At 43.2% G+C, this 56,384-nt stretch overlaps 2 protein-coding genes across 2 annotated transcripts in view; one reads left to right on the top strand and one right to left on the bottom strand.

Annotated features, from left to right (window-relative positions):
- Positions 1-1,197, bottom strand: part of LOC311104751 (protein shisa-3 homolog) — a gene marked incomplete at both ends in the record, with an annotated part of 3,168 nt that extends 1,971 nt beyond the window's left edge. The window contains one exon of the mRNA XM_084146648.1: positions 927-1,197. Within this exon, the coding sequence (XP_084002774.1) occupies positions 927-1,197 (271 nt within the window). The remainder of the gene's footprint in view (positions 1-926) is intronic.
- Positions 1,198-3,559: 2,362 nt separating this feature from the next.
- Positions 3,560-38,529, top strand: LOC311104714 (BEN domain-containing protein 4-like; the record flags this gene model as incomplete). Its single annotated transcript, XM_084146598.1, has 6 exons — positions 3,560-4,070; positions 14,584-15,153; positions 15,539-15,630; positions 15,820-15,843; positions 31,487-31,727; positions 38,297-38,529. The coding sequence occupies 6 exons, from the start codon at positions 3,560-3,562 to the stop codon at positions 38,527-38,529; spliced, it is 1,671 nt and encodes a 556-aa protein (XP_084002724.1).
- Positions 38,530-56,384: the final 17,855 nt, after the last annotated feature.

Genomic DNA, 56,384 nt, shown 5'->3' with positions numbered 1-56,384 from the left:
GGTTGCATACTACTTTTCACACCCTACTACTTTCCAGCCATGGTCTATGGTGACCAGGGCTGTCTATAAAAATCAAATCCCCGGGGCCTATGATTTCTTCATCCGGCCTTGATGGTGAAACTCCAGGTGTATCGCATGCCCACTTTTCGTTTCCTTTTTTTGGGGGCCGATAACAATCTACCTAACCTGATGTCAAATGAAGCCCAAGCCAAAACAACTGGTGCCCCACATGCATGAAATTGGAGCTGCTTAGTGCTTACACCCCACAAAGTTTCTTTGTAAATCAAGTTCTGCGTAAATCAAGATGGGCTGTCATTTCTGCATCTTGATAGAGCTTTACATTGTTATAACTAAATGAGAAGTTCCTTTTAGTGCTTATGTTAGGTTTCAAAATGACAACATACATTTTAAGGAGATTCTTTGGACAATATACTTATGAAAACAACACATAGGCTGTGATAGATATATAGATAATAGCATGATTATTATTATTTTTGACTATTATATGGATGTCATTTTTGGCATTTAAATGATTTAAAAATAGGCTAAAAAATATTATGGATTTATAGATTATTTAAAAATAGGCTAAGAAATTTATGGATTAATAGGTTATATTTAATCTTAATAATATATACTATAACTAAGACTGATTGAAAACAAAAACGTTTTATAATGAAATATGTAGGCTATTCATGCCTGAAACTGACCTGAAGAGGCTGAATGGTGACACAGACTTGACTCTCATTTGAGTGACATGCATGGCTCATTAGAAGCGTGTCGAGATATTGAATGTTGAACTATTTAACTATATTGAATCTTTGGAAATCTTTGGCTGTAATATAATAACAACACTTCCACTTTTTGAAGTTAATTGTGCATTAACTTGTCCACTCCTGCCAGGCTCTGCTTTGGTAGTCTAAACTTACGCGCTGCAAACTCCGTGTTATTCAGTTCTCTGTCGTTGGTACAGCTTCCCTGGTCCAGCCGTGCGTCCACAGCCGCGCAACAGTACCGTAGGGAGCAAGACCCGCAGCACACGGTCGCGTCCATGGTGTCAAAGTCCTCCGGACACTGAAAGCCTTCGTGGTAATTTCCATTACTGTCCAGCCACCCATGGCAGTACTCCCCTTGTGCGTCTGATATCCGTAGATTCCAGGTCAGGTAGCCCAGCAAGAGGTAGTTTAGCAGTCGCACCATCCCGACAAAACTTTATTATATACCCAGTAGCCTAAGCAGTATTCCTTAACTCTTGCCTTGTCTTTACATTTAAAATATTCGCATGATGAATTCGGTTTGAAACAGTTCCACAATTGAATTACCTACAGTTTCAATGTGTTTTAATTGTCATCATTCGTTTGATTTTAATTCAACCATACGAATATTTGCATTTCTATCAATTTGGCATATACCCTCCTTATCCAAAATCGGACCAGTATCAGGTCACAGGTGTAAAATAAGCTTGAACTGAACTCTCAAGTTTGTCCAGGTGAATGATTGTTTCAGTCTCTTCTCAAAGTGTAATTATTGCACAGGCAAAGGACATCAGATATCACCGAGATTGTATCCGAACTTTACCCAGACATTTCTTCTCTTCACTGCGTTCCTTTTGGAAACAAGTAAAACAAGTTTTACTTTCTTAATCCATAGTTGTTCAGCTCGGTGAAGATGTAATGTGGATGACTACGGTCTTCTGGTGTCCAACCTAATTTGAAATATTTTGTTTTTTATGACCGACCCAGTGTAGGTGCGCACGCATGCCTTTGACCACCAGGCGTGCGCATTCATGATGGAGCGTACGCTTTTGCGTCACCACGCGGACTGTAGTTTATTGCAAAGTGATGCTGAGAGAGTAGTCATGCGTGCCCTTCACCGTCCTTATCAATAGGACAAGGAATATTAATACAGAGCCAACCATTTCGATAGTCTTTTATAGTACTTATAGTAAAAGCCTATTTGAAATATTTGCACAATTAGTCTATAATTTCCAATAGCCTATGCCTACTGCATATTTATTTGTATCCTGTGTGAAAAACATATGTATAATATAGCCTATTCATATTATTAAAAGGAAGATGTATAGGCTCGGATTAAGGTTGTAATTTGTCTCTTGTTTGCAGCGTATCTTCACCTCTCCCACTGGGAACGGATGTCAATTCAACGTCTACTGCACGTTGGTTCAACGTAATGTCATTGACATGCCATAGCAACAATCTTGATTCAACCAGTGTGTGCCCAGTAGGCTGTAACTTTCTCTCAAGTCGCCAAATGTATATTGATGTGTCGCCCTCTGGTGGCTGAAAAAACGTTGACTGTCACCTTATTTTATTGCCATTGCACTTTATATAGGTTGGATTTATTACCTTATTCGATTAATGGTTTGTTTTTCCATTCTAGATGCTAATTGATATTATTCTATAGGCCTACATAGGCATATACTAGCTAAATGTAGGTTAGATAAAGGAAAGCGTAGCCTACTCAGATGGCGTCTGAGTGTATAGCCCACCAGTAGACCTATACTGAATATACAGTTTCAGAAAATTTTTGGAAAGTAGAAAATCTAACAAAACAAAAACAAATGACACCTTTATTTTGTATAATTTCCCCCCTTTATTTATTTTCTATCATTTAATAACTTGGTATGTATGATAAACTGTTGACTAGTGAATTCTTAAACATTTTATGGACTGGCATAATGAGCAAATTAATGGCATGAGTCAGTAGGCTAGATTTGACAATCATGACATGTTTGGTCTCTGGTAGGTTTATTTCAAACATTCCTTAAAAGCCAAACACAACACTATTGTCCTATTCATTTTGAGTGGCACGCTTATTTGAGGCCGTTGTCAAATTGAAGGGGTAGCATATTCTCTATTTACCTGGCTTGTCAGACGCAAAATGGCTGCTATAGTTTCATCGATATAATTTATCTTGAAAGCTTTGTATTATCGATCGATATAATTTAGCTTGAAAGTTTTGTATTCTCGGAAACACTTTTTTCACCACTTCCATTCCGAAGTGACTTTTTTTGGAGCAGGTTAGGAGAACTTACGCAGCATGTTAGGATAATTCACGTAGCAGGTTAGGAGACTGAGGTTAAGGTTAGGAAAAGGGTTAGGGTGAGCGAAAATGCTCTCCTAACCTGCTACGAAAATCACTTTGTATCGAAGTAGTGTGAAAAGAGTGTGTCACTTGTATACTCATGTAGGTTTTTGGAGACACAGGGTGTGCAGCTACCGCCTGCGTTTCCCTCTTGGCACAACCCATTTTTTTTACGCGGCGGCCCCGTCTGGGGATTGGCGCTGTGGCCTGTCAGTAAATTAGCCCACCCTCTGAATATTAGGCGACTGTAGCCTAGTGTTCAGAGGGTTGGATAATTTACTGACAAACCACAGCGCCAATCCCCAGACAGGGCGCCGCGTAAAAAAAAAGTGATTGTGCCAAGAGGGGAAAACTGAGCAAGACAACGAGACAGTGAGGAAAAAGATAAGCAGTCACTAGACTGTCACACAAGGACGCGCCAGGAGCGAGCGCGTATCGCTGCGTGTTGAAACTTGCAGTGATGGAGGGGGAAAAGCAACCTGCCGACGAGGGTCTCTGCGGCCCAAAGATGTGCGGTCAGCAGCGGGGTCCATACAGCAACCTTAAAACCTTCCCAAACAGGCGGTTGGCGGGGAAGGCGCGGTTCGACAGACCCACAATGGTCGATATCCCGCTGCTGGGAGACGGAGGCGGACAGAACTACAATCATCTCAGTCACCATCATCCGTATCAGCAGCCGCATCAGCAACAGCAGCAGCAGCTCCATCAAACAACCCACACCATAAGCAGCAGCAGCCAACATCACCCGACATCCCAGCTGCAGAGGCAACAGCACTTCCCATGCGATAACAGGCCCAGCAGCAGAGTCGCGACATCTACCTCCGCAAATGTCGGGAGTGTGGCGCCAGCATCACTTTGCCTTCAGCAGACGGTCAGCGGCGGCACCACGGAGCACCGGGATCCCACCTATTTGCCTAGACGAGCCGCGCTCAACCATGAATCTGCTGATTGCACTTACGGGATAAGCTCAGGTAAATTTTAAAACAGGTTGAGAATGTGATATGAGCAAAAGTTTAGGCTTTATTTTGGTGTTAGACTAGATGATGATGCGTATTGCCTCTGCACTTAAATGGAATACAAGAAATGTTAGAAATACATTTTTCCGGTTAGTATTTAAAACCTTTTCAATGCTATTTATTAAATATTATTGTGTCCATAAGACACGAGTTTTGAAATATGCCATAAGTATTTAGCCATATCCAGACCTTACTAGGCTATTTGTATGGTTGTCCTATTATGCATTTGTTGACAAACAGCAGTTTTTGATGGACTTTTTTGTATTTTGCACAAAGACAACTATTGATTTGCCACAAGTAGGCCTGTTGTCGGTTTACAGGCTAAAATGATAAAGATACCCTAATAAAATAGACATAGAACAACAAATTAAACCATGATGGCTTATCAGTCGAGCAGAGAGGAGTAGCCCAACTGTATTTACCAAGGTCAATTTAAGAACTGAAAGCAATCCCTGCCTTCTTTATCCCATTCTATCTCTCTCATTTCTCCATTAATCTCTCTCATATCTCCATTAATCTCTTTCATATCTCCATTAATCTCTCTCATATCTCCATTAATCTCTCTCATATCTCCATGAATCTCTCTCATATCTCCATGAATCTCTCTAATATCTCCATCATTTGCTGTGATTGATATTATGCACTACTGAGAATGAGCAGTCATGATTGATTAGGCCTGCTACAGTGGGGAAAAAAAGTATTTAGTCAGCCACCAATTGTGCAAGTTCTCCCACTTAAAAAGATGAGAGAGGCCTGTAATTTTCATCATAGGTACACGTCAACTATGACAGACAAAATGAGAATTTTTTTCTCCAGAAAATCACATTGTAGGATTTTTTATTAATTTATTTGCAAATTATGGTGGAAAATAAGTATTTGGTCAATAACAAAAGTTTCTCAATACTTTGTTAAATACCCTTTGTTGGCAATGACACAGGTCAAATGTTTTCTGTAAGTCTTCACAAGGTTTCCTACAATGTGATTTTCTGGATAATTTTTTTTCTCAATTTGTCTGTCATAGTTGACGTGTACCTATGATGAAAATTACAGGCCTCTCTCATCTTTTTAAGTGGGAGAACTTGCACAATTGGTGGCTGACTAAATACTTTTTTTCCCCACTGTATATGTGTGTGTGCTCAAATGAGTGATAGGGTTGTGCAGTTGTTGAAGTGTGTTTGTGTTTCAGAGTTTGCGTTTATGCTTTGTGTATTTTTTTCTTCAGAAACATCCATTGTAATGATGTGCACTGCTTTTGAGCAGTGGCATGTCCGGAACATTTTGAATGGGGTGGCCAAGTTGGGGCGCAGACCCAGTTTAGGGGGGCCATAACATTATGAACCTTAATCGATGCAAGGTGGATTTTTTCAATATAATTATGACGGTTCAACACATTAAATGCTTCAGTTTAGGTTTGGTACATTTCTGTGTTCAAATAAATCATAAATCAATTCCATAAGTCTCACTGTAGTATTTGCATTCAATGTCAGGATTTTATATAAGGGTATTAGCATACAGCAGTAAATTCACTTGAAAGTGCCATCCAGAGTGCGAATTATACCATGACATTTGGGTGGCTCTATTTTTTTAACGAGACCTCCTATCGCGTGCACACATTTTTTTAATGGGCTTTATAGTAAAGATGTAATTTAACTGTAAAAATGTATTACCTTTTAATGTGTCATGAACACAACCAATCATTATGTTTTCATCTGATTGTCAAACAAATCACTTCAAAAAGTTTGTCAACTCCAAAATAAGTCCAGCATTCGAACAGTGCGCTGTGCACCCACCATTTGAATGTAAAGGGACATATATTACAAACAAAGCGTAATGACATTCAGCCTACAAAGTGGCATGTATTCATGGCTGCCAAGGGAAGCCATGCTTCCTCAAAATGTTAACAATAAGAAAATAAACAAACTTATAAAATTATTTCTCATTCAAACTATTCATGTTTCATCATTTTCTTTCAATTTGCAAAATTAAGGCAGTTGTACAAGTTTAAATATACATTCACAACAGATTAAGTGTGTGCCCTCAGGCCACTACTCTACTACCACATACTGTATCTACAACACAAAACCATGTTACGTGTGTGTATAGTGCGTATGTTATCGTGTGTATGCATGTGTCTGTGCCTATGTTTGTGTTGCTTCACAGTCCCCGCTGTTCCATAAGGTGTATTATTATCTGTTTTTTAAAATCTGATTCTACTGCTTGCATCAATTACTTGATGTGGAATAGAGTTCCATGTAGTCATGGCTCTATGTACACTACCGTTCAAAAGTGGGGTCACTTAGAAATGTCCTTGTTTTTCATGAAAACATACATGAAATGAGTTTGAATAGGAAATATAGCAAAATGAATAGGAAATGTAGTCATTGACAAGGTTAGAAATTATGATTTTTAATAGAAATAATAATTATGTCCTTCAAACTTTGTCAAAGAATCCTCCATTTGCAGCAAATACAGCCTTGCAGACCTTTGGCATTCTAGTTGTCAATTTGTTGAGGTAATCTGAAGAGATTTCACCCCATGTTTCCTGAAGCACCTCCCACAAGTTGGATTGGCTTGATGTTCTTACGTACCATACGGTCAAGCTGCTCCCACAACAGCTCAATAGGGTTGAGATCCGGTGACTGTGCTGGGCACTCCATTATAGACAGAATACCAGCTGACTGCTTCTTCCCTAAATAGTTGTTGCATAGTTTGGAGCTGTGCTTTGGGTCATTGTCCTGTTGTAGGAGGAAATTGGCTCCAATCAAGCGCCGTCCACAGGGTATGGCATGGCGTTGCAAAATGGAGTGAAAGCCTTCCTTCTTCAAGATCCCTTTTACCCTGTACAAATCTCCCACTTTACCACCACCAAAGCTCCCCCAGACCATCACATTGCCTCCACCATGCTTGACAGATGGCATCAAGCACTCCTCCAGCATCTTTTCATTTGGTCTGTGTCTCACAAATGTTCTTCTTTGTGATCCGAACACCTCAAACTTCGATTCGTCTGTCCATAACAGCCTTCATTTCTCAGAACAAGAATAGACTGACGAGTTTCAGAAGAAAGTTATTTGTTTCTGGCCATTTTGATCCTGTAATCGAACCCACAATTGTTGATGCTCCAGATAATCAACTAGTCTCAAGAAGGCCAGGTTTATTGCTTCTTTAATCAGCACAACAGTTTTCAGCTGTTCTAACATAATTGCAAAAGGGTTTTCTAATGATCAATTAGCCTTTTAAAATGATAAACTTGGATTAGCAAACACAACGTGCCATTGGGACACAGGACTGATGGTTGCTGATAATGGGCCTCTGTGCGCCTATGTAGATATTCCATTAACAATCAGCCGTTTCCAGCTACAATAGCCATTTACAACATTAACAATGTCTACACTGTATTTCTGATCAATTTGATGTTATTTTAATGGACAGACAAATTGATTTTCTTTCGAAAACAAGGACATTTCTTAGTGACCCCAAACTTTTGAACGGTAGTGTAGTACTTTTGAGCAAAAGCAGGCAAACTGGTTTCTCAAAGAATGAGTAGGCATAGAAATACAAATTCTATTTCTATAGGAACCAGGGCTGGGGTCATTTCCATTCCAGTCAATTCAGAAAGTAAACCTAATTCCAATTCAAATTTTTCCTCATTGAAAACAGTGAATTTCAGTGTACTTCCTGAACTGAATGCAATTAAAATGGAATTGACCCCAACCCTGATAGGAACCTTGATCTGCGTCCCAAATGGCACCAAATCCCCTATATATGGGGCAGAAGTCCATGAGTTGTTGTTATTCTGGATGGCCAGATAGCTACCAACAATGACAAGAAACTGCCATGTGAGGAATCGTAAGTGACTCGTTTCAGCTAGTTTCATCTTGTTCGTGATACAATGTCTTGTTTTTAGGTGTTTTGGCTGATTTCATGTCAATGCTATTCTGGCAAAGAATTTGCTAGCTAGCTAACCAACAACTGTAACGATGTATTTGAGAGACAACAAGTGCTCATTGTGCAAATGTATTTATGTTTTCAATAAACATTGGAGACAAAATATAGTTTACATGTAGTCAACAGTCTAAGGCAACATCGTCTTTTTTGCCGCATAGTTGTGCACGCATCGGTTGTGTTGCTAAACAACCAACCCGTCTATATAGTGAATTACTTTTGACCAGATGATTATGGGACCTGGTCAAAAGTAGTGCACTATATAGTCAATAGGGTGCCATCTGGAACTCAGACTTGTTTTAAAATGAAAGGAATGAACTTGACACGGCATCAGTCATGTTACTAAATGAAACAGATATCCCATTTCCCCCACAGATATTAATCTCCTTATCACTCCACTAGCAGGTGGAGCTGAGCTTCAGTATTCTACGACTGTTCTACTGGCACAGCACTATCTATCTATCTATCTATCTATCTATCTATCTATCTATCTATCTATCTATCTATCTATCTATCTATCTATCTATCTATCTATCTATCTATCTATCTATCTATCTATCGTTCTATCTATCGTTCTATCTATCGTTCTATCTATCGTTCTATCTATCGTTCTATCGTTCTATCTATCTATCTATCGTTCTATCGTTCTATCTATCGTTCTATCTATCGTTCTATCGTTCTATCTATCTATCGTACTAGCACTATGGTGTAGTAGTCGTTGGCATTAAGCCTAATAGGGTTAATAATTGTCATGTCACCTCATGCCATTGTCCATGGTAGTGACAAAATACATGCCTCATACAGTAGTAGATGCTCTATAGTAAGCCTATAGACCTCCCTGAGCAATCACTATGTTCAAATTAACCTGGTCCTTTGGTACTGGGCTTCCAATGTTATTGCCTTAAAAACCCAATTCAAAGCCCAGTTATGCACAGTTCTTAGGTATAGTATCTGCACTGGATACAGTATATGGCAGGGGTAGGCAACTAGATTCAGCCGCAGGCCGATTTTTGTCGGAGCGGAAGGTCAGGAAGGCCGGAACATATTTATAATCATTTGTACACTGCAAATTGACCACAACTAAGCCGAAAAACAGATTGTATTTGAAAATAATAATTTCATACTTTGATTACATTGAGACACGATCCTGGTCATTTTACATTCTTTTTTGACCGAAAACAAAACATATATTTTTACTACAAACTTTGGGGGACCAAAGAAAAATACTTGCGGGACGGTTTTGGCCCACCTGTTGCCGACCCCTGGTTTAGGGCTTTTCAAACCTCTGAGCCGAACCGAGTTGAGCTAAACCAAGCTGTACTGAGCTGGCCTGTTTATGCATCCACCATAGTTGCTGTAACCGTGGTGAAAACAACAGCATGAAAAGAAAATAGAGCGAGCACAGTTTGGGTCAGTTCGGCATAATAGTACAGTGCATTCGGAAAGTATTCAGACCCCTTGACTTTTTCAACATTTTGTTAAGTTACAGCCTTAAATTGTTTTTTCCCCCTCATCAATCTACACACAATACCCCATAATGACAAAGAAAAAACTGTTTTTTAAATTAAAAATTAAAAACATTTACATAAGTATTCAGACCCTTTACTCAGGACATTGTTGATGCACCTTTGGCAGCGATTACAGCCTCGAGTCTTCTTGGGTATGACGCTACAAGCTTGGCACACCTGTTTCTGTAATATTTTATGTACACGCTGCTATTTCCCTGTTTTGCCTTCTTGCCAGGTCGCCCTCGCAAAATAGGTTTTTAACCTCAATGGGTCTTACCTGGTTAAATAAAGGTTAAATTAAAATAAAATAAAAAAATTGTGAGTTTCTCCCATTCTTCTCTGCAGATCCTCTCAAGCTCTGTCAGGTTGGATGGGGAGCGTCGCTGCACAGCTATTTTCAGGTCTCTCCAGAGATGTTCGATCGGGTTCAAGTCCGGGCTCTGGCTGGGCCACTCAAGGACATTCAGAGACTTGTCCCAAAATCACTCCTGCGTTGTCTTGGCTGTGTGCTTAGGGTCGTTGTCCTGTTGGAAGGTGAACCTTCGCCCCAGTCTGAGGTCCTGAGCACTCTGGAGCAGGTTTTCATCAAGGATCTCTCTGTACTTTGCTCTGTTCATCTTTCCCTCAATCCTGACTAGTTTCCATGCCGCTGAAAAACATCCCCACAGCATGATACTGCCACCACCATGCTTCACCGTAGGGATGGTGCCAGGTTTCCTCCAGACGTGACGCTTGGCATTCAGGCTAAAGAATTCAACTTTGGTTTCATCAGACCAGAGAATCTTGTTTCTCATGGTCAGAGAGTCCTTTAGGTGCATTTTGGCAAACTCCAAGCGGGCTGTCATGTTCCTTTTACTGCTTCGTCATTATGGGGTATTGTGTGTAGATTGATGAGGATTTTTATTTATTTAATCCATTTTAGAATAAGGCTGTAATGTAACAAAATGTTGTTGTACTTTTACCCCCAATTGGTAGTTACAGTCTTGTCCCATCACTGCAACTCCCCTACGGACTCGGGAGAGGCGAAGGTCAAGAGCCATGCGTCCTCCGAAACGCGACTCTGCCAAACCGCATTGCTTCTTGACACACTGCTCGCTTAACCCGGAAGCCAGCCACACCATTGTGTCGGAGGAAACACCGTTCTGCTGGCGACCGAAGTCAGCTTGCAGGCGCCCGGCCCGCCACAAGAGTGCGATGGGACAAGGAAATCCCGGCCGGCCAAACACTCCCCTAACCCGGACGACGCTGGGCCAATTGTGCGCCACCTCATGGGTCTCCCGGTCACGGCCGGCTGTGACACAGCGTGGGATCGAACCCGGGTCTGTAGTGATGCCTCAAGGACTGCGATGCAGTGCCTTAGCACCGCTGCGCCACTCGGGAGGCGGTATATATATATTTTATTAACCAAATGACAAGAGCTACCCAATACAACTAATTATTCACGTGACTTAATGATTGCAGTGATAAGAGCACATTTCCTTGGAGATGACAGTCAGACAGAAGTTATGCCAGGCCGAAAGACACGTCTTGCTGGCTGCCAGTACACCGGAGGGGGAGGACATCAGGAGGGGGAGGACATCAGATTACATAAAATCAAATGCATTTGTCAAAAGTTCTCAACAGTAACCCAACCCTTAAAAGGTCCAATGAAGCTGTTTTTATCTCAATATCAAATAATTTATGGGTAACAATTAAGTACCTTACTGCGATTGCTTTCAATTAAAATGGTCAAAAAGGAACAAAAATAGCTTCTTAGCAAGAGCAATTTCTCAAGCAAGAATTTTGCTAGGACTGTCTGGGAGTGGGGAGGGGAAAATTGACAACTAGCTATTGTTGGCAGAGAGGTTTGGAACACTCTTTCTTATTTCAATATCAAATCACTTCTGGGTAACAAATATGTACCTTACAGTGACTGGGGTCATACTTGCGAACATAAGCAAGCATTTAAAGTGAAATGGGTTCATACGCATAAAATACGTATCAGCCAAAGAAAAGTGTCTATTTACTTGCATGTGACTGAACTCTAAATTGTAGCTCTTCCCATGCGATAACATGGTACAACTTAGCCCTATTCTAACTTCAACAGGTGGCACTGATTATATCCTGGCACAAGTGTGTCAGCCAATTAAAGTCATTGAAGTAGTTGGACGTGTTCCAACACTTGTTCATCGAGTCCAACAGCATGTTCTGATCATCAAAGAAACCATCATGTGTATTTGACTGACTGGTCAAAATGATCTCTGTTTAAAGTGATTAGTACACGTAATGGTCGCATATTGTGGAAGGGTTTGAATCTCACACGAGTCCCCCCCTTTGAAATGATTTACATGTATTCTGTTAGTGTCTTGTGTTGAAAATGGATGCCAACAAATGAAGATTATGAATGAATTTAATAAGGAGATACCTCTTTCTTCAACCTTGCACACAAACATACTGCTATTGCCTAATAATCATATTGCATAGGCTATATTACATAGAAGTGTACAACACAGGAGGTGGGTAGGACGGGCTCGTGGTAATGGCTGGAGCGGAATGAGTGGTATCAAACACATGGTTTCTACACTGAACAAAAATATAAACGCAACATGTAAAGGGTTGGTCCCATGTTTCATGAGCTGAAATAAAACAAATCCCAGACATGTTATTTCTCACAAAAAGCTTATTTCTCTCAAATGTTTGTTTACATCCCTGTTACTGAGCATTTTTCCTTTGCCAAGATAATCCATCCACCTGACAGGTGTAGCATATCAAGAAGCTGATTAAACAGCATGATCATTAGGTACACCTTGTGCTGGGGACAATAAAAGGCCATTTAAAAAAGTGCAGTTTTGTCACACAACACAATGCCACGGATGTCTCAAATTTTGAGGGAGCGTGCATTTGGCATGCTGACTCAGGAATATCCACCAGAGCTGTTGCCAGAGAATTAAATATGAATTTCTCTACCATAAGCTGCCTCCAACGTTGTTTTAGAGAATTTGGCAGTACGTCCAACTGGCCTCTCAAGCACAGACCACGTGTAACCACGCCAGCCCAGGACCTCCACATCCGGCTTCTTCACCTGCAGGATTGTCTGAGGGAGGGTTGCTGAGGAGTATTTCTGTCTGTAATAAAGCCATTTTGTGGGGGAAAACTCATTCTGATTGGCTGGGCCTGGCTCCCCAGTGGGTGGGGCTGGCTGCCAAGTGGGTGGGCCTATGACCTCCAAGGCCCACCCATTGCTGCACCCCTGTATAGTCCTGTGAAATCCATAGATTAGGGCCTAATTTATTTATTTCAATTGACTGATTTCCTTATATAAACTGTAACTCATAAAAATCTTTGAAATTGTTGCGTTTATATTTTTGTTCAGTGTATGTGTTTGATGCCATTCCATTAGCGCCGTTCCAGACATTATTATGAGCTGTCCTCCCCTCAGCAGCCTCCACTGGTGTACACCTAAATGTAGAGCTACAACATTTTATAGGCTATGCATTATTATAATCATCCACTTCGTCATATGTGTTTTAAATCGAGCATCAAGAACCGGCAGTGAACAGTTTTTTCCTCCACAAAAAAGCTTGCTGCGAGGGGGACTCGAACCCACGGTGAAAGTGCATTATCGATTGCGAGTCATCCGCTTTAGCAGTGTGTGCCACCGAGAAGCAAGGATGCCAATGATCGCCTACATGACTGCTATTTGACAAATCCATAAGGTTCTTTTTTTTTTTTTTTTTTTTTTTTTACAATATACAATAAACGTACATGTTTTATATATTTTTCCCCATAAAAGCATATGGATGTGTGTGAAACAGATAAACAAAAAACATGGGATTGACCTCTTTTAAGAAATGCCATTGGTTGGCAGATATAAAGTCTAAGATCTTTTATAGGCTGATGAAGAAGTTGTGTCAGGATATAATCAGTACTATCTGTTGAGGTTAGCATAGGGCTAATATGTGCCATGTTATCTGATGAGACCAGCTACAATTTAGCGTTCTGTCACATGCAAGTTTAATCGACGCTTTTCATTGCCTGATACGCATTTTGTGTATGAGAGCCCATTGAATTTTAAATGCTTGCTAATGTTCGCAAGTATGGCCCCAGTATTTTCATATAAAAAAGAAACAAAAAATTGCTTCTTAGCAAGAGCAATTTCTCAAGCAAGAATTTTGCTAGGACTGTCTGGGAGTGGTCTGAGTGGGGAGGAGAAAACTCAAAACTAACTGTTATTGGCATAGAGGTTTGGAACTCTTTCTTATTGGTCTATCAACTAATTTCCCGACTGATGATGTCACCAGGCAGGCCAAAACTCCATCCCAACAAAACAGCCTGAAATTTCAGGTGGTCTTTTCAAACAGCACATTAAAGGGCGTTATCATAAATGTCACAATTTCACAGTATTGTTCCAACCGCATAGTGTGGAAATATATCTAAAACACAGAAAAAATTATGTTTTTGACTGCACTAGGCCTTTAAGCCACAAATAGGAACCAGAAGCAACAATGGCAAGGAATAGACAAGTACAGGCCTAGACATTGAGGTCTGACTCAGCCATCTTCCTTGTACAAGAGTGCAATTGAATAGAGGGACCCTGTACTATTGTAAAAGGTGGTAGAAAAATGGAAAGAGGAAAAGCCAGATAGAGAGGGGGAGAGGAAGCCAGAGCAGCAATGCAGAAACCAGTGTAGGACAGCTCAAATGGTTGACATAACCATTTAGTAACGATGCCCCCGACGGCTGGAGACAGACAGACTTCAACAGGATGTTGCACTGTGACGCCTTTATACAGAATCTGAGAGTCAAGTAGAGGTGACTGAGAAAGGGATAAGACTCAAGCAATCATATGACGAACAACCGATCTAGTCGATGCTGATCTTAGTTTTTTGATCCATCAATTCAATGCCAAGTAATTCAGGACAGTGGAAATTTAGAAATGTGCTCAAAAGGTTGATGCCAAAATATACTGATTGACTTGAATGTCATATTGAATGCCTTGGCTATCATTGTGCCTTGACTCTCGATTCCTCTGCTTCTAGAAAACCATCTAATCTTGGATGCCTTCGCGCAGCAGTGTAGCCGTGTACTCACTCTCCTCAACAGTGGCCGGTTTGTGGAGCCCCATGATCCTCCGCCCTTCTCCCTCACCTCCCACATCAAGCAGGAGGAAAGCTGCCTCTCTGGGTGTGGGGGGGGTCAAGTGGGTCACTGCCCCACCCTGGGCAAGCCACGGCCCAAGGAGAGCTCCACCGTCGATCCTGATGAGGAAGCCCAGCGCAGCCACTGGAGCCAAAAACAAACATACGCCTTCCTGCACATCTTCACAAAGTCCCTCCAGAACTACCTGCTCACCGGGCCCCAGCAGCCCTACCCGGACCTGAGCCTCAAGGGAGAGCGAGGCCCACCGGCCGAGTCTGGGGTGTCGCCCGGCCATAACCTGGGGGGCTGGAGCTCCCCAGCCCCTTCAGAGTCGTATGGCCAACCCTCGTCCACCCTGCCAGAGGAGGAAGAGGAGAGCTGCTGCCCTCGCTGTGTGGAGCTGGAGCAGGAGGTGCTGTGTCTGCAGCAGGAGAACGAAGAGCTGCGGAACAAGATGGACCACATACCAGGTACAGTGCAGGGCTTTCGGGATAGTAGAGCACAGTAATGGCAATTTCTACAGTTTATGCAGATTCGTGTGAGATGGTGACTCGGTATGTGGATACGAAAGAAGGCCACGTCAATCTTAACTTAAGTGAGACAATGTGCTCACTTTGCTGCCCAAGAAAAAACAGCGTGAACTCAATGGATTTGGGTTTTTACACTGTGACTCAACATACATGTGGCTAATAATTACACAATAATGACACAGCACCAACACAATGTGGTGTAGTACATTACTTTTCATGCCAAGATTTATAAATCACATTGTTGCTGTGAATTTTGTCATACGCACAATTGACAATGAAATAGCTTTGATTGGTTTTATAAATGAAGTCCCTGATCTCCTTCCAGCTCCCTGCCAGAATGTGCTGGACTTCTTCAAGACTGTTCTCCAGCACCATAACCAGTTTATACAGCCAACGCCAGAGGAACAACTAACAAAGGTAAGCAAGCAGTTTGTCTCAAAACACAGTCGTCTTTATAAAAATTAAATACTGTTGGTCTGTTCCAGTTCTGTCAGATACTGTATGTTTCAGTAGTCATAATGTGTATATTATAGATGTTAAATGACAAATGCAAAATAAGACACCAGGTGAACTTCTATATCTAAATAGCGCTCTCTCTCTCTATAGGAAGAAGAACGGAAAACATATGAGGTTTGTGTTTTCAAGATGTGTTTTATGTAACTTAATGACCCCTCACTTTTTTACATTTCTGAGCTATAGTTCGAATCAGAGTTCGGTTATTTGTTACATTGTATTTTTTTCATTTGGGCTGGTTGGTTTCACATTGCCAAATGTCAAACTAACTAAAATGCCTAAACAAAACCACGTGTCCATGCAAGTCCTTTGTTTATTGGAGAAAAATGCTCACATTAAATCCATCTATGATTATTAAGAAGCATAACTTGTCACAAACTTCATATTACTTTTGCTTTGGTCTTCCAACATGCATGAGGAAACAGCGCAATAGCCGCTCTGAGACATGAATAAGCTATTGTCAGTAGCCTATATCCCCGGTATAGCTCCCTAATCTGCATCATATGCACTGCTACTCAATGTTTCAGAGAAAGTTATGGTACAGCGTGCATTTCATAAAATGCTTGCAGTCAAACCACCAATACTGCGCGTCTCTGGTTATTTTCCTGTGTTTGGTCCGGACTGCATTCTCACCTGCAGTGAACCGCACCACGGAATGGAATCAGACCAACACCACCCTTTTTAGCAAACCATGGTGCATTGTTCAGTGCGCTCCCGGGTGCCGATAGTGTTCACACCAGTCCAAACTAAGGGGGGGAAACACAGAGTTCAGAAAAACCGCACAAAACCAATTTGGTGTGAAACCGCCCTTAGTTTTTGTCTTTATAGAATTGGCCTTAATCAGCATGAGAATTATGAAAAATATTTTTCTATGGAGCTGATAGTTTTGCTTCTCGTTGTAAACATAAGAGTACATTAATTTATCATTTGCATGATATATTGTTTTTGACATTACAGAAATCCGGTGACTGGTTTTGATTGGGCTGCTCCCATACTGCCACAGGCTTTAGGGTTAGGGAGAAACAAAACCCTGCTGAAGAAAAGGACTAGGACAGACTAAGCTAGGTTCAGGACTGTTGTTACCACCATGGAGCGTCAGTCAGAATGCAAATGAGGAGATGGCGCAGGAATCCAGGTTTAGGGGTAACGCACACACACAGGGGGGAGGGTTTGGAATGGTGATTTTGTAGGGCTTTTAAGGCCGGTGGCAAGGATACAAAGGATGTCTTAGGAGTTGTGGCTTGTAAGACCTTGGAGATAGGATGTGGATTACAAGGATGTGGTAGTCTGGAAGGGAGATACAAAAATAGAAACATTAGGAACACAACATAGAAAGGTACAGACATGACAAACTAGTGCCAGGTGACTATGGGGAATAGGCTTAACAATATAAACGCAACATGCAAAGTGTTGGTCCCATTTTCCATACGCACAAAATAATTATTTCTCAAATTGTGTGCAACAAATTTGTTTATATTCCTGTTAGTGAGCATTTCTCCTTTGCCAAGATTATCCATCCACCTGACAGGTGTGGCATATCAAGAAGCTGATTAAACAGCATTATCACTACATATGTGCACCTTGTGCTGGGGGACAATAAAAGGCCACTCTAAAATGTGCAGTTGTGTAACACAACACAATGACACAGATGTCTCAAGTGGAGGGAGCGTGCAATTGGCATGCTGACTGCAGAGAATTTGGCAGTACATCCAACCGGCCTCACAACTGCAGACCACGTGTAAACCACGCCAGCCCAGGACCTCCACATCCAGCTTCTTCACCTGCGATCAGCCACCCGTACAGCTGATGAAACTGTGGGTTTGCAAAACCCAAGAATTTCTGCACAAACTGTTAGAAACCATCTCAGGGAAGGTCATCTGTGTGCTCGTCGTCCTCACCAGGGTCTTGACCTGACTGCAGTTCAGCGTCGTAACCGACTTCAGTGGGCATGAATGCTCACCTTCGATGGCCACTGGAGAAGTGTGTTCTTCACGAATTAATCCCAGTTTCAACTGTACTGGGCAGATGGCAGACAGCGTGTATGGCGTCTTGTGGGCAAGCGGTTTGCTGATGTCAACGTTGTGGCGGTGGGGTTATGGTATGGGCAGGCATAAACTACGGACAAAATTGCATTTTATCGATGGCAATTTGAACGCAGAGATAACGTGACAAGATCCTGAGACCCATTGTCGTGCCATTCATCTGCCGCCATCACCTCATGTTTCAGCATGATAATGCATGGCCCCATGTCGCAAGGATCTGTACACAATTCCTGGAAGCTGAAAATGTCCCAGTTTTTCCATGGCCTGCATACTAGCCAGGAAAGAATACCAAAAAAATAAAAGAAGAAGAAGAAGAAGAAGAAGAAGAAGAAGAAGAAGAAGAAGAAGAAGAAGAAGAAGAAGAAATTAAAGAGCAGCAGTAAAATAACAATAACGAGGCTATATACAGGGGGTACCAGGACAGAGTCAATGTGCATGGGCACCGGTTAGACGAGGTAATTGAGGTAATATGTACATGTAGGTAGAGTTATTAAAGTGACTATGCATAGATAATAAACAGAGAGTAACAGCAGTGTAAAAGAGGGGGCAATGCAAATAGTCTGGGTACTGGATTAGATGTTCAGGAGTCTTATGGCTTGGGGGTAGAAGCTGTTTAGAAGCCTCTTGGACCTAGACTTGGCGCTCCAGTACCGCTTGCTGTGCGGTAGCAGAGAGAACAGTCTATGACTAGGGTGGCTGGAGTCTTTGACAATTTTTAGGGACTTCCTCTGACACCACCTGGTAAAGAGGTCCTGGATGGCAGGAAGCTTGGCCCCAGTGATGTACTGGACCTGGACCGTACGCACTACCCTCTGTAGTGCCTTGCGGTCGGTGGCTGAGCAGTTGCCATACCAGGCAGTGATGAAACCAGTCAGAATGTTCTCGATGGTGCAGCTGTAGAACCTTTTGAGGATCTGAGGACCCATGCCAAATTTTTTCAGTCTCCTTAGGGGGAATAGGTTTTGTCGTGCCCTCTTCAGGACTGTCTTGGTATGCTTGGACCATGTTAGTTTGTTGGTGATGTGGACACCAAGGAACTTGAAGCTCTCAGCCTGCTCCACTACAGCCCTGTCGATGAGAATGGGGGCGTGCTCGGTCCTTTTATTTTTCCTGTAGTCCAAAATCATCTCCTTTGTCTTGATCACGTTGAGGGAGAGGTTGTTGTCCTGGCACCACACGGCCAGGTCTCTGACCTCCTCCCTATAGGCTGTCGTTGTCGGTGATCAGGCCTACCACTGTTGTGTCATCGGCAAACATAATGATGTTGTTGGAGTCGTACCTGGCCATGCAGTCATGAGTGAACAGGGAGTACAGGAGGGGACTGAGCACGCACCCCTGAGGGGCCCCTGTGTTGAGGATCAGCGTGGCGGATGTGTTGTTACCTACCCTTACCACCTGGGGGCAGCCTGTCAGGAAGTCCAGGATCCAGTTGCAGAGGGAGGTGTTTAGTCCCAGGGTCCTTAGCTTAGTAATGAGCTTTGAGGGCACTATGGTGTTGAACGCTGAGCTGTAGTCAATTAATAGCATTCTCACATAGGTGTTCCTTTTGTCCAGGTCTGAAAGCGCAGTGTGGAGCGCAATAGAGATTGCATCATCTGTGGATCTGTTGGGGTGGTATGCAAATTGGAGTGGGTCTATGGTTTCTGGGATAATGGTGTTGATGTGAGCCATAACCAGCCTTTCAAAGCACTTCATGGCTACAGACATCAGTGCTACGGGTCGGTAGTCATTTAGGCAGGTTATCTTAGAGTCAGCATGGCTACCACAGCATTCTGCAGCGATACGCCATCCCATCTGGTTTGGGCTTAGTGGGACTATCATTTGTTTTTCAACTGGACAATGACCCAACACACCGCCAGGCTGTGTAAGGGCTATTTTACCAAGAAGGAGAGTGATGGAGTGCTGCATCAGATGACTTGGCCTCCACAATCCCCCAACCTCAACCCAATTGAGATGGTTTGGGATGAGTCGGACAGGAGAGTGAAGGAAAAGCAGCCAACAAGTGCTCAGCATATGTGGGAACTCCTTCAAGACTGTTGGAAAAGCATTCCAGGTGAAGCTGGTTGAGAGAATGCCAAGAGTGTGCAAAGCTGTCATCAAGGCAAAGGGTGGCTATTTGAAGAATCTCAAATATAAAATATATTTTGGTTTGTTTAACACTTTTTTGGTTACGACATGATTCCATATGTGTTATTTCATAGTTTCGATGTCTTCACTATTATTCTACAATGTTAAAAATTGTAAAAAATAAATAAAAACACTTGAATGAGTAGGTGTATCCAAACTTTTGACTGGTACCAATAGTAAATAAAGCACTCAAACCACAGCATTTCATAGTCAACATAAAATACACAGGCTATACATTGTGGGTCTATATAAAAGCCAGTGGAGGCTGGTGACGGGAGGATTGTTCATAATAATGACTCGAATGGAGTGGCTTTTTTATATAAATATATATAAAGCTACAATATACAATTGACTGTGACATGCTGTGGCTTTCGAGTGTCTTATTTACTATTGGTACACATATATAATTATAGTGATTGTGTACCACATACTCTATATACAGTAGCTTGTGAAAGTATTCACCCCCCTTGGCATTTTTCTATTTTGTTGCCTTACAACCTGGAATTAAAATGGATTTTTGGGGGGTTTGTATCATTTGATTTACACAACATGACAACCACTTTAAGATGCTAAATATTTTTTTATTGTGAAGCTACCAAGAAATAAGACAAAAAAAAACAGAAAACTTAGCATAACTATTCATCCCCTCAAAGTCAATACTTTGTAGAGCCACCTTTTGCAGCAATTACAGCTGCAAGTCTCTTGGGGTATGTCTCTATAAACTTGGCACATCTAGCCACTGGGATTTTTACCCATTCTTCAAGGCAAATCTGCTCCAGCTCCTTCAAGTTGGATGGGTTCCGCTGGTGTACAGCAATCTTTAAGTCATACCACAGATTCTCAATTTGATTAGGCCATTCCAAGACATTTAAATGTTTCCCCTTGAACCACTCGAGTGTTACTTTAGCAGTATGCTTAGGGTCATTGTCCTGCTGGAAGGTGAACCTCTATCTCAGTCTCAAATCTCTGGAAGACTGAAACAGGTTTCCCTCAATAATTTCCCTGTATTTAGCGCCATCCATCATTCCTTCAATTCTGACCGGTTTCCCAGTCCCTGCCGGTGTAAAACATCCCCACAGCATGATGCTGCCACCACCATGCTTCACTGTGGGGATGGTGTTCTCGGGTGATGAGAGGTGTTGGGTTTGCGCCAGACATAGCGTTTTCCTTGATGGCTAAAAAGCTCAATTTTTGTCTCATCTGACCAGAGTACCTTCCTCCATATGTTTGGGGAGTCTCCCACATGGCTTTTGGCGAACACCAAACGTGTTTGCTTATATATATTTTTTTATGAATGGCTTTTTTCTGCCCACTCTGCTGTGGAGTGTACGGCTTAAAGTGGTCCTATGGACAGATACTCCAATCTCCGCTGTGGAGCTTTGCAGCTCCTTCAGGGTTATCTTTGGTCTCTTTGTTGCCTCTGATACCCTCCTTGCCTGGTCTGTGAGTTTTGGTGGGCGGCCCTCTCTTGGCAGGTTTGTTGTGGTGCCATTTTCTTTCCATTTTTTTATAATGGATTTAATGGTGCTCCGTGGGATGTTCAAAGTTTCTGATATTTTTTTATAACCCAATCCTGATCTGTACTTCTCCAAAACTTTGTCCCTGACCTGTTTGGAGAGCTCCTTGGTCTTCATGGTGCCGCTTGCTTGGTGGTGTCCCTTGCTTAGTGGTGTTGCAGACTTCTGAAGGTAATTGTTTGCACCAGATCTTATTTAGGGGCTTCATAGCAAAGGGGGTGAATAGATATGCACGCACCACTTTTCCGTTATTTATTCTTTCGAATTTTTTGAAACAAGTTATTTTTTTCATTCCACTTCACCAATTTGGACTATTTTGTGTATGTCCATTACATGAAAACAAAATAAAAATTCATTTAAATTACAGGTTGTAATGCAACAAAATAGAAAAAACACCAAGGGGGATGAATACTTTTGCAAGGCACTGTATGTTTATAGATATGTTGTTTATTTGATGTATTGATGCAGGGCTCATCCGTAAAAGTATTGATGCAGGGCTCACCCCCTGCTAAAATAAAATAATAGTAAACTTGAGTTCTAACTGAATGTTCTTTTTTAAATCTTCAATAATTCCAATGACTCAGATGACCTTAGGGAACCATCACATTCAAGTTGTCCATCCCCCACTCATTCAAATGTAGAAAAGTGGTGCTGCGGTCTCTGGCTCCACACCTAGCCCGCCCGGCCATCTAGAGGTGTGAATGTCCACATTCCAGCTGCTGTAAAGGATTACAACAAAAGCATCGGAGGTGTAGACCTGTCAGACGCGCTGATAGGCTGCTACAATGTTCTCCACAAGACAATTAAATGGTACAAGACATTGCTCTATCAATCAATCAATCAATCAATTTTATTTTATATAGCCCTTCTTACATCAGCTAATATCTCGAAGTGCTGTACAGAAACCCAGCCTAAAACCCCAAACAGCTAGTAATGCAGGTGTAGAAGCACGGTGGCTAGGAAAAACTCCCTAGAAAGGCAAAACCTAGGAAGAAACCTAGAGAGGAACCAGGCTATGAGGGGTGGCCAGTCCTCTTCTGGCTGTGCCGGGTGGAGATTATAACAGAACCATGCCAAGATGTTCAAAAATGTTCATAAGTGACAAGCATGGTCAAATAATAATCAGGAATAAATCTCAGTTGGCTTTTCATAGCCGATCATTAGAGTTTAAAACAGCAGGTCTGGGACAGGTAGGGGTTCCATAACCGCAGGCAGAACAGTTTAAACTGGAATAGCAGCAAGGCCAGGCGGACTGGGGACAGCAAGGAGTCACCACGGCCGGTAGTCCCGACGTATGGTCCTAGGGCTCAGGTCTCTCAGTTGGCTTTTCATAGCCGATCATTTAGAGTTGAAAACAGCAGGTCTGGGACAGGTAGGGGTTTCGTAGCCGCAGGCAGAACAGTTGAAACTGGAATAGCAGCAAGGCCAGGCGGACTGGGGACAGCAAGGTGTCATCATGCCCGGTAGTCCTGACGTATGGTCCTAGGGCTCAGGTTCTCAGAGAGAAAGAGAGAACGAGAGAATTAGAGAGAGCATACTTAAATTCACACAGGACACTGGATAAGACAGGAGAAGTACTCCAGGTATAACCAACTAACCCCAGCCCCCCGACACATAAACTACTGCAGCATAAATACTGGAGGCTGAGACAGGAGCGGTCCGGAGACACTGTGGCCCCATCCGAAGAAACCCCCGGACAGGGCCAAACAGGAAGGATATAACCCCACCCACTCCGCCAAAGCACAGCCCCCGCACCACTAGAGGGATATCCCCAACCACCAACTTACAATCCTGAGACAAGGCCGAGTATAGCCCACAGAGGTCTCCACCACAGCACAAACCAAGGGGGGGGCGCCAACCCAGACAGGAAGATCACGTCAGTAACTCAACCCACTCAAGTGACGCACCCCTCCCAGGGACGGCATGAAAGAGCACCAGCAAGCCAGTGACTCAGCCCCTGCAACAGGGTTAGAGGCAGAGAACCCCAGTGGAGAGGGGAACCGGCCTGGCAGAGACAGCAAGGGCTGTTCGTTGCTCCAGCCTTTCCGTTCACCTTCACACTCCTGGGCCAGACTACACTCAATCATATGACCTACTGAAGAGATAAGTCTTCAGTAAAGACTTAAAGGTTGAGACCGAGTCTGCGTCTCTCACATGGGTAGGCAGACTGTTCCATAAAAATGGAGATCTATAGGAGAAAGCCCTGCCTCCCGCTGTTTGCTTAGAAATTCTAGGGACAATTAGGAGGCCTGCGTCTTGTGACCGTAGCGTACGTATTGGTATGTACGGCAGGACCAACTCGGAAAGATAGGTAGGAGCAAGCCCATGTAACGCTTTATAGGTTAACAGTAAAACCTTGAAATCAGCCCTTGCCTTAACAGGAAGCCAGTGTAGGGAAGCTAGCACTGGAGTAATATGATCAAATTTCTTGGTTCTAGTCAGGATTCTAGCAGCCGTATTTAGCACTAACTGAAGTTTATTTAGTGCTTTATCCGGGTAGCCGGAAAATAGAGCATTGCAGTAGTCTAACCTAGAAGTAACAAATGCATGGATTAATTTTTCTGCATCATTTTTGGACAGAAAATTTCTGATTTTTGCAATGTTACGTAGATGGAAAAAAGCTGTCCTTGAAACAGTCTTGATATGTTCGTCAAAAGAGAGATCAGGGTCAAGAGTAACGCCTAGGTCCTTCACAGTTTTATTTGAGACGACTTTACAACCATCAAGATGAATTGTCAGATTTAACAGAAGATCTCTTTGTTTCTTGGGACCTAGAACAAGCATCTCTGTTTTGTCCGAGTTTAAAAGTAAAACGTTTTCAGCCATCCACTTCCTTATGTCTGAAACACAGGCTTCTAGCGAGGGCAATTTTGGGGCTTCACCATGCTTCATTGAAATGTACAGCTGTGTGTCATCCGCATAGCAGTGAAAGTTAACATTATGTTTTCGAATAACATCCCCAAGAGGTAAAATATATAGTGAAAACAATAGTGGTCCTAAAACGGAACCTTGAGGAACACCGAAATGTACAGTTGATTTGTCGGAGGACAGACCATTCACAGAGACAAACTGATATCTTTCCGACAGGTAGGATCTAAACCAGGCCAGAACTTGTCCGTGTAGACCAATTTGGGTTTCCAGTCTCTCCAAAAGAATGTGGTGATCGATGGTGTCAAAGGCAGCACTAAGGTCTAGTAGCACGAGGACAGATGCAGAGCCTCGGTCTGACGCCATTAAAAGGTCATTTACCACCTTCACAAGTGCAGTCTCAGTGCTATGATGGGGTCTAAAACCAGACTGAAGCATTTCGTATACATTGTTTGTCTTCAGAAAGGCAGTGAGTTGCTGCGCAACAGCTTTTTCTAAAATTTTTGAGAGGAATGGAAGATTCGATATAGGCCGATAGTTTTTTATATTTTCCGGGTCAAGGTTTGGCTTTTTCAAGAGAGGCTTTATCACTGCCACTTTTAGTGAGTTTGGTACACATCCAGTGGATAGAGAGCTGTTTATTATGTTCAACATAGGAGGGCCAAGCACAGGAAGCAGCTCCTTCAGCAGTTTAGTAGGAATAGGATCCAGTATGCAGCTTGAAGGTTTAGAGGCCATGATTATTTTCATCATTGTGTCAAGAGATATAGTACTAAAACACTTAAGTGTCTCTCCCGATCCCAGGCCCTCGCAGAGCTGTGCAGATCCAGGACAGCTAAGCCCTGGAGGAATACGCAGATTCAAAGAGGAGTCCGTAATTTGCTTTCTAATGGTCATGATCTTTTCCTCAAAGAAGTTCATGAATTTATCACTGCTGAAGTGAAAACCATCCTCTCTTGGGGAATGCTGCTTTTTAGTTAGCTTTGCAACAGTATCAAAAAGAAATTTTGGATTGTTCTTATTTTCCTCGATTAATTTGGAAAAGTAGGATGATCGAGCAGCAGTGAGGGCTCTTCGGTACTGCACGGTACTGTCTTTCCAAGCTAGTCGGAAGACTTCCAGTTTGGTGTGGCGCCATTTCCGTTCCAATTTCCTGGAAGCTTGCTTCAAAGCTCGGGTATTTTCTGTATACCAGGGAGCTAGTTTCTTATGACAAATGTTTTTCGTTTTTAGGGGTGCAACTGCATCTAGGGTATTGCGCAAGGTTAAATTGAGTTCCTCAGTTAAGTGGTTAACTGATTTTTGTCCTCTGACGTCCTTGGGTAGGCAGAAGGAGTCTGGAAGGGCATCAATGAATTTTTGTGTTGTCTGAGAATTTATAGCACGACTTTTGATGCTCCTTGGTTGGGGTCTGAGCAGATTATTTGTTGCGATTGCAAACGTAATAAAATGGTGGTCCGATAGTCCAGGATTTTGTGGAAAAACATTAAGATCTACAACATTTATTCCATGGGACAAAACTAGGTCCAGAGTATGACTGTGGCAGTGAGTAGGTCCAGAGACATGTTGGACAAAACCCACTGAGTCGATAATGGCTCCGAAATACTTTTGGAGTGGGTCTGTGGACTTCTCCATGTGAATATTAAAATCACCAAAAATTAGAATATGATCTGCTATGACTACAAGGTCTGATAGGAATTCAGGAAACTCAGAGAGGAACGCTGTATATGGCCCAGGAGGCCTGTAAACAGTAGCTATAAAAAGTGATTGAGTAGGCTGCATAGATTTCATGACTAGAAGCTCAAAAGATGAAAACGCCATTTTTTTTTTTGTAAATTGAAATTTGCTATCGTAAATGTTAGCAACACCTCCGCCTTTGCGGGATGCACGGGGAATATGGTCACTAGTGTAACCAGGAGGTGAGGCCTCATTTAACACAGCAAATTCATCAGGCTTAAGCCATGTTTCAGTCAGGCCAATCACATCAAGATTATGATCAGTGATTAGTTCATTGACTATGACTGCCTTTGAAGTGAGGGATCTAACATTAAGTAACCCTATTTTGAGATGTGAGGTATCACGATCTCTTTCAATAATGGCAGGAATGGAGGAGGTCTTTATCCTAATAAGATTGCTAGGGTGAACACCGCCATGTTTAGTTTTGCCCAACCTAGGTCGAGGCACAGACACAGTCTCAATGGGTATGGCTGAGCTGACTACACTGACTATGCTATTGGCAGACTCCACTAAGCTGGCAGGTTGGCTAACAGCCTGCTGCCTGGCCTGCACCCTATTTCACTGTGGGGCTAGAGGAGTTAGAGCCCTATCTATGTTGGTAGATAAGAGGAGAGCACCCCTCCGGCTAGGATGGAGTCCGTCACTCCTCAGCAGGTCAGGCTTGGTCCTGTTTGTGGGTGAGTCCCAGAAAGAGGGCCAATTATCCACAAATGTTATCTTTTGGGAGGGGCAGAAAACAGTTTTCAACCAGCGATTGAGTGCTGAGACTCTGCTGTAGAGCTCGTCACTTCCCCTAACTGGGAGGGGGCCAGAGACAATTACTCGATGCCGACACATCTTTCTAGCTGATTTACACGCTGAAGCTATGTTGCACTTGGTGACCTCTGACTGTTTCATCCTAACATCGTTGGTGCCGACGTGGATAACAATATCTCTATACTCTCTACACTCGCCAGTTTTAGCTTTAGCCAGCACCATCTTTAGATTAGCCTTAACGTCGGTAGCCCTGCCCCCTGGTAAACAGTGTATGATCGCTGGGTGATTCGTTTTAAGTCTAATACTGCGGGTAATGGAGTCGCCAATGACTAGGGTTTTCAATTTGTCAGAGCTAATGGTGGGAGCCTTCGGAGTCTCAGACCCCGTAACGGGAGGAGTAGAGACTAGAGAAGACTCAGACTCAGACTCCGACTCGCTACATAATGGGGAAAACCGGTTGAAGGTTTCTGTCGGCTGAATGAGCGACACCGGTTGAGCATTCCAACAGTATTTCCCTCCAGAAGCCATGAGAAAGTTGTCCGGCTGCGGGGACTGTGCGGGGGGATTTATACTAACGTTACTGTCTGTACTTACTGGTGGCACAGACGCTGTTTCATTCTTTCCTACACTGATATTACCCTTGCCTAACGATTGCGTCTGAAGCTGGGCTTGTAGCACAGCTATTCTCGCCGTAAGGCGAGAATTCTCCTGTATATTATGAGTACAGCGACTGCAATTAGAAGACATCATGTTAATGTTACTACTTAGCTTCGGCTGTTGAAGATGTTGATGAACCATGTCCAGATAAAGCGTCCGGAGTGAAAAAGTTGAATAAGGGAAAAAAGTTGCGATGGAAAAAAGGAAAATAACGTAAAGTTGGCAGCTAAAACGCACAGGAAAATGACTCTTCTGTCTCGGGATAAACGTCCGGGTGAAAAAGTTTAACGAAAAAAGATGAGTGAGGACAAAACTAAAAAGTTGGTAAATTTGTTGAACACAGAGATTGATTAAACGTTTATTAAAAGTAAAACGTGAATAGTTTGGCAGGTAGCCAAGTAGCAACAAACAGCAGAGCAGCACGGAGACAATTGCTGTGGTGAATGCATTGACATTGCTGTGGTGAATGCATTCATCCTCCAGAAGGAAATGGCTAAGAGCTGTGGGCAGACCCCCATGACACAGCTATCCTTCAGAGAGCTGCTCATCCAGGAGCTTGCTGACTATGGCACAAAGTCCACTGCAGCACCGTCTGTCCCCTCTTGTGTAGAGGACTGTGGGTGTTCTAAATACTGTAATTGTAAATAGTGTGTAAATAGTTAATTTGTTCACTTTGTGTGTGGTTTGTGGTGTGTTCAGTATGACATTAGATCAGTGTTGGCTGCTAACTTGGCCCTTATCTTAAATAGTTCACTTCTGTGTTGGGAGGTATTGGATCAGCATTCTCGTCGCGTCTCCTGTTAGTACCTTTTATGAAGGGAAGCTAATGATCCATCATGTGTGACATTCCTGGGAGTGTGCAAACTTTAGTGTGTTATTACCATAGCATTTTTGTATGTTCTCAATAGTTATGTACTTGAAAATGTATCAATTGACCAATTCGGCCACATGGAGGCCACTTGGGTACATTTGGGCTAATTCGTGAGGGACAGCTGGGAGTCTTGATACAAAATATGATGTTGTGTTGTCATCCTTCATTGTATGTCTGAAACGTTGCACAGACACTGCTGCCCTCTTGTGGAAAACATCTAAATTACCTCCAGCTTCCTATCTGAATGTATGGCCTTTCTTTTTCATTTCAAAGATGATGCAATAAAAATAGAAAACTTTTTTTGTTTGTTTAATCTTTTACCAGATCTATTGTGTTATGTTCTCCTACATTAATTTCACATTTCCACACACTTCAAAGTGTTTCCTTTCAAATAGTATCAAGAATATGCATACAGTGAGGGAAAAAAAGTATTTGATCCCTGCTGATTTTGTACGTTTGCCCACTGACAAAGACATGATCAGCCTATATTTTTAATGGTAGGTTTATTTGAACAGTGAGAGACAGAATAACAACAACAAAATCCAGAAAAACGCATGTCAAAAATGTTATAAATTGATTTGTATTTTAATGAGGGAAATAAGTATTTGACCCCTCTGCAAAACATGACTTAGTACATGGAGGTGGAAACATTATACTTTGGGGGTGTTTTTCTGCTAAGGGGACAGGACGACTTCACTGCATCAAAGGGATGATGGATTGCCTTGTTGGCAATCACAGAGGTCAGACGTTTCTTGTAGTTGGCCACCAGGTTTGCACACATCTCAGGAGGGATTTTGTCCCACTCCTCTTTGCAGATCTTCTCCAAGTCATTAAGGTTTCGAGGCTGACGTTTGGCAACTCGAACCTTCAGCTCCCTCCAAAGAGTTTCTATGGGATTAAGGTCTGGAGACTGGCTAGGCCACTCCAGGACCTTAATGTGCTTATTCTTGTGCCACTCCTTTGATGCCTTGGCCGTGTGTTTTGGGTCATTGTCATGCTAGAATACCCATCCACGATCCATTTTCAATGCCCTGGCTGAGGGAAGGAGGTTCTCTCCCAAAATTTGACGGTACATGGCCCCGTCCATCGTCCCTTTGATGCGGTGAAGTTGTCCTGTCCCCTTAGCAGAAAAACACAGCCAAAGCATAATGTTTCCACATACATGTTTGACAGTGGGGATGGTGTTCTTGGGGTCATAGGTAGCATTCCTCCTTCTCCAAACACGGCGAGTTGAGTTGATGTCAAAGACCTCGATTTTGGTCTCATATGACCACAACACTTTCACCCAGTTCTCCTCTGAATCATTCAGATGTTCATTGGCAATCTTCAGACGGGCCTGTATATGTGCTTTCTTGAGCAGGGGGACCTTGCGGGCGCTGCAGGATTTCACGGCGTAGTGTGTTACCAATTGTTTTCTTGGTGACTATGGTCCCAGCTGCCTTGAGATCGTTGACTAGATCATCCTGTGTAGTTCTGGGCTGATTCCTCACCGTTCTCATGATCATTGCAACTCCACGAGGTGAGATCTTGCATGGAGCCCCAGGCCGAGGGAGATTGACAGTTCTTTTGTGTTTCTTCCATTTGCAAATAATCGCACCAACTGTTGTCACCTTCTCACCAAGCTGCTTGGCGATGGTCTTGTAGCCCATTCCAGCCCAGTGTAGGTCTACAATCTTGTCCCTGACATCCTTGGAGAGCTCTTTGGTCTTGGCCATGGTGGAGAGTTTGGAATCTGATTGATTGATTGCTTCTGTTGACAGGTGTCTTTTATACAGGTAACAAGATGAGATTAGGAGCACTCCCTTTAAGAGTGTGCTCCTAATCTCAGCTCGTTACCTGTATAAAATACACCTGGGAGCCAGAAATCTTTCTGATTGAGAGGGGGTCAAATACTTATTTCCCTCATTAAAATGCAAATCAATTTATAAATATCAATTTCTTCTGGATTTTTGTGTTGTTATTCTGTCTCTCACTGTTCAAATAAACCTACCATTAAAATTATAGACTGATCATTTCTTTGTCAGTGGGCAAACGTACAAAATCAGCAGGGGATCAAATACTTTTTTCCCTCACTGTATCCTTGCTTCAGGTCCTGAGCTACAGGCAGTAACATTTGGGTATGTCATTTTAGGCGGAAATTGAAAAGAAGGGTCTGCTCCTTAAGAGGTTAAAGGGTCTGAATACTTATATATATGTGATATTTCAGTTTTTTTATTTTTATAAATTTGCTAAAATGTCTAAAAACCTGTTTCGGCTTTGTCATTATGGGGTATTGTGTGCAGATTGATGAGGGGGAAAAAAACAATTTAAATCATTTTAGAATAAGGCTGTAATGTACCAAATGTGGAAAAAGTCAAAGGGTCTGAATACTTTCCGAATGCACTGTACTGTATATAGTATCAAACTAAAACTAGTGGCTCAAGGTATGAAAGTGCCATTCAAATCAGCTTCTCTATTAAGGTTGTGAAAATATTATCTTGCAACAGTGTTGCATAACAAGCTAACATATGATATGTTAAACGGATAAAAAGTTAATGGACACTACTGCCGCGTTTTCCTGGGAATAACTTAATGTTCTATAGGGCAATGGTTTTACAAATATAGGAATTGGTTATTGTTAGCTATATATCAGATGTGTAGCACAAATAATGCTTTTTATTTATTTGAGAAACTGAAAAATATTGTAGTTCTCCATAACACACTGAGCATGAAGTTAACGACCTTGTTCTAACACGTGAATGACTGCACTACTTCTGAATACTTTGAAAGCATAAATGCACTTTTTAATACCCTGCGAGGGTATCAGGGTTGGGGTCAATTCCATTTCAATTTAGTCAATATAGGAAGTCAACTGTAATCCAATTCCAATCTTCCTTTTCCTTTCATTGCTTTTCAATGAGGAAAAACATGGTAAATACATTTCAGTTGACTTCAGTTGACTTACTCAATTGGCTGAACTGAAATGGAATTGACCCCAAACCTGGTGGCTCTATGGCAGCGTACACAGAGCTCATAACTAAGTTGTACCATTCTCACCAGTAGTGGCTGGTGGCACTTTAAATGGGATAATAAATGGAATGGTATCCAATTCCGTTCACCCCATTCCAGCCATTATTATGCATCCTCCTCCCCTCACTAGCCTCCTATCATTCTCACCCTCTTCCCTTCTTCGTACCCCTCCTCAGGCCAGTAAACAGCTCCTAGAGAACTACCCCCTCTTCATCACCAACAAGCAGTGGGACGAGGCTGTCAACTCGTCCAAGAAGGACGGCCGGCGGCTGCTGCGCTACCTGATCCGCTTCATCTTCACCACGGATGAGCTCAAGTACTCATGTGGCCTGGGCAAAAGGAAGCGCTCGGTTCACTCAGGAGAGCCTGGGCCGGAGAGACGGCCCCTCAACCCCGTCAAAGTCAACTGCCTCAGAGGTACTGCTGGCATCTCTACTAAAGAGATGTGTACTAGTTTACTCCAATTAGGGAAGGGGTGGTGGGGTTGGAAAGTAATAAAGGGAAATATATTTTAAAAAAGGAAATGTATATGTATGTGTATATATGTATGTATATATATATATGTATGTATGTGTATATATATATATATATATATGCGAGAAAAAAAAACATATGGGGGATTGGAAGTGATGCAGACAATTACACTGATGGAAGTTACAATCTATCTGCAATATTAAAGCTGAGCTACCCCCTAAAAAAAAAAAAGAAGAAAAAAGAAAGAAAAGAGATGTGTACTAAAGCAACAGGTATGCTACAGATAAAGGATCTTAATTTGAGCCAGTTTGCTACAGCAGGAAAATAATCCTGCAGCAACAGGAAATGTGAATTATTATGTGGATTATAATTAATGGAAATTTTTGTAGGGGTTCATCAATTTTTCATAAGGGAAAATCAAATCTGAAATTTCAAAGTGGAAATTACAATCTTCAGAAGCCTTTTTAAACCTCAAATACAGTACAAGTTTAAAATGTCATGCATTGCAGGAAAGTTATCCTGCAAGAGGGTGATCAAATTAAGATCATACATCTGTATTAACCCTAAAAGCCCCAACAGGTTGTTGTTTTTTTACCCCAGATTGGTAAAGATTGCAAAGAGACACTGTCTGTTAAGCAGTGACACTTTTTATTTGATTAACCTTTTGCTACAAAATTAAATGGTTTAAATTCCCCCAGAATAAGCATATATACACTACCAGTCAAAAGTTTTAGAACACCTAAGCATTCAAGGGTTTTTCTTTATTTTTACTATTTTCTACATTGTAGAAAGACATCAGAACTATGAAAATATCACATATGGAATCATGTAGTAACCAAAAAAGTGTTAAACAAATCAAAATATATTTTATATTTGAGATTCTTCAAATAGCCACCCTTTGCCTTGATGGCAGCTTTGCACACTCTTGGCATTATCTCAACCAGCTTCATGAGGTAGTCACCTGGAATGCATTTCAATTAACAGGTGTGCCTTCTTAAAAGATAATTTGTGGAATTTCTTTCCTTCTTAATGTGTTTGAGCCAATCAGTTGTGTTGTGACAGGGTGGGGGGGTATGCAGAATATAGCTCTAATAAGCAAAGAGAAACAACAGCCCATCATTACTTTAAGAACTTTGAAAGTTTCTTCAAGTGCAGTTGCAAAAACCATCAAGCGCTAGGATGAAACTGGCTCTCATGAGGACTGCCACAGGAATGGAAGACCCAGAGTTACCTCGGCTGCAGAGGATAAGTTCATTAGAGTTACCAGCCTCAGACATTGCAGCCCAAAAAATGCTTCACAGAGTTCAAGTAACAGACACATCTCAACATCAACTGTTCAGAGGAGACTGTGTGAATCAGGCCTTCATGGTCGAATTGCTGCAAAGAAACCACTACTAAAGTTCACCAATAAGAAGAAGAGACTTGCTTGGGCCAAGAAACACAAGCAATGGACATTACACTGGTGGAAATGTGTCCTTTGGTCTGATGTCCAAATTGGAGATTTTTGGTTCCAACCGGCGTGTCTTTGTGAGACGTGGTGTGGGTGAACGGATGATATCCGCATGTGTATTTCCGGCCGTAAAGCATGGAGGTGGAGGTGTTATGGTGTGGGGGTGCTTTGCTGGTGACACTGTCTGTGATTTATTTAGAATTCAAGGCACACTTAATCAGCATGGCTACCACAGCATTCTGCAGCGATACGCCATCCCTTCTGGTTTGGGCTTAGTGGGACTATCATTTGTTTTTCAACAGGAAAATGACCCAACACACCTCCAGGCTGTGTAAGGGCTATTTTACCAAGAAGGAGAGTGATGGAGTGCTGCATCAGACTACCTGGCCTCCACAATCCCCCGACCTCAACCAAATTGAGATGGTTTGGGATGAGTCGGACAGGAGAGTGAAGGAAAAGCAGCCAACAAGTGCTCAGCATATGTGGGAACTCCTTCAAGACTGTTGGAAAAGCATTCCAGGTGAAGCTGGTTGAGAGAATGCCAAGAGTGTGCAAAGCTGTCATCAAGGCAAAGGGTGTCTATTTGAAGAATCTCAAATATAAAATAGATTTTGATTTGTTTAACACTTTTTTGGTTACTACATGATTCCATAATGGTTATTTCATAGTTTTGATGTCTTCACTATTATTCTTCAGTGTAGAAAATAGTAAAAATAAAGAAAAAACGTTGAATGAGTAGGTGTTCTAAAACCTTTGACCGGTAGTGTATATATATTTTACTTGTTATGAACATTTGTCTGTTATTACAGTTTTTCTCCATTGGTTTGGCTCATTTCTTGAAACAGAAATTACATTCTCAAAACTCTAAGATCATTTGGCAAAACAGTCTTACAGTTCAGCACAACACTATAGCTCACTTGCAAAAGCTCATATCTCTCCTAAAACTGTTCACTCATGCTTCAAAACTAAATTCCTTTCCCATATAAGGAGTCAGTGCCACGAAAATGGCAAAGATCCTTCTCAATTGCTTTGGCTCATTTCTTGAAACAGACCGGACGTTCTCAACACTCTTGGTGCTTTAGCCAAAATAACGTGGATGGTTCGGCACAACACCATGGTTCACCTGCAAAAGCTCATACCTCTCCCAAAACAGTTCACGCATGTGTCAAAACTAAATTTCCTTCTCATTTAAACAGTCAGTGCCCCCAAAATGCTTCGTCCCTTTGGCATTGTGTAAGCACTGCAAGTCAAAATGTTTAGATGTTTTGTCACTATGGCAGAGGACCATTGAAATATCCCTCATGTCCACCTTTCAGTCTTAGCCCAGTCCTTCATTGACAATGGTTACTGTACTGTTTTTTGTCTAGCTAACAGAATACAATTGTGTATAAAACTGAAAAAAATAAATAGGATTTTAGGGTAAGAGTAGCCTCCAAGGTTTGACATCACACATTGCACTCATACTGCCAAGGAAATTGTAACCATTATCATTCACACACATAAAGTAACTTCCATACATCAGAGTAAAAAGAAAATGTATACAGCATAATATACTGTAATATAAACACACAAACAAAAAACAATGAAAATTATATGCAGCCTACAGTGCTGTAAATAAAGCTGGAGTTTCACAACTAACAGTTCTTCACTGGTCGCTGTCCTCACCCTCCTGGCCATCCACACGCTGCTGTCTGTCTGGCCACAGATTCTCGTCCACATCACAGCGTATATTCTCCCTTGCGATGCAACGAGGGAAGAAACGGCGTGCATGTCGCAACCATCCCCTACACTGATCTGCTGTAATATCCTCACACGCAGCGTCCATTGCATGGAGCAGGGACCTCTGATCTTGAGCCCGATGCTCATACACTCTCCACCTCCAAGCGGAGAAATACTCCTCAATAGGATTGAGGAAAGGAGAGTAAGGTGGTAGGAACACCATGACCATCCTTGGATGAGTAGTGAACCAGGCCCTGATGAGCGGGCCACGGTGGAAATTCACATTGTCCCATACAATGACATATTGTGGTAGGTGAGGCCCTACGAGACCGCTCTCATTTTCAGGGATCAAATCAACATGAAGGCGGTCCAAGAAGATGAGGAGCTTCTGTGTATTGTATGGGCCAAGACTGGGGATGTGAGTGGCCACACCATTCTCCGATATGGCAGCACACATAGTTATATTGCCCCCTCGCTGGCCTGGGACATCCACCATGGCCCGGTGGCCAATAATATTACGGCCACGTCTTCGGCCCTTGGCCAGGTTGAAGCCAGCTTCATCCACAAACACGAGGATGTGATGGGTCTCGTTTCCTTCCAATGCCATTATTCTCTACAATAGCGTAAAAAAAGAAAACATCAAATCAGTCATACAGAAGAGTCATACACTACAGTTACAGACAATTACATAGGAATGTTCTATGTTCTCCACAAGTTCAATATACTACTGGCCACTACTCCAGTGGTTCCAAACCTGGGGTACATGTACCCCTATGCAGAGGTACTACAGGGGGTATTTGACAGAAAGGGGAGGGGGGAAATCATCAATGACTAGACTTACTGAAATGTTACAGTAAAACCCACAGTATTAGATAGATTTACATGGGAGGCACTAATTGCAGCTCTTTGACCCCTTTTGTTATTGTATGTTATATTCTTCAAAATAAGGATTATAATGATAATTGCATCATACAGTAAGCTGCAGTTTTTAGGCGAAATGTTGAAGTCAGATAAATCAAATACTTCCATACCTGGATTACCTGGATACACAAATCAGGTAAAGTGGGTACTGAAGCCAAAAAAGTTTGGGAACCACTGCTTAATTGTAAAAATGTTATAATGATGGACAACCAGTAACTGACTTACATGTACATACTGGTACCGCAGCTCTTTCACTCTATCAGAGTTCCTCTCAAATGGTACCCTGTAAATTTGCTTCATTGTCATCTGATGCTTCTTCAATATCCGGTCTATTGTGGAGATGCTTATAGAGTTGACATTTTGGAATATGGCATTGTCTTGTAGGATTGCAGCGCGGATCCGTCTCAATGTGATGGCATTATTTGCCATCACCATGTTACAGATCTCTTGTTCTTGTTGTTCATTGAGAAGTTTTCCTCTGCCACCTGTGCAAGGTTGTCGTCCAATCCTAGATATAGAAGTCAAAGGACAACACTCCATTCGTAATGTATACCTTATGTATTCCTTACAGAATGAGTTACCTATGTAATTGTATTGTTGTTTTACTTACAGTAACTTTACCACAATTCTAATGCATCACTGCACAGTGACTGGAATACTACTGTAAACTGTATCATCAATACTGTAGAAAATAAACTATTCCATAGTTTATTTTCTCCAATGTTTTTCTTGTCATTTTTAGTATCATAACATCCCATTGAGGTAAGATATTACTGTAGGCCTATCACACACACACACTAAATGAATAGGTAAATATGTAAATAAATATATTTCTTGCTCTATGCACAGTGTCCTGTCCTATACAACATATAATTCCATCATTGACTGACTACATACCTGTTTTCCCTGCGAAAGGTTTGGATGATGGAGGAGACTGTTGAGCGAGGCACATTAGGCTGCACTCGGCGACCTGCCTCCGCCATTGTGAGGCCATGGTTGATGACATGGTCTATAATTGTGGCCCGAATTTCATCCGGGACAGCATGGTGTCTTCGTGCTCCTCGGCCTCTTCCCCCTATTCCACCACCACGCACCCTTACTCCTCCTCCTCCTCTTCTTCTTCCTCTTCCTCGAGCAGGCAGTTGCCCTTGTTCATTTACTTGGCCAGGTGCCTCCATGTTCAGAAATTGTACTGGTCCTGCATGGTCAAGCTCTTTACATACATGTTTGGCAGCATTCACAGTCATGGACAGCACCTGTCAGGTAACTAAACATACTGTTTGATTGGTCATCTGAGATGTGTGAAACTCCTCCTTCGTTAGTCAAGTTCTAATTTCACCTGACTGTCAATTGCTGTAATAAATTTATCAAATGTTCCAAGGGATTCATATATGGTATTCATGGTATTATGTTCTTGACTAATTTTGACAATTGAACAGACTATTGTGCATGTGATGACTTATACAATGAAATGACGCTGACACGTTTTGGAGCGAACAACCATTAGACTGAGAATCAACAATCAGTTTAGATCAACAAGATCTATTCACTTGGAAATTGTGCTAAATGTAGGCTACCTGTACTTAATCATTTGCAAAGATGTACTGAGACATTGAGACATGTACTTAGACATTTGCAATTTGATGAAATGAATGACAAATTCAATTCTGTTGTGAACAATTGCCAAGTGGTTTGGAGGTTTGTCCATGTAGTTTTGAGAATGTAATTTCTGTTTCAAGAAATGAGCCAAACCAATGGAGAAAAACTGTAATTCAAAGTTTTTTTTTTCTGTGATACTCAGAGGCTGAGAAACTGGCAATTGAGCTAATCTGACATACTGGTACGACCTAAGAAGGCCACCGATATGGATGATATAGGCAGAGATTGTGGATATAATGACGAAATGCTTGTGTCTCCGCCCTAACAATGGCAGTCGTTGTCCACAATGGTGGAAGGCAGGCAGGAGGAGGCAAGATCAGGTGGGAACATTCTAGCCAATGAGAGGGCAGATACGCGTGTGAACAACAGACACAACTCTGATATAAAATATATAATTTTGAGTTACAAGCTTAGTATACACCACTAGCATACAAAAGAGAGATTATTTTTCATTCCTCCACATTAAAACAGAAATTATGGTAAATGTTGTTTTTTTTGTTGGTCAGAAGGATAACAAAAAGGGGTTCGGAATTATGACATTTTTGACCCCTTGGGATGCTTTTAGGGTTAAAGAGCAGGGTTAAAAAACAACTGGTATGCTACTGAAGGTACAGTATATCTACTACAGCAACATGAACACTCCCAAAGAAATGTGTGAACAGATGTCTTCAAAATCTAATTGTTTGCAGTGATGATTATTCATAAAAAACATTTGTTTTTCTAATCATAACAGATATTTACTTGTCTCCGTTTTACTCCTCAGAGTTTATCCGAATGCACTGTGCCTCCAACCCTGACTGGTGGATGCCTTCCGAGGAGCAGATCAACAAAGTGTTTAGTGATGCTGTGGGCCATGCGCGCCAAGGTCGGTCCGTGGGCACCTTCCTGGGCAGCAGTGGCAGCAGCACTAGCAGTCTTTACATGGAGGCTTACGACGGGCACCTGTCACAGGATGAAGTGTATCTAAAGGGGTCTCACAATGGCCTGGGTGATTGAAGGGAGAAGGAACGAAGCATGGCTGGGATTCAATCCAAGGCGAGTTATAGAGCAGCACACTAGACAGCCGACAGTTATCCCAGCGTTCGCGGAGCTCGCATTCATGGTAAACACTGCAAATGTTGGCTCAAGCGTAAATTACCTTTAAAAGGCACATTGACCGCTGTTTAGTGCCTGCACTACAACACGCCTGGACTTAATCCAAGCCATTGTCTTCCAACAGGTGGCGTCACTCCTACGCGATGCTAGTCCCTCGACCAATGCAGACGAAACTCGCGCCATCTGATGTAAGACAATGGGGATGACGAGAACTGCAGAACTGTAGGCCTAGCCAACTGGCATAGTCTCCCCGTTTAACTTGCTAATACATATTTTTTTGGGGCTTATTTTATAGTTTGTTTTTTTAATGTGTGGTTGCAAGTGTAAACGACATCACACTGCTTGCTTAGCGAGTACCACTTACTCCTGATTCGGCTCACACCAAGGCTCGAACCCAGGATCTCTGCTTTGCTAGTACATGTGACGCCCTCCCGAAGCGTTTTACCAGTTGCGCCATGCAAAAAGCTAGCTGTTCGGTGGTGCAAGTTTCACACATCCCACATAACTGCAGGTGGCAGTAAATCACCAACCTTGAATGTGTTCAGACCTTACACACTCCAGCACAGTAGGTGGTGGTATGCACCCATCAGTTTATTTTCTAACTGCCTACACTCAAATAAACAAAAAAAGAGCAAAAAAATAAACGTCCCTTTTTCAGGACCCTGTCTTTCAAAGATAATTCGTAAAAATAAAAATAACTTCACAGACTTCATTGTAAAGGGTTTAAACACAGTTTCCCATGCTTGTTCAATGAACCATAAACAATTAATGAACATGCACCTGTGGAACGGTCGTTAAGACACTAACAGCTTACAGACGGTATGCAATTAAGGTCACAGTTATGAAAACCTAGGACACTAAAGAGGCATTTCTACTGACTCTGAAAAACAACAAAAGAAAGATGCCCAGGGTCCCTGCTCATCTGCGTGAACGTGCCTTAGGCATGCTGTAAGGAGGCATGAGGACTGTAGATGTGGCCAGGGCAATAAATTGCAATGTCCGTACTGTGAGACGCCTAAGACAGCGCTACAGGGAGACAGGACGGACAGCTGATTGTCCTCGCAGTGGCAGACCACGTGTAACAACACCTGCACAGGATCGGTACATCTGAACATCACATCTGCGTGAACGTGCCTTAGGTATGCGGAGCTGCTCTTCCTCCCGGGGAAGGACTGCCCGCTCCATGATCTCGCCATCACGGTTGACAACTCCATTGTGTCCTCCTCCCAGAGTGCAAAGAACCTTGGCATGACCCTGGAAAACACCCTGTCGGTCTCCACTAACATCAAAGCGGTGACCCAATCCTGCAGGTTCATGCTCTACAACATTCGCAAAGTATGACCCTACCTTACACAGAAAGCGACACAGGTCCTAATCCAGGCACTTGTCATCTCCCGTCTGGACTACTGCAACTCGCTGTTGGCTGGGCTCCCTGCCTGTGCCATTAAACCCCTACAACTTATCCAGAACGCTGCAGCCGTCTGGTGTTCAACCTTCCCAAGTTTTCTCATGTCACCCTGCTCCTCCGCACACTCCACTGGCTTCCAGTTGAGGCTCGCATCTACTACAAGACCATGGTGCTTGCCTACGGAGCTGTGAGGGGAACGGCACCTCCTTACCTTCAGGCTCTGATCAGACCCTACACCCAAACGAGGGCACTATGTTCATCCACCTCTGGCCTGCTAACCCCCTACCTCTACGGAAGCACAGTTCCCGCTCAGCCCAGTCAAAGCTATTCGCTGCTCTGGCACCCTAATGTTGGAACAAGCTCCCCCACGACGCCAGGACAGCAGAGTCACTGACCACCTTCCGGAGACACTTGAAACCCTACCTCTTTAAGGAATACCTGGAATAGTATAAAAGTAATCCTTCTACCCCACCCCCCATAAAAAAAGTGGTTGTCACACTGGCTATCATAAGTTGAATGCACCAATTTGTAAGTCGCTCTGGATAAGAGCGTCTGCTAAATGACGTAAATGTAAATGTATGCTGCAAGGAGGCATGAGGACTGAAGATGTGGCCAGGGCAATAAATTGCAATGTCCATACTGTGGGATGCCTAAGACAGCGCTACAGAGAGACAGGATGGACAGCTGATCGTCCTCGCAGTGGCAGACCACGTGTAACAACACCTGCACAGGATCGGTACATCCGAACATCACACCTGCAGGACAGGTACAGGATGGCTACAACAACTGCCCGAGTTACACCAGGAACGCACAATCCCTCCATCAGTGCTCAGACTGTCCGCAATAGGCTGAGAGAGGCTGGACTGAGGGCTTGTAGGCCTGTTGTAAGGCAGGTCCTCACCAGACATCACCGGCAACAACGTCGCCTATGGGCACAAACCCACCGTCGTTGGACCAGACAGGACTGGCAAAAAGTGCTCTTCACTGACGAGTCGCGGTTTTGTCTCACCAAGGATGATGGTCGGATTCGCATTTATCGTCGAAGGAATGAGGATTACACCGAGGCCTGTACTCTGGAGCGGGATCGATTTGGAGGTGGAGGGTCCGTCAAGGTCTGGGGCGGTGTGTCACAGCATCATCGGACTGAGCTTGTTGTCATTGCAGGCAATCTCAACGCTGTGCGTAACAGGGGAGACATCCTCCTCCCTCATGTGGTACCCTTCCTGCAGGCTCATCCTGACATGACCCTCCAGCATGACAAATGCCACCAGCCATACTGCTCGTTCTGTGCGTGATTTCCTGCAAGAATGTCAGTGTTCTGCCATGGCCAGCGAAGAGCCCGGATCTCAATCCCATTGAGCACGTCTGGGACCTGTTGGGTCGGAGGGTGAGGGTTAGGGCCATTCCCCCCAGAAATGTCTGGGTACTTGCAGGTGCCTTGGTGGAAGAGTGGGGTAACATCTCACAGGCAAGAACTGGCAAATCTGGTGCAGTCCATGAGGAGGAGATGCACTGCTGTACTTAATGCAGCTGGTGGCCACACCAGATACTGACTGTTGCTTTTGATTTTGACCCCCCCTTTGTTCAGGGACACATTAGCCCATTTCTGTTAGTCACATGTTTGTGGAACTTGTTGTCACGATCGTCAGGGAGAGACCAAGGCGCAGCGTTGAAGGTGAACATATTTATTATTATACTGATCACACGATCAAAACAACAGACGATAACGTGATGTCTACGGTTTAACACAAAACCAAATAAGAACAAGAAACCACAAACACAAAGTGAAAGACAGACAGTTAAATATGGCTCCCAATCAGAGACAACCAGCTGACACTCGTTGCCTCTGATTGGGAGTCACTCAGGCCAACATAGAAATACAAACATAGAATTACAAACCCTGGCTCAACATAACAGTGTCCCCAGAGCCAGGGCGTGATAGTACCCCCCCCCCCCCTAAAGGCGCGGACTCCGACCGCGCCAACTAAATACCACAGGGGAGGGACCGGGTGGGCACTCCGCCTTGGCGGGCCTGATCCCCACTCCCTCTCCAACCCCCCAAAGTACCCCTGGTCCGGTCTGGCCCCGCTGGCCGGAGCTGGACTGCACACTGATGGAGCGGATTGCTCTAGCTCCGGCGTAACGCATCTGACCGGTGCCGGACCAGACACCAGTGGAACAGGCACGGGCCGTGCCGGACCGACGACGCACACCACTGGCTTGGTGTGGGGAACAGGCACGGGCCGTGCTGGACTGACGACGCACACCACTGGCTTGGTGTGGGGAGCAGGAGCGGGCCGGACTGGGCTGGCGACGCGCACCACAGACTTGGTGCGGAGAGCAGGAACGGGCCGGACTGGGCTGGCGACGCGCACCACAGACTTGGTGCGGAGAGCAGGAACGGGCCGGACAGGGCTGACGAAACGCACCACAGACTTGGTGCGGGGAGCAGGAATGGGCCGGACTGGGCTGGCGACGCGCACCACAGACTTGGTGCGGAGAGCAGGAACGGGCCGGACAGGGCTGACGAAACGCACCACTGACTTGGTGCGGGGAGCAGGAATGGGCCGGGCCGAGCTGGCGATGCGCACCGTAGACTTGGTGCGAGTGGCAGGAACAGGCCGGACCGTACTGGGAACACACACCACTGGCCCTAAGTGGGGATCAGGAACAGGCCGGACCGGACTGGCAACACATGCCAGTACCTCTCGCCGTGCCTCTACATCTTCCACCCCCTCTTCGACCAGTGGTCCCCGTAACCTGGCGGCCTCCTCTGCCAATCCGCTGGGCCGCTCTGCCGCGGTCTCCTGCTGGCCCGTCGTCCACGGCGTTAGCCCCCCCCTAAAAATGTTCTGGGCTTCACTCCTACCCGTGGCCAAGGTCTCCATGTCCCTCGCCAGCCGTTCACCCTTCTGCCACAATGTCAAGCCCCTCTCCTCCTCATCCGGCTTGACCCAGTCGAGGAGGCGAAGGAGATCTGTTAGAGATCTCCCTGGCGATGGCTCCTGGACACGCTGCTTGGTCACATCTTGGTGGTTTCTTCTGTCACGATCGTCAGGGAGAGACCAAGGCGCAGCGTTGAAGGTGAACATATTTATTATTATACTGATCACACGATCAAAACAACAGACGATAACGTGATGTCTACGGTTTAACACAAAACCAAATAAGAACAAGAAACCACAAACACAAAGTGAAAGACAAAGAGTTAAATATGGCTCCCAATCAGAGACAACCAGCTGACACTCGTTGCCTCTGATTGGGAGTCACTCAGGCCAACATAGAAATACAAACATAGAATTACACACCCTGGCTCAACATAACAGTGTCCCCAGAGCCAGGGCGTGACACTTGTTCAGTTTATGTCTCAGTTGTTGAATCTTGTTATGTTCATACAAATATTTACACATGTTAAGTTTGCTGAAATAAACGCAGTTGACAGTGAGAGGACGTTTCTTTTTTTGCTGAGTTTAAGTACAAGAAGAAATTGACTACTTAAAAATGTAGATATCCCTCAATTACTCTACTCATGCTGTCACAGAAGCAGCCATTGAGAAGAGCTCTCTAGTATATCTCTATGGAAGAGATTTGAGCCTTTGACATACAGTAACTTGCAGAATTCATCATTATGTTACTTTCTATTCTTTCAGTCATTTCTGTAGTTCATTATTATAGAGAATATTAATAAGCGATTAAGATGTTCATCAATACCAAAACATTTCTCTCTAACAATTTTTTTTTTATCAATGTTTTATTTTTCACAGCCCACAGCTCACAAATATATAATATGTACAGTGGGGGAAAAATGTATTTGATCCCCTGCTGATTTTGTACGTTTGCCCACTGACAAAGACATGATCAGTCTATAATTTTAATGGTAGGTTTATTTGAACAGTGAGAGACAGAATAACAACAAAACAATCCAGAAAAACGCATGTCAAAAATGTTATAAATTGATTTGCATTTTAATGAGGGAAATAAGTATTTGACCCCTCTGCAAAACATGACTTAGTACTTGGTGGCAAAACCCTTGTTGTTAATCACAGAGGTCAGAAGTTTCTTGTAGTCGGCCAACAGGTTTGCACACATCTCAGGAGGGATTTTGTTCCACTCCTCTTTGCAGATCTTCTCCAATTCATTAAGGTTTCGAGCCTGACGTTTGGCAACTCAAACCTTCAGCTCCCTCCACAGATTTTCTATGGGATTAAGGTCTGGAGACTGGCTAGGCCACTCCAGGACCTTAATGCGCTTCTTCTTGAGCCACTCCTTTGTTGCCTTGGCCGTGTGTTTTGGGTCATTGTCGTGCTGGAATACGCATCCACGACCCATTTTCAATGCCCGGGCTGAGGGAAGGAGGTTCTCACCCAAGATTTGAAAGGTACATGGCCCCGTCCATCGTCCCTTTGATGCTGTGAAGTTGTCCTGTCCCCTTAGCAGAAAAACACCCCCAAAGCATAATGTTTCCACCTCCATGTTTGACGGTGGGGATGGTGTTCTTGGGGTCATAGGCAGCATTCCTCCTCCTCCAAACACGGTGAGTTGAGTTGATGCCAAAGAGCTCCATTTTGGTCTCATCTGACCACAACACGTTCACCCAGTTCTCCTCTGAATCATTCAGATGTTCATTGGCAAACTTCAGACGACCCTGTATATCTGCTTTCTTGAGCAGGGGAACCTTGTGGGCGCTGCAGGATTTCAGTCCTTCACGGCGTAGTGTGTTACCAATTGTTTTCTTGGTGACTATGGTCCCAGCTGCCTTGAGATCATTGACAAGATCCTCCCGTGTAGTTCTGGGCTGATTCCTCACCGTTCTCATGATCATTGCAACTCCACGAGGTGAGATCTTGCATGGAGCCCCAGGCCGAGGGAGATTGACAGTTCTTTTGTGTTTCTTCCATTTGCGAATAATCGCACCAACTGTTGTCACCTTCTCACCAAGCTGCTTGCCGATGGTCTTGTAGCCCATTCCAGGCTTGTCCCTGACATCCTTGGAGAGCTCTTTGGTCTTGGCCATGGTGGAGAGTTTGGAATCTGATTGATTGATTGCTTCTGTGGACAGGTTTCTTTTATACAGGTAACAAACTGAGATTAGGAGCACTCCCTTTAAGAGTGTGCTCCTAATCTCAGCTCGTTACCTGTATAAAAGACACCTGGGAGCCAGAAATCTTTCTGATTGAGAGGGGGTCAAATACTTATTTCCCTCATTAAAATGCAAATCAATTGATAACATTTTTGACATGCGTTTGTCTGGATTTTTTTGTTGTTATTCTGTCTCTCACTGTTCAAATAAACCTACCATTAAAATTATAGACTGATAATTTATTTGTCAGTGGGCAAACATACAAAATCAGCAGGGGATCAAATACTTTTTTCCCTCACTGTATCAATGTGGCTTCAACCAAACCAGCGATTCATGGTGACTCTTTGTACCAATAGGGTGAGAGAAGTCTGATGTGTTTTTCGTTATACTTATTTGTAGAGTTAATTTGAGATGTTCTTGTCCTTCAAGAGTGTACTGCACTCATTTTATAGATTTGAACGTATCAAATTTTACTGTTGACTATAAGTCGGTGAAGTTACATTGAAAAACAAAGAACTGCAGTGTGTGTGTGTGTATGTGTGGTGAATATAATAATAACATCATTGTTAATCACAATATCTCTTTTGAAAAGTTTGTAAAGGTAGTCTTTAAATACGTATTCTCTCTTAAATGCCTCAGCTAAGTAGGAAAGTGCAACAGAGACCTTGTCAGTGAGGTTCTGTTGTCGTGACGCGTACTGTTTTAAATGTAAATATTTCCCTGTGATTACTGTACATTCTGACAAATAATCCTTTATTTACCAAGTGACTGTGTCAACACTGTGAAACAGACTCCCAAGTAGATTTGTACAACAATATGAATAGATTTTTGTGTTTTTATTTATGATAAAATAAATATTCCATCCGATTTGACATGATTTATGCATGCAATCGCCCCACATACTTACCTGTTTGCTCTTTGAGATAAATGAACTGGTTCTACTGACCTACAATCACAGATCAATGCGGTGTGGCAGATGCAATGCTGCCCATTGAACCCCACACACCCTCTCATAGAATGCAGTAGACCTACTCGCGCCAGTACTTCTGTTGCTGTGTTCAAGAGGGTAATGTATTCGCCAGGTCAGCTAAATACTGTAAACCATCAGTTTGATGGACAGCTGCCTGTGAAGCCTTTAAACCTAAGCTTCCATCGTCTGGTTCTTGATCATCAGGATATACTCAAGGAGCAGCTTGTGAGCCATTTTCCACTTGAGGACTTGGAGACTCATCCTTCTAAAAGTTGCATTGGATGAATGGACCACCTTTCTCTCCACATACCTGACTGTTTTCACCAGCTGGTCTCTCATGCTTTCCAAGTGCTTCTTTCTGCCGTGAAACTCCTAAATCTTGCTCTCCAAACACACACACGTGCACACACATAGGTATACTGAATGGCAGGAAAGAGCTTTGCGTTTTCTCAGTTTGTTTATACTAGAATAGACTTTGCCTTTTTATTCAAGGAGTCACAGAATAACCTCATGCGAAGATGTGGCAGCATTTATTGAGTACAACAAGGACCTGTGTGCTCATACACCCATCCAAACACCAATCTCCTGGCAAGGACCCGTGCATGTGTGTCCTTGCACGGGTGGAGCCATTTGATAAATGATCTGTCCTTTGTCTTTAGAGCTTATATAAAAGGCAAGTGAACTTAATGATAATAGTGATACCAATAACAAAGTCATATGTGATTATCAAATACTTGAGCAGGGACTCATTAGACCAGTCCCCATCTTAGGTGCACAATAAATGTATGTAAAGGTTTTACAAAGCTATAAAAACAAAATAATAGGAAACAATATAAATGGGATATTATCATATGTTACAGATGGAATATGTAAAAGGTGGACTGCATTTTATTTCTTACTTGTTTGAGGTTTCTTGATTCATAGCTGCCAATAGCCACAGGGCAGCAACAAAGACCACCTCACAATTAGAAGTTAACCTTTTATATCTTCATTTTTTATTTCATCAGTTTAAAATCCAATTTAAAACATTTACAATTGTACAATTTAATATAATTTCATCCCACCACCATCCCTCTCAGAATGACAACTTTATTATAATAATTTATTTGTACAGTTTAAAACCTTTATTATTATTGGTGAGCTTGCTTCAACAAATGGTGTGGGCTAACATTTGCATAGTAACAAATAGTGTTGGCTAACATTTGCAAGGTTTGTGGATGAGAGGGAAAATACAGGACACTTTCAACAAGTCACACCCAAATCATTCAATTACCTGAGCAGAAAACAGAAACCCCTGCACAGATTTCTTCAAAATGTATTCTGTGTTCTCAGTAAAACGTAAATGGTTGTCTAGTACAGTCGTGGTCAAAGGTTTTGAGAATGACACAAGTATTGGTCTTCACAAAGTTTGCTGCTTCAGTTTTTAGATATTTTTGTCAGATGTTACTATGGTATACTGAAGTATAATTACAAGCATTCCATGTGTCAAAGGTTTTTTATTGACAATTACATTACGTTTATGCAAAGAGTCAATATTTGCGGTGTTGACCCTTCTTTTTCAAGACCTCTGCAATCCGCCCTGGCATGCTGTCAATTAACTTCTGGGCCACATCCTGACTAATGGCAGCCCATTCTTGCATAATCAATGCTTGGAGTTTGTCAGAATTTGTGGGTTTTTGTTTGTCCACCCGCCTCTTGAGGATTGACCACAAGTTCTCAATGGGATTAATGTCTGGGGAGTTTCCTGGCCATGGACCCACATTTTGATGTTTTGTTCCCCGAGCCACTTAGTTATCACTTTTGCCTTATGTCAACGTGCTCCATCATGCTGGAAAAGGCATTGTTCGTCACCAAACTGTTATTGGATGGTTGGGAGAAGTTGCTCTCTGAGGATGTGTTGGTACCATTCTTTATTCATGGCTGTGTTCTTAGGCAAAATTGTGAGTGAGCCCACTCCCTTTGCTGAGAAGCAACCCCATACATGAATGGTCTCAGGATGCTTTACTGTTGGCATGACACAGGACTGATGGTAGCGCTCACCTTGTCTTCTCCGGACAAGCTTTTTTACGGATGCCCCAAACAATCGGAAAGGGGATTCATCGGAGAAAATGACTTTACCCCAGTCCTCAGCAGTCCAATCCCTGTACCTTTTGCAGAATATCAGTCTGTCCCTGATGTTTTTCCTGGAGAGAAGTGGCTTCCTCGCTGCCTTTCTTGAAACCAGGCCATCCTCCAAAAGTATTTGCCTCACTGTGCGTGCAGATGCACTCACACCTGCCTGCTGCCATTCCTGAGCAAGCTCTGCACTGGTGGTGCCCCGATCCCGCAGCTGAATCAACTTTAGGAGACGGTCCTGGCACTTGCTGGACTTTCTTGGGCGCCCTGAAGCCTTCTTCATAACAATTGAACCTCTCTCCTTGAAGTTCTTGATGATCCGATAAATGGTTGATTTAGGTGCAATCTTACTAGCAGCAATATCCTTGCCTGTGAAGCCCTTTTTGTGCAAAGCAATGATGACGGCACCTGTTTCCTTGCAGGTAACCATGGATAACAGAGGAAGAACAATGATTTCAAGCACCACCCTCCTTTTAAAGCTTCCAGTCTGTTATTCTAACTCAATCAGCATGACAGAGTGATCTCCAGCCTTGTCCTCGTCAACACTCTCCCCTGTGTTAACGAGAGAATCACTGACATGATGTCAGCTGGTCCTTTTGTGGCAAGGCTGAAATGCAGTGGAAATGTTTTTTTGGGATTACGTTCATTTTCATGGCAAAGATGGACTTTGCAATGAACTGCAATTAATCTGATCACTCTTCATAACATTCTGGAGTATATGCAAATTGCCATCATAAAAACTGAGGCAGCAGACTTTGTGAAAATTAATATTTGTGTCATTCTCAAAACTTTTGACCACGACTGTACAGTCCTAACAAACCATATTTTATCTCAACAGGTTGGTAATTTACTATTACAGGTTGAGATAAATGTGACAATAAATATGACTTGCCACCAACTGCTCTGGGGTCTAAAACTGTGATGAGTGTGATGAAAGGAGTCAGGCACAGGAGGGTAATCACTGCATACAGCGTTTAATCCTTTGTTGATACACAAATGCGCTCAAATAGCGATCAACGAAACAGGCACAGGGGGAACTCTCATCCCTGTGAAATACACTGTAACGGTAGAATCCAATAATACATAGGCACTGGGAAAAATGCTACCCTTGCCACAACAAGGTAAAGGTAGCTCAACCGAGCTACACACAGCTCACTACAAACAATCACCCACACAGACAAGGAAGCAGAGGGAACACTTATACAATGACTAATGAGGGATAAGGACCAGGTGTGTGTGATTGATAAGACAAGACAAATGGAGTGATGATAAATGGATCGGCAGTAGCTAGAAAGCCGGTGACGCCGAACGCCGAAACCTGCCCGAACAAGGAGGGGAGGCAGCCTCGGTGGAAGTCGTGACAAAAACAAGCTGTGGTCTAAGGCACTGCATCGCAGTGTTAACTGTGCCACCAGAGATCCTGGTTCGAATCCAGGCTCTGTCGCAGCCGGCCGCGACCGGGAGACCCATGGGGCGGCGCACAATTGGCCCAGCGTCGTCCAGGGTAGGGGAGGGAATGGCCGGCAGGGATGTAGCTCAGTTGATAGAGCGTGGCGTTTGCAACGCCAGGGTTGTGGGTTTGATTCCCACGGGGGGCCAGTATAAAAATAAAAAAATAAAAATAAAAAAAAAGATCTATTCGCTAACTGTAAGTCGCTCTGGATAAGAGCGTCTGCTAAATGACTAAAATGTAAATGTAAAATGTACTTCCTAATTAATGATGATATAACATGTTTAGTGCAAACAATGCAAAACATGGCTTTGAACAGTTTGGGGTAGTTTTGTCTAATTTGTAAAACTTTGTAAATACACAAGCATTAAGTGTCCACATAGTGTATTGATTACTGTATAGTAGACAGTGGCATTTTTAAGCCTTCTAAAACAGGTTGGCGTTTCCGAGGTTGGTGTTTCCAAGATGCAAATCAAATCAAATCAAATTTTATTGGCCACATGCGCCGAATACAACAGGTGCAGACATTACAGTGAAATGCTTACTTACAGCCCTTAACCAACAGTGCATTTATTTTTAACAATTTTTTTTTTTTTTACAACAACAAAAAAAGTGTTGAGAAAAAAAGAGCAGAAGTAAAATAAAATAACAGTAGGGAGGCTATATATTTAGGGGGGTACCGGTGCAGAGTCAATGTGCGGGGGCACCGGCTAGTTGAGGTAGTTGAAGTAATATGTACATGTGGGTAGAGTTAAAGTGACTATGCATAAATAATTAACAGAGTAGCAGCAGCGTAAAAGGATGGGGTGGGGGGGCAGTGCAAATAGTCCGGGTAGCTATGATTAGCTGTTCAGGAGTCTTATGGCTTGGGGGTAGAAGCTGTTGAGAAGTCTTTTGGACCTAGACTTGGCACACCGGTACCGCTTGCCGTGCGGTAGCAGAGAGAACAGTCTATGACTAGGGTGGCTGGAGTCTTTGACAATTTTGAGGGCCTTCCTCTGACACCGCCTGGTATAGAGGTCCTGGATGGCAGGAAGCTTGGCCCCAGTGATGTACTGGGCCGTACGCACTACCATCTGTAGTGCCTTGCGGTCGGAGGCCAAGCAGTTGCCATACCAGGCGGTGATGCAACCAGTCAGGATGCTCTCGATGGTGCAGCTGTAGAACCTTTTGAGGATCTGAGGACCCATGCCAAATCTTTTCAGTCTCCTGAGGGGGAATAGGCTTTGTCGTGCCCTCTTCACGACTGTCTTGGTGTGTTTGGACCATGATAGTTCGTTGGTGATGTGGACACCAAGGAACTTGAAGCTCTGAACCTGTTCCACTACAGCCCCGTCGATGAGAATGGGGGCGTGCTCAGTCCTCTTTTTTTTCCTGTAGTCCACAATCATCTCCTTTGTCTTGGTCACGTTGAGGGAGAGGTTGTTATCCTGGCACCACATGCCCAGGTCTCTGACCTCCTCCCTATAGGCTGTCTCATTGTTGTCGGTGATCAGGCCTACCACTGTTGTGTCGTCTGCAAACTTAATGATGGTGTTGGAGTCGTGCCTGGCCATGCAGTCATGGGTGAACAGGGAGTACAGGAGGGGACTGAGCACACACCCCTGAGGGGCCCCTGTGTTGAGGATCAGTGTGGCAGATGTGTTGTTACCTACCCTTACCACCTGGGGGCGGCCCGTCAGGAAGTCCAGGATCCAGTTGCAGAGGGAGGTGTTTAGTCCCAGGATCCTTAGCTTAGTGATGAGCTTTGAGGGCACTATGGTGTTGAATGCTGAGCTGTAGTCAATGAATAGCATTCTCACGTAGGTGTTCCTCTTTTCCTGGTGGGAAAGGGCAGTGTGGAGTGCAATAGAGATTGCATAATCTGTGGATCTGTTGGGGCAGTATGCAAATTGGAGTGTGTCTAGGTATTTCTGGGATAATGCTGTTGATGTGAGCCATGACCAGCCTTTCAAAGCACTTCATGGCTACAGACGTGAGTGCTATGGGTCGGTAGTCATTTAGGCAGGTTACCTTAGTGTTCTTGGGCACATGGACTATGGTGGTATCTGCTTGAAACATGTTGGTATTACAGACTCAGTCAGGGACAGTGTTTTGTTTTTTCAATTTTAGAGGGATCTGTCTGCATCTGAAGCTGTTTGACGTGAGAGAGTGGTGGAACAGAGGTGTACAGAGGCCTGTCACACAGGGGGACAGGACCGCCCTTCATAACTGGCAGGCCCTGGTGAAGTGTATCACGCTGCGTCGTAGGAAGACCAGCCGTGTGTGTGGGCGGCCTCTGATCTCTCTTCCGGAGAGGAGCATCAGTATAGAAGAGATGGAGCTGACACAGAAAGGGAGGAATATGAGCAGGCATGAACCCATCAGCAGTTACGTTGCAGAGGGCACCGTCCTCGGGAACTACGTGGATGTTCTGGCTATCCTGGCCATGCTGAGACAGTTCTGCTGACACCCTGACCTACTGCAGCTCTGTGGGTGTAACATTTAGTGAACATTTTTGATACCTTCTGGAAAGGATGGGATCCTTTCACAGCATTATATGGATGCGTTGAGACAATGACTTATCAATGACCCAAACCCTACCATTGTGTCGCTGAGTTGTCATAATGCTTCAGCAAATGTAGATTATGCCAGGGGCGTTAGAAGACACAATGTAAGTAACCTAATTTATGTCCCTCTAACTGCTCTGAATGCCTCTGCTGATCCTACAGCTATTGTATGCAGTAATCATGTGCCTATGAACCAGAGTTATACTGTTAGCACTGAGGCGGTGTACCCTAGTAGGAAGTCCACAGTGTGCAGCTCACCCTGCACTAACATAAATAACATGAGCATGTCTACTTCTGCTAAGCATCCCAGTAAAACAATGAAAACAATGAAGTATCCCAGAAAAGTGCTAAAAATAGCCCACGTTAACATATGTAGCTTAAGAAATATAGGATCATGAAATCAATAATTTGCTAGTAACAGATGACATTCATATTCTGACCATCACTCATACTTACTTAGATAATACCTTTGATGATACAGTGGTAGCAATACATGGTTATAACATCTACAGAGAAGACAGACATGCCAATGGTGGTGGTGTTGACGTTTATATTCAGAACCACATTCCTGTAAAGCTTAGAGACGATCTTATGTTAAATACAGTTGAAGTACTATGGCTACAGGTTCATCTGCCTCACCTAAAGCCCATTCTTGTGGGAAGCTGCTATAGACCACCAAGTGCTAACAGTCAGTATCTGAAAAACATGTGTGAAATGCTTGATATTTTATGTGATATCAACAGAGAGCTATATTTTCTGGGTGATTTAAATATTTACTGGCTTTCATCAAGCTGCCGACTCAAGAAAAAGCTTCAAACCGTAACTAGTGCCTGCAACCTGGTTCAGGTTATCAGTCAACCTACCAGGGTAGTTACAAACAGCACAGGAATGAAATCATCAACATGTATTGATCACATCTTTACTAAGGCTGCATAAATTTGCTTTAAAGCAGTGTGCACATTCAAGTTTCAAAGGCTGGGCCTAATAAAGTGTATAAGAGGTCATACAATAGGTTTTTTAATGATTCCTATGTTGTTGATGTAAAGAATATGTGTTGGTCTGTGGTGTGTAATGAGAAGCAACCAGATGCTGCACTTGACACATTTATGAAGTTGCTTATTCCAGTTACTAATAAGCATGCACGCATTAAGAAAATGACTGTAAAAACAGTTCAATCCCCGTGGATTGATGAGGAATTGAAGGAATGAGGCAAAAATTATGACAAATAAGTCAGGCTGCACAACCGATTGGCAAATGTACTGCAAATGGAGAAATCATGTGACTAAACTGAATTAAAAGAAGAAGAAACTTTACTATGAAACAAAGATAAATTAAATAAAGAATGATAGTAAAAAGCTTTGGAATCCCTTAAATGAAATTTTGGGGCAAAAAGGCAAACTCAGCTCCATCATTTATTGAATCAGATGGCTCATTCATCACAAACCCCTCTGATATTGCCAATTACTTTAATGATTTTTTCATTGGCAAGATTAGCAAACTTAGGCATGACATGCCAGCAACAAACGCTGACACTACACATCCAAGTATAACTGATCAAATTATGAAAGACAAGCGTTGTAATTTTGAATTCTATAAAGTTTGTGTGGAAGAGGTAAAAAAAGTATTGTTGTCTATCATCAATGACAAGCCACCAGTGTCTGACAACTTGGATTGAAAATTACTGAGGTTAATAGCGGACGATATTGCCACTCCTATTTGCCATATATTCAATCAAAGCCTCCTAGAAAGTGTGTGCCCTCAGGCCTGGAGGGAAGCAAAAGTAATTACGCTACCCAAGAATAGTAAAGCCGCCTTTACTGGCTCAAATAGCTGACCAATCAGCCTGTTACCAATCCTTAGTAAACTTTTGGAAAAATGTGTGTTTGACCAGATAAAATGCTATTTTACTGTAAACAAATTGACAACAGACATTCAGCACACTTATAGGGAAGGACATTCAACAAGCACGGCACTTACCCAAATGACTGATGATTGTCTGAGAGAAATTGATGATAAAACGATTGTGGGAGCTGTTTTGTTAGACTTTCGTGCGGCTTTTGACATTATCGATCATAGCCTGCTGCTGGAAAAACGTATGTGTTATGGCTTTACACCCCCTGCTATATTGTGGATAAAGTGTTACCTGTCTAACAAAACACAGAAGGTGTTCTTTAATGGAAGCCTATTCAAACATAATCCAGGTAGAATCAGAAATTCCCCAAGGCAGCTGTCTAGGCCCCTTACTTTTTTCAATCTTTACTAATGACATGCCACTGGCCTTGTATGCGGATGACTCAACACTATACACGTCAGCTACTACAGCAAGTGAAATCACTGCAACATTTAACAAAGAGCTGCAGTTAGTTTCAGAATGGGTTGCAAGGAATAAGTTAGTCCTAAATATTTCAAAAAATAAAAGCATTGTATTTGGGACAAATCATTCACTAAACCCTAAACCTCAACTGAATCTTGTAATAAATAATGTGGAAAATGAGCAAGTTGCGGTGACTAAACTGCTTGGAGTAACCCTGGATTGTAAACTGTCATGGTCAAAACATATTGATACAACAGTAGCTAAGATGGGGAGAAGTCTCTCCATAATAAAGCGCTACTCTGCCTTTCTAACAACACTACCAACAAGGCAGGTCTTACAGGCTCTAGTTTTGTCACACCTGGACTACTGTTCAGTCGTGTGGTCAGGTGCCACAAAGAAGGACCTCTGAAAATTACAATTGGCTCTGAGCAGGGCCCTTTAATGTACACGGAGAGCTAACATTAATAATATGCATGTAAATCTCTCAGGGCTCAAAGTGGAGGAGAGATTGATTTCATTACTACCTGTTTTTGTAAGAAGTGTTGACATGCTGAATGCACCGAGGTGTCTGTTTACTAGCACACAGCTCCGACACCCATGCATACGCCACAAGACATGCCACCAAAGGTCTCTTCACAATCCCCAAGTCAAGAACAGACTATGGGAGGTGCACAGTACTACCTAGAACCATGGCTACGTGGAACTCTATTCCACATCAGGTAACTGATGCAAGCGGTAGAATCAGATTTAAAAATACACCTTATGGAACAGTGGGGACTGTGAAGAGACATACACATTCAGGCACAGACACACATACACATGATAAGACATGCACTCTACGCACATCACATGGATTTTGTATTGTAGATATGTGATAGTAGAGTAGTGGCCTGAGGGAACACACTTAATATGTTGTGAAAAGTGTTATGAAATGTAATGTAATATTTTAAATTGTATAGAACTGCCTTAATGTTGATGGACCCCAGGAAGAGTAGCTGCTGCCTTGGCAGCATTTCATTGGGATCCTTATTAAATACAAATACTGGGCATAAATACAAATACTGGGCAAGATGACTACACACACAGTTGTGTTTGCTGTGACTCCTGGAGCATTGAGAGAATGTCTGATAGAGAGGCTGAGGCTGGGCAGTGGCTCTGATGCGAGTCTGCAATGTGTCTGGACTGTCCGTCTGCCCGTCATCACACACTGTGCACACGTCTACTGCAGACTCTGCATTGCAGAGGTAATACATACCGAGCAGGCGCGGTACCCTCTGTGGAAGAAGAGGAAAGCAACCTCTCAGAGAACTGGATGAGCAGCTCCAAGGTGTAGGCTCTAATGTTTAGCCTGCTCCGACTGCGCAGTGAGGACGGCATCAAGAGTCTGGTTGTCTCTGTTCGCACGCTTCCTCACTCTACTGGAGGACCCACTCAGGGAGGAAGGTTTCAGGTTTGTGCGTCTGGACGGCACTGAGCCAGCAGAGGCGGGCTCAGGTGATCCTGGAGCTCCAGAGCAATGCACCTGGCAGCTCATTGATCATGCTGCTGTCACTCAAGGCCTGAGGGGTGGGCTAAACCTCACAGCTGCCTCGCGTGTCTTCCTCATGGACCCAGCCTTGAACCCAGCAACAGAGGACCTGTGGGTGGACCACTGTCACCGCCTTGGCCAGAAGAGAGACATTGTCATCACTAAGTTCATAGTGAAGGACTCCGTAGAGGAGAACATGTTGAGGATTCAGAGGCAGAATCTAGTGAAGACTTTCGGCCTCCCCAGCGAGAGGAAGACCTCACACATAGATTATATCTATCATGGAGCGCTAGACGTCTGGCTGTTCAAAGACTGTTCGAAGGAGGCTGTTCTCACTTTTCT

The sequence above is a fragment of the Coregonus lavaretus genome (assembly GCF_964263955.1).
Source record: "Coregonus lavaretus genome assembly, chromosome: 29".
In the NCBI taxonomy this organism is placed as follows: domain Eukaryota; kingdom Metazoa; phylum Chordata; class Actinopteri; order Salmoniformes; family Salmonidae; genus Coregonus; species Coregonus lavaretus.
Note: the sequence above shows the minus strand (reverse complement) of the source record. Positions and strands in the feature narration are given on the sequence as shown.